The sequence below is a fragment of the Monodelphis domestica genome, chromosome 1, assembly GCF_027887165.1.
Source record: "Monodelphis domestica isolate mMonDom1 chromosome 1, mMonDom1.pri, whole genome shotgun sequence".
NCBI classification, from domain to species: Eukaryota; Metazoa; Chordata; class Mammalia; order Didelphimorphia; family Didelphidae; genus Monodelphis; species Monodelphis domestica.
In genome coordinates, this window is record NC_077227.1 from 432,346,062 (window position 1) to 432,412,424 (window position 66,363).

Consider the following 66,363-nt stretch of genomic DNA (forward strand, 5'->3'; position numbering starts at 1 on the left):
CAGTGATAGAAGACTTAAAATATCTGAGCATTGGCTAGAGATCTCTCCCTGCCCAAAGAATCTTTGTTAATACTTTATTGATTTGCCTTTGTGTGGAAGGTTTATACTGACCAGCATTTAGCTCAAAAGAAAAGTAGTTTTTGTTGCTGGCATATACTTAATAAAGACAGGAATGTGGTCTGGGAAGGTAGAGAAAAATAGCTTTTTTAAGTTTTGCTTTTGTTCTCCTTCATTTCTATTTGAGGGCAAGCATAGATTTAGTAGCCCTAACCCCCACAGAGTATCTAAAGGTTGTTTGGTATTGGGAAGAATTTTTTGGCAGGAGTCAAAATGGATTTGGGGAGTTTAAAAATTTCTAAGCCTAAATCAGAGTTGGCTGGGACTATAAGCTTCCAAACAGTACCAGGCACTAGCAAGAAAAATAATGCATATGAGTTCTTGAAAAGGTAGCTCAGGAAACAAGTCAGCATCATCCTGATCGAGATATCTTGTTGACTGTGGCTATACTTGGCACTTCCTTTTGATGGTGGGGAGTCAGTTTATCAGGATAAGTCTGACAATAACTTTTGATGATACTCAAAGCCCAGGGGTTCCTTTCTGGTAGAGATCATCCTGGAGATTCACTCTAGGAGCATGTTTGTAAATACACCTAAGGCTGTGTTTATAAATCTCAGCCATAAGTTTTCACTGCTTTGAGGAACAAAGAGCACCTTAAAGATTCTGATAGGAGAAATCAATGGGATTCTGATAGGAGAAATCAATCAAGAAATGGTAAAATCTGTTTAGGCATACAGATTTTTCAGTTTTCCATTTCCTATTCTTTTGCCCCAGAGAAACATTTCCTATTCACCATTTCAGGAAGCAGGAAATAGACACAAGGAGTCAGTCAGACTGAAGCTCCCCGTCTGTCTTGAGGGTGAACAGAAGTGGGACTTGAAATGTGAGGCAGTGGGCTGCATTTCCCCAGCATTCTTCATTACAGTATCTTCTTGATATAATACAATACATTTTTTATTACATCCAACACACTCCTCCCTTAATTCTCATTCCTCTGAGTTTTGAAAAATAATTGAACAGATGTTCAAAGTAGGGTATTTGGTCTATTTCTTTTCTTCTTCTTTGTCCAATAAACTGTATGGCCACATTAAATAGTGATTGTATTCTGACTGGACGGGAGGGAGGGACGTTCCTACTGAAACATGAAATCCTAGGAATAGGATGAATTTAAGAGTCAAAGATTCTAAGTGGAGGAATTCCATGGAGCCTGGAACAACCTCCAGGAAGTGATGCAGAGCGAAAGGAGCAGAACCAGGAAAAACATTGTACACAGAGACTAATACACCGTGGTACAATCGAAGGTGATGGACTTCTCCATTGGTGTCAATGCAGTGTCCCCGAACAATCTGCAGGGATCTAAAAAACACTATCCACAAGCAGAGGATAAACTGTGGGAGTAAAAACATGGATGAAAAGCAACTGCTTGACTGCAGGGGTTGAGGGGATATGACTGAGGAGAGACTCTAAATGAACACTCTAATGCAGATACCAACAACATGGAAATGGGTTCGAATCAAGAACACGTGATACCCAGTGGAATCGCACATCGGCTATGGGAGAGGTGGGGGGGGGTGGAGGAGGGAAAAAAAGAAAATGATCTTTGTTTCCAATGAATAATGTTTGGAAATGACCAAATAAAACAATGTTTTTTTTAAAAAAGAGTCAAAGATTCTTCTAATTTTAAAAAAATAATTCTGCACAACAGTTCATCTTTTCTAAAGTATGAATGAAGCAAGTAAGGCTTTTAAATGCCCAGTCACTCAGAGCTATGTGACTATGTGGTGAGAGCACTTGTTTGCAAATGTACAAAAAAGACTCTGATGAGATCATTTCAGTGGTGACATTAGTTTGGAGCAGTTGGTAAGCAACTCAGATATTATACACTCTTTGGGAAATTAATAGAATAAGAAACCTAGAGAAGAATAATGTAAGCAAGGCAGCAAAAGGGCCCATGTTTGCTGCTTTTCCAGTACCCAAAATGTCCCATCGGTTACCAAACAAATGAACATAAATCCACCTCACATTATGTATTAGGGACATAGAAGCATATGTGTTTTGAGTACATCTCCTAGAGGTTAGGGAGTAATTATTCTCTGGAAAAAGCTCCGAGGATTTCATTTTTCCCAAGGAACTTTGTGCCCAGATGTAAGAGGACTTTCATCAGAAGACCTGAACTCTAATGGTAAAGAGATTTATGGAGGAGGAAAGTCAACACTGGAGACAGCAAGTAAGGCAGTACCTAGTCAAGGATAAGGAAAAGAACCACCCTTAACCCTTTTCGTTATGAAAAATAATCTGAAAAAGTTAAGCAACTGAGTTTGGTTTTAACAGTACCACCAAAGATAAGCAGTCCAAGAAAGATGATTGATGCTGTGTGGTGAAGAAGGGTGACTCAAAACTCTTGAGATTAGAATGAGGAATATTTCCTCAATCATACCACTAATTATTTTAATCCCAATTAAATGTTTTACTTTCAAAAATATATACTTTTAAGGCTACTCTATTAGCTGGGTACAAATGGAATTCAGATGATTCATTTTAGAGGCTCCTAGCTGATCTGGAGACTCAAGCTGACTGAGGTACACTTACATCCAAAAAAGCACATACTGAACCCAGCAATTCAGGATGGTATGAAAAGTGAGCTCTGTAGAAAATGACCTGAGTGACTGGAAGCAGTCTACATACTGACAGTGTTTTCTTCAGGCTTTTGACAGAATGCAGACCAACCTTGACAAACCCAGGTTTCTGTGAGAGGTCTCTTATCAGTTACTTAGACTGAAGCTCAAGACAACTCTTCTATTCCTCTCCTCTCAACTCTCAGGGAAGGAAATGGAGGCAAGTCCAACATCTATACTGAAGACTGGCCAAGGTATAAAACATTAAGATAAATCATCGTGAGTCCCTGTACTAAACAGTATATTTTAGACAGAAGATTTGCAAAGAAGACAAAATCTTCAATGAACTCAAGAGGCCACTCATCAAGTTGAGGCCCCAGATTGGAGGGCCTATAAGGCTTATATCCCATCACACAGTATCTTCCATTCCCAATACCACAAGAAGTAGCTATAAAACATTTTTATTGGACAGAACAAAATCCCAGTGATAACTTAAGAAAAGGATGAGCAAATCTTTTAGATAAATAAATAAATCTTGTTTCCCCAAAAGTTCCGTTTCCTTAAAGGCCAAAGGAGCTGGACACAGAAACAAAAGCACCTCCCCCCATCCCCATTCCCTTATGCTCTGAAGCCTCAGAGGAGGCAGAAGCACATTCTGAGGTGATAGAAGAATTCATATAAAAATAGTTCAACTGGATTGTGTGCCCTGCACAAACCAGCTCCATAATATACAAACTGGGCATTTAGAGGATTTCCTACAAAGTTTCAGAAACAACCTTGGTCCAAATTCTTGGAAGAAAATCATTCTTTTAAAGAAAATGAAAATATTCTCAATGGAAAAAAACTTAATTTAAGTCAAATTATGGCCTTTGTCCTGGCATCAACTATACAATGAAGTTGCAAATACTATTCTCTGCAGCACAAGGAAACAGGGTCTTCTGTGTGTCCCCTTCCTATATTTCCCTCAGAATCCTTATTTCTCAGGGAATCTTGATAGCTAAAGTCCCCTTAGTAAGCTATGCTTAGATTCAGCCCCTAGTCATAGCCACGTGTGCAGTCACAATCACTGCCACAACCACATATATGCACCAGGACACACACAAACTCAGCCAATCACACACATAGCTTTAGCCACTCAAGTTACAGCCAGACACCTTGGAGTCCAGGAACCTCAACATGGGACCAAAAAAAGGCCACAGAATGTTGATAAAGCAGAGTGAGGAAGAAGGGACTCCTGGCCTATAGCAAAGGAGGAATGGACTACTGGACCCCCAAAAGAAGTCTACTTGGCCCCACACTCATTCTACAGGGCCCACGGAGGATCCAGCCAATTGCTAGGAGTCCTTACTCCATGCCTGGGCATCTCTTCTCCTTTAACTACCTCCTAGGCTACCTGATTTGAACAGGAGGTGGAAGTTACCAGAAACCCAGGAAAGGTCACAGGCAAGTTAACAGCTACTTTTTATTATTCTGACAGCACACAGACATGTCCCAACTACACACACAAGCATGTCCTCTGTCCCAACCACACAACATTCATCCTAACCAGACATGCTCCAAACATACTAGCCACATACAAACACGCTATACTTCAATCACTACACACAGCACCCATCCCAAGAAAACGTACTGCCCACCCTCACAAGACACACAAACACTCACACTTCCTAAGCCCACCCAGACACACCGCTCCTGGTCCTACATACGCCACTCCTCCCCCCATCCTGACTGGTGGGGGGGACAAAACCAGGAGGGGCAAGGAGGGAGCCTGAAGACAATGCCTCCTGTCTTCCTGGGTGTAGACACAGCACCACTGCTTTGGGCAATGTCCTATATCATAGGAGGATACAATCCCCAGGAGCCCATTACTCTGGCCTCTGGAGCCTGATCCTATCTGTCCAGGGCCTACTGCTCTCTGCCCTTGGAATCATCAGGCTCAGAGACGGCCTATGGGGAGTCAGGGGGACCATTATAATTTCAACCTGCTTCATAGTGGAGGAGAAAAGCTCGCAGACAATGAGTCTTAGAAGCACAACAGTCTAGAACCACCACTGGATAGCAAGCAACATGGCCCATTGGACTTCCTGGAGGAGGTGGTCCCAGGAGAGTAGTGAAAATGTATACTAAGAAAAAGATAAATCCATTTCCCAATCTGCTCTCCTTGAGAATCCAGGCATCTTTTCTACCCATCTGTCTAACTTTCACTATCAATAATCCTCTACCAAACCAGGCTAGGTTTTGGGATCCCTGAGACTAGAATGTTTGTTTAGGAAGGAAGGTGAAGAGAGCACTCAAACTTGAAGGCAAGAGCCAGGCTAACAGCTCAAAACTACATCCTGGATGACAAGACCTGCCCTGACTTAGGCTCTATAGGACCCGGGTCATTCCCATTTTCAGCAACCCCAAGTGCTTAGGGCCCAGGATTTGCTGATTCAAGGTACTATGGGGATGGGGCCACAAGGCTGCCATTCCAGAATCAAAAGGAAAAAGTGGCACAAATTAATTCATGGCAAGGAGGTATAAGGGCCCAGCCCAGCCCAGCCCAAGCATGAAGAAACTTGTAGGAACTGGTTCCATTCCACAGTGATCTCTCAGGATATAAAAGCCCAGAGAGAAGAGGGTTAAATATGTCTGAGGGGACCAGTGAGAAGGTCCAGAAAACCTCCTAGATGGCAGGTAGGGGAAAGGCCTAAAGAAGCACCTGGTTAAGGAATTTTAAAACGCCCAAGTCTGGGCACAGGCCCCGAGCCAATAGGGAGTCCATCAGAGCTCTGTCATGTGCATAGTATAGTTGGGCAGAGCCAGGGAGGGGAGGCGTCCCATGTGGCAGCTACGACACAGCAGGTGACCTTCCAAGGGATAGCAGCGACGGCCTTCTTGATCATTCAGACGGAGCCCACAATCCTGAGGAAGAAGATGCACAAGAGCAATATTGTCAGGACGCTTGATCAATCACCTCCGTCTTAGCCTCTACCCCAGAGCCAGCATTCTAAGGCCTCACAGACCCATTTACATCTCCATCCTGAGACCACGTCCCACTCTGAGCCCGTTCTCCATTTGACACCTAATCCTCCTCCCCACCATCAGGAATGGTCAGAAGAGCCTTCCCAAAAATCCCACAGAAATCCCCTAGAAATACCTCACAATGATAACATTCCACATGATAGTCTCTATCCATTGACACCACCCGGATAGTCTCTTCACAGCCCTGGTGAAAAAGATTTAAGGTAATAAACATGTGTGCATGCTCACATGCACAAATTCATGCCTGTGCTTCAGAGGCTTTGCACATAATTACAGGGCTCAGTGGTGTAAATGTGCTTGAACTATACAGGACACACTCCTAACCCCAACTTCACTACCCACCCCCCAGTCCCTGGCTGGCAGAGACTCTGGCCTAAGCGGACCCTGGAAATGAGGCTGAAAGAAGAATCAAGGTATCCAAATCACAAAGCTATCCCTACCTTTGCAGGAAGGATGGGCCGGGTGCATGAGGCACATTTGGGTGCAAAAACACTGAAGGGGGAGAAAAAAAAGAGATATAGAAATGAGAGTCAGAACCTGAAAAGCCATACGCCAGCAGCTCAAAGATATCTTCCTGGGTCCTAGTGCTTCAGATAGAGCCATGAGCCAGACTCCTTTGCAGGGCACGCACAGGCACAAAGCCACTTCCCGCACGTTTTTCCCATAACTTTCTCAAGTCTTCCAGCCATGCTTGCCACCACCACCAGATACTTGAGCACTTTCTTCACTGTTTGGTTTCTTGGTTCCCTCCTAGTCTCCTTCCAGGTTTTTCATTGCATCCTCTAATTCCCCTTGTACAATGATTCCTGTTATTTCTAAATCGTGTAACTTACAAAGAACCCAAAGAGAAATTCCATCTAACAGATGAACACATACAGAGGATGAGGTGGGCTTGGGGGAGAAGATCCCCATCATACTGATAAGCACATTGTGTAATCAGAATTTTGTACCCCTGGACTTCATCTCCCAGAATCCCTTTGCTTTCGCTCCCACGTTATGTCCTGATGTTCTCTACCTAAAAGTTTCTGTGACTCCACCCTCTTTTCTCTCTTCTCCCGTGAATGTAGTCCAGGTAAACTCCTCTTTACTCAGGCTATCACATTCCTCTATTTCAAGTGATTATTAATAAATCTTATAAAAATAATACTTGGAGTATTGGATATTAATTTTTAATCTTACAACATGTACAGAAGCACAAAGAGCTGCCTCCCATACTAATATTGTGTAACCAAAGCAAGGGACTGAGCCTAAGTATCAGTTTTCTCATTTATAAAATGGGGATAATCTCTCTCCTACTCATCTCATGGGTAAAAGGAAGCAACCAATGAGAAAATATACATAAAACCCTTTGCAACCTTAAAGCACTACTTAAATGTCAGCTATCACAGCATTATATTATTACTATTGTGATTAAAGATTGGATGAAGGAAGTAAAGAGGTTTACCATTAAAAAAAAAAACATTTAAGGGAGAAAACAATAGCTTTCTTCACACATCAGAGAGCTGTCATGGGAAAGAAAGAATTGCTCCAGAGAGAAAAACCAAGACCAATGGCCAGAAGTTATAGAGGGGCAGGCTTTAGATCAACTTAAGGAAGAACACTTTCTAAGGATCAGGGCTTTTCGACAGTGAATAGAGCTACCTTATGAGACACTGAGCTCCCTTGTCAATCAAGGTGTTTGAAGAGAAGTTGAATGGCCACTTGCCAAGGATGCTGCTCAGAGGATTTCTGAATGAGCAGGGAGATTAGGCTGCTATTCTCTAAATTTGAAGCAAACAGGCCAAGATGAATTACTTCCCAAAGTAATAAGAAAACTTGTGGGCATGACTGCTGAGACAATGTAGCTTACGTTTGTAAAGTCTTTTATAAATCCATTAGAGAGGTACAAAGTATTCAAGCTGCATCTGGTTCTAAAAGACAGGTATTTTGTAATATAATTATTTGCCTATATGCCATATCCTGTACCTACTGGAATAAAAATTCCATGAGGATAGGGATTATCTATCTCACCTAAATTTTGCTCCCTTTTTCAGCAGAACCCTAGCACAGTGTTCTACACCTAGAAAATACTTAGCAAATGTTTGCTAAGTTCCACTGAAAATGGTCTGGTTTTCAAAAAAAAGAAAGCGGGTATAGTCTTTAAGGTATAAGCAGGTGAAAACGGGATTTTCATTCTCAGCAAAATTTTAAGATAAATTCTTAAAGAAACAGTTTGGGAACTTTGGGAAGAGAAAGAAGAGAACCCAGCTTATATTCACTAAGAATAAATCATGCCTGATTAACCTCACTTCCTTTTGGACAGGGGAACATCACAGAAACAGTCTTCAATAAAAAAATTATCAAAATCCTTCATTTTATCCCCATGGACAAGAATGTGGGCTGAATGCAAGTAAATTGATTCAGAACTGGTTGAAATATTAGGTTCAAGAGTGTTGAAGGTGGGCAACTAGGTGGCTCAGTAGATAGAGAGCCAGACTTAGAAATAGGAAGTCCCAAGTTCAAATATGACCTCAGACCCTTCCTAGCTATGTGTCCCAGAGCAAGTCACTTGATTCCAATTGCCTAGCCCTTACCATTCTTCTGCCTTAGAACCCCAATACTTAGTACCAATTCTAAGACAAAAGGAAATGGTTTAAAAGCAAAGAGTATTGAAAAAATACATGGCAGCCAGGAGGGAAGGTTCTGGCAGAAAACCTCAAGGCTTAGTGCTTAAGTCTTTTTGTTAAATATTTTAGTGAATGACTTGGTTAATGCATAAATGACATACTTATCATGTATGCAGATGACATGAAGTTGGGAAGAATAAATAATTCAATGAATGGTAAAATTGGGATCCAAAATGATTTTAATAGACTAGAATTGTGGTGGTGAACCTATGACCCGCATGCCATCGTACCCCAGAGTCTATTACTAGAAAGCCAGAGGGACTAGGGCAGAGCTGTTCCCCTCCCCCTCTCCATGCCCCTGAGGATAGTCCTCACTGCACCCACCTCTCTGCCAATGGGAGTGCTTTTTCCCTCCCCTGTCTGGGATGGGGGTGGGGAGAGACACTTGGGCAGAGGCAGAGGGAGGTCAAGGCACAGCATTCTGTCTCTAAAAGGTTCACCATCACTGGAGTAGAACAATTGGCCAATTATCCAAAAAGAAATTTAATAGAGAAAATTGTAAAGTTCAATGAATGAAGTTTTAAAAAATCAAATGCATAACTACAGGATAAAGAAACCAAGGCTAGACGCCAAGGCCATACCATGCTTCAGTTGCAATATCATCCTAGCACACCCATTCTTCCCCATGGTCTTCTTACCTTGAGCATCTTCCTTCCATGCCAGACCCCTCCATTGGTGAGTCCCTCTCAAGGCCTCATTTTAGTGAGTGGCCCAGACTAGCCAACCTTCATTCCCCTCCAAACTTTCTGGCCAAGACCCGGTATGAGTACCTCATCCCACCCCCTTCAACTGCCTTCTGGGTACTGTCATCCCCATTGGAATGTAAGCTCCTTGAAAGTAGGGACTGTCATTCTTTTGCCTGCATTTGTATCTCTGGCTCTTAGCACAGTGCCTGGCATGCAGCAGGTACTTAACAAATGCTTGTTGCCTTGTCCTGCCTCTGACCTGGTCAGACTAAATCAATAATAATCAACTTTGGACATTATGCTTCTTAAAGTAACACTAATAAATATTTACATAGCATCTTATAGCTTTCAAAGTCCTTTGCTTAGATTATCTCATTTGAGTACAGATGTTACTGTCACCATAAGACTCAAAGAGGTTAACGGCTTGCCTAAAATCACACAGCTAGTTGGTATCAGGGACTGGATGAACCCAAACTTTCCCTCCTCCAAGTCTAGGAGACTCTCCATACTAGGTAATGAAAGACATTGATAAACTGTTGTGGATCCTGAGGAGGGCACCAGGACAAAAAAAGACTGAAAGCTAGCTGTACTATAAAAGCATCTGGGAAAGAACCTGGGGAAATTCAGACTACAGAAGACTAGAAGGGCAGACTTGGGAGGGATACAATAGAAGCCTTCAAGCACCTGAAATGCATGAAATGCATGAAAGAGGAATAAGATTGTCCTGCTAGGCCTCAGGATCCAGAAACAGGGGCAATGGATAGATATTAAAGGGAATCAGATTTCCAAAAGTCAAATGAACTGTCATGAGAGGGTGAGGAGTTTCCTATCACTGGAGATCTTCCAGCAGAGAGACCATTAGTCTCAAAATATCTTGTATTTATTATATGCTGTTTATAAGTCATACTTCCCCATAGAATAAAAGCTTCCTAAGGCCAGAGACTGTCTTTCATTTTGTCTTTGTATCCTCCATTCCTATCATAGGGCCTTGTATTCTGTAAGTGCTTACTAAATGCTTGTTCACTTGAATCAAATGTTTTATAGGGGCTCCAGCCCAGATATCAGTTTGATTACAAAACTGTGAGGACTCTTCCAAACTAGAGATTCTGATTCCATGGCCTGGGAGGGAGAAGGTGGGCCCCCACATATGGATATGGCATCTGAGAGTGTTCCATGGCCTGAAATAGCCAGATAGGAAATGTTCTACAAAGCCTGGTTCAGGCCTAGGCACAAGAGTCATCCAGAGTTTAATCCCCAAGGAAACAAAACAGAGAAACAAGCTAAGATCCCACAAAAAGAAGGAAAGCAATATCTAAAAAGCATCGATCACACTTATGGGGTCCATGAGCTGAACAATAACAGATTCAGAACTTGGGGTGGAATGGCAAGCACGTAATAGCTGTGTGACCTTGGGCAAGTCACTTAAAATTCCCTGAGCCTCAGTGTCAGCATCAGTAAAATGGGGTGAAAGATAAACACTATTACAAAGGTTTGTGGCAATGAAAATGCTTTGTAAACTGTAAAATGCTTTAAGGATGAGTTATCATAATTGGTAAGGTTATTATGACCCTATCTACATTGAAAAGAATAAGAAGGCAAAATCTTTAATGCTTCAATCTGAAAAATAGGATCACAGAATTAAAGACAGTGACAGAGAAGCCAGTAGTGACAAACAAGCCAGAGAAACATCACAATGAGCAATGAGGCAGGAGAATGAAAAAAAAAAAAACAGACCAGTGCAAGGTCAGGTCACAGTCTCAGAGTGGGGAAAGGCCTCAGGGCAGTGATTAGATTACTAGATTTTGAGACAAAGAATATGGACACAAACCCCAGCTCTGTCACTTACTTCTGGTGTGACCCTAGGCAAATCACTTGACCTCTTGGCCTCATTTTCTTCATCTGTAAAATGAGGGGTTTAGATCAGATGACCTCTAATGTTTTTCCTGTGATCTATGACATATGATAGGGCATCATGCCTTTGGACTAGGGACTATACACATATCATATACACGTGTTGCAGAGTCACACCTGTCACAGAATCACACTAGGCTCTTGGCTCCACAGCCCCTAAATCACTCACATGTGATAATCTTTGACACAGTAAATATTGTTCTCGACATCCACGGTGAAAGGGACGCCATCCAAGCACTCATTACACACAACACATCGGAAACAGCCGGGGTGGTAGGACTTCCCAAGGGCCTGGAGAATCTGGAGGCAGAAGAGGCAGAGAAGAGACAGAGAGAGAGAAAAAGACAACACAGAGGGAGAAGGAAGGCAAGAAACAGAGACACACATTCAGAAACACAGACATGAAAAATTACAACAGAAAGACCTGGTTCTTTCAGGAGGCACCCACACCCCTACCCAGGGAACAAGCTTCAGTGTAGCCTCTGGGAGTCATAGAACAAACAAAGGAAACTTCTGAGAGAAGTTCTGGAGGTCCCTAAAGTAGGTGATCCAAGGGCTTGGGCAAGAAGGAGCTGGTTTTCTTACCATCTCCATGATGAGGTGTCCACACACGAAGCATTTGTCGGCAGTCTGCTGAAACCCTGAGTACTGAGAGTGAGGACAGAAAACCTATAACCAGTCATGTTAAATATACCAGCCAATGCTAAAGAACCCCTCCCATCCTCTCAAAACGCCCCACTCTGAGGAATTCTCCTGTCCCTATTATCCAGTCCTTAGTCATGACATAGCAGAAGCAGCTGACTATTCCATATGCCCCTTTCTTGTCTGAAGGGAGATCACCAGGATATCTAATCTCAAAAAAGTAGGGGGGGAAAAGCCAGCCCAGCCAAGACTCATCATTGTGCATTTCTACTTCCATAGGCATTTCCACCAACATCAGTCTCACAGGCCCGACTACCAAAGTCCTGACTCACCAGAAAGTCCTCCTCACAATAGACTTTCCCAGCTACATTGTAGAAGGCCTTTCCCCGGAGTCTTCTCCCTATGAAAGAAGTAGAGGAAACAGGAAAACAGTTATTAAGGTTACAGGAAAAAAAAATTGGTAGTACCATAAAATTCTGTACCCCAAAGAAAGGAAGAGCTAACCCCCATCATCTTCTTCCAAAACTGATCTGATCAGCGTTACCAACAATCTCTGTACTGCTAAATCCAATTAGCCTCTTCTCAGTCTTCATCATCCTTGACTTCTATATTCTATTTTACTCTCCTGACCACTCCCCTCCACAGATATCCCTTACCTTTCATGGCAAAGCTCCACTCTGATTCTTCTATTCATATGCCCCTTCATTTTTGGTGCCTTTTGCTATATCATTAAAAAGGTACATATGATTTCAAAGACATCAGTGATATTTAAACTTAAGATTAAAATATGCCTTTGGAAGACTAGATTAAAATAGTAATGGAATATATTAATATTAAGAAATTTAAGAACCAAAAGAGAAGATCAATGGATATTGAAGTCTACCCAGATAGAAATAGCAAGTAGATGAAGAGCTCAAGAATCACCACAAATCTGGCATGGAGGCATAATGTAGCAGTAATGAGAAACTTCAATTACCTGGATCTGCCTAAGCTCTGCTTTGACCAAAAGCAAATAAATTTAACAGATTTCTGACCTGCTATATAAAAATCTAATCCTTTAAAAGTGAATGGATGGGAACTGATATTCTGCATCTAATTATAACCAACACGAAAGAATAGTTGCTGATTAAAAAGGTTGGGAACTTTGAGATATAGTGGGAACTTTGAGATGTAGTGACTTCATCACAGAATTCATCTTATAGAAAAGTTGCACATAATTTGAAATATAGCCTAGATCTTGGGAGAGGGAAGAGCAAAGATTTCAGAGAAAAGAGAATCATAATCCATAAAATTCTAAAGGAGATGTCACACCAAGAGGGATGAAATGCTTTCATAAAAGAAATTCTGAAGGCACAAACCAAAATAATTCTGATGAAAATTTGGTTTTTGGACGAGATGAATTTGAGGTGCTGGAGAGAACAACCAAGTAGAACTGATGAGAGATGTGAATTAAATGAGAGTAGTGTTAAAAGGATTCACAACTCCATGAATTCACAAAGAAAAATCATAAATGGACCAATGTCTACTTGAAAGGACCCAAATCTCTACTGGAATGACCCCGGCTATTAAGTATCTAGGATTGGTTTGACTCTTCCCTTTCCCTCACTTCTTACATTTTAGTTCTACCTCCACAACCTCTGACACCTGTCCCCTCTTCGATATTATATCTATATCCATCACCTCCTTAGAACAGGCCTTCATTACCATCCACCTGTACAACTGCAATAGTTTCTTTCTACCCCTTCTTTCTCTACCTCCAACTCAAACTTCCTATCACTTCCAAAATAATCATCCTGCAGAAATATATTCATTTCACTCAACTCAAAAACTTTCAGTAGCTGCTTACTGCCAACTATGTAAAGGTCTAATTCCCTTTGCTGGCATGTAAGGGCCTTCCCAATCTAGTACCACACTACCTTCCAGTCTTATCTCATATTATTAGCCTATATAAAATCCATGTTCTAGGTAAACGGTTTGCTCTTTCTTCCAAAAACCCATAGCACTCTCCTTTCATGCATTTGCTAAGTGTTCCCTAAGCCTAGAATGTCTTCTCTCTCTCTCTCTCTCTCTCTCTCTCTCTCTCTCTCTCTCTCTCTCTCTCTCTCTCTCTCTCTCTCTCTCTCTTCACTTGCTGAATTTCTACCCATCTTTTAAAGCTCAACTTAAATGCCACATCTTTCATGAGGTCTTCTCTAATCCTCTAAACAATAACAATCTTCCCTCCTTAAATTTTAAGAATCATTTTGCTTTACAAGTCCATAGTGCAGTTATAATATACAACATTACATTGTATGAATCTTGTCCTCCTATTAGACAAGGATCATCAGAAGGACTATCTTAACTTAATGTTGTGTGTCACCCAGCACCTTACACCATGAGCTGTACCCAGTGGGGGCTTAAAAAATATTTATTTGAAAATAGTAGTTTATAACTTTAATGGAATGTTACTGTGACATAAGTAATGATAAATATGAAAAATTCTGAGAAACAGAGATTTGTGTGAATGGATGCAGAATGAAGTAAAGAACCAAGACATTTAAACCAAGGTTTAAATTACAAATAAAGTGTTTATTTGGAGAGAAAAAAAGAACAAATAGATGAATGAGCAAATGTACTCTCACCACAACCATAGGAAAGAAGAAGCAGCGTAGCAGGGTTTATCTCCATTTTACAGATGATGAGATTTTACACACCTATTCAACCAACAGAAGTATTATCACTCTCTCTTAGTTATCCTCACAGTGAAGGTCTCAGTGGCCAAGATATCAACCTTTGGTTTATTCTTCTTCACTTATTGTTAATGAGACCTATAACCTCCTGGCTAGGTTCTAAGTCTAAAAAAGAAAAGAAAGATGATTTACCTAGTATAGGTTAAGCCCACCTACACCCTCTACATGGGTACCAGCCCCAGCTAAGCGTAGTTTGCTGATATGGACAGTATCCCCAGGGCAGTGACAGAATGGAGAGTGATGAAGTGGGCAGCCTTCAGTCTGTCTGGGTGCTGGACCTGCCTGAAGTAAGACAGACATACCCTTAGGGATAACATCCCTAAACCAACAAAATTGAAAACACAAAGGACTGGCTTTTCTCCTACTATTTTATCCCATCAAAATAACTCTTTTTTTTTTAAACCCTTATCTTCTGTCTTAGAATCAATACTATGTATTGGTTCCAAGGCAGAAGAGTGGTAAGGGCCAGGCAATGGGAGTTAAATGCCCAGGGACATATAACTAGGAAATGTCTGAGGCCAGATTTGAACCTAGGATCTCCCGACTCTAGGCCTGGCTCTCAATCCATTGAGCCACCCAGCTGCACTCCCTTCTCCACCACCAATATCAAAATAATTCTTAGGAAAATATTCAAATTTACATTAAAAGCAAATGACTTGCAGATTGGAGAAATGACCAAAAAAAATTGAGGTACATGAATATAATGGAATATTAATGTGTTGTAACAAAGAATGTGAATATAGAAAAGCACGGGAAAACACAAGAACCAAGTGAAGTAAGAACCAAGAAAACAATATAAGAGCAACTACAACAGTATTAACGGAAAGAACAACTAAACAACTAAAAACTGAAATATAATGACCAGTTTAGACCCAAAGAGAGATATGAGAAGGGACCTCTTTTACTTTCTTTTGGGGGGAGAGGGGCAGATAATGAAATATTGCTGAGAACCTCAGACTACTTCAATATGGAGGTAGTTTGACTTATTTTTTTTACTCTTTGTTAAGGACAGTTCTTCTCAGAAGTAGCAGTAAGGGGCATATAAAGGAAATGTAGGTGATATAAAATTAAAAGATATCATTACAATTATTTTTTTTAAGTCCTTACCTTCCATCTTAAGAGTCAATACTGTGTATTGGTTCCAAGGCAAAAGAGTGGTAAGGGCTAGGCAATGGGGGTCAAGTGACTTGCCCAGGGTCACACAGCTGGGAAGTGTCTGAGATCAGATTTGAACCTAGGCCCTCCCATCTCTAGGCCTGGTTCTCAATCCACTGAGCCACCCAGCTACCCCCATTACAATTATTTTTAAGCAAATACTCTAACAACTGATATATGACCCTATTACCAATCCTCACATTTGGCCTCAGGCTCCTTGGCTTCCCAGAAAAAAACCCAAAACTGACATGATTCTAAGAACGGATAAGGCCAGCAAAGCCCACTACCCTAGCCAATCATTGCCTTCCAATGCCAGGCTTTTCCTGTATCTCCACTTCCATCATATTTGTTCTCTTAGTGTACATATTGGTTCTTGTTAGAACTCCATCTTTTAGGAGAGGCAACCAGGAGATCCTTGCTTCAAAGATGACTGGTCACTGCACATCAGGGAAGATGGACTCTTGTAAAGGACACATTCTTCCTCATCAGTCCTTCCATGTTTCTCAGGAACTATAGGAAAGATCCTATCCATCTTTTTTGGACTCCTCTCCCTCTCCTTTCACTCCCTTGGACTTCCAAAAAAGCCACCACTGCCTAAAGAGTAGGAACAAGACAGATGGCAGAAAATCCCCTTTCCTCCTCTTCATATTGCTGGAAGTCCAAAAGAAGGAAAGCAAATGCAAAGAAGGAAGAGTCCAAAAGATATGAGTGGAGTCATTTCCACAGCTCTTGTATATTGTTATAGGAAAAGTTAAGTTAAGGTGTGTAAAATTACAAAGCCCTTTGCAAATTTACACACCTTAACTTAACTTTTCCTATAACAATACTACAAGGAGAGAAGTCCCTCCACTAGAGTCTATCCCAGTAGCTGTTGTCACCAATCATCTCTGATGGAACTCCAGTCACTAGAAACCAATCCAGAGTTCCCTCCAACAAGGATCTCCTGATCACTCCTGATTCAATCTTCTTCATATATGTCCACCTCTCTGCCACTAATAAGTAAATATACATCTTTTACATATGTGCCCCTATGTTTCCTGATTGTATGTCTGCATGTCCTTTACCTGGTACCTCCTACTTCAACAAGTGAAGCATGTGCCCCTTTTTAGGTGCCTGTCTGCCCATTCTGGTGCACCTACCGCAGGAGTAGCAGGTAAAGCAGTTGGTATGGTAAAGGCTCCCCATAGCCTGGCAGGCCTGACTTGCACCATAGATACCCGTCCTGCACTTTATACAAATCCCTAAAAGAGGGAAAGAAAAAGAATATTTAGTAAATCACAGCAGAACACTTAACCTCCCAAACTGATGGACCTGTTGCATGGGCCCTCCTCCCTGCCTACGTTTCCTCCTTCCCAAGGTGTAGCAGATTTAGTGACATATCTGACCATTACCACATAAAGACCCCAGTCAGAGCTCTGAGAACTAAGCCTCAAGGCAGAGTCAACTTCTCCCTCACAAATTCTATGTACCTCAATACCAGAGAACACCAACCCTACCTGACAATTTCTTCATTTGAACCAAGAAATCCTATCACCCCTACTCCTAGCCCAGGACAAGGTCATTCTTTGGTGAAGAGAAGGAGCATTCAACTCAGTTAGAAGATCTGAGTTTGAATCTTGGTTTGATATTGGGTTAGAAGCATGACCACTTCAATTATGCTCTATGGCCCTCAATTTCCTTGTCCATAAAAATGAGACTCAGAATACTTGCACTACACACCTCACGAGATTGCTTTGATAAAAATCACTTTGTAAACTATAAAGTACTATATAAACATAAAAATATTGTTATTATGTATCCATTTACCTCCAGTAAGGTTGGTTGAAGAATAAAAGGAATGAGTGTAGTTCCAATTACAACAGGAAATATTTGGGCTAGAACTAAGACACCTGGGTTCTAGTCCTCACTCTTCCCCTGAAGATCTTTAATGTTAATTTCCTTCCCTGGGTCTCTGTTTAAAATGAGAAGATTAGGGACATCTAGGTGGTTCAGCAGACAGTGTCAGGTCTGAAGTCAGGAGGACCTGGGTTCAAATATGACCCCAGACACTTCCTACCAATGTGACTCTGGGCAAACTACTAACCCCCATTGCCCAGATCTCGCTGCTTTTCTGTCTTAGAATAAATACTAAGACAGAAGGTAAGGGTTTGTTTTTTTTTAATTAAAAATAAAATAAAATGAGAGCATTGGCCTACTAATACTTAAAGTCCCATGCCATTCCTCTAAACAGCTTTCCCTGATCTCTCCCTCCCTCAGGGAAGGAGACAATTTATTTATTAAGGGACTCCTAAGTGCCAGACACTGTACTAGGCACTGGAGATATTAAGACAAAAGCAAAACAAGTAGCTTACAGGTCCAGAACAATAATAATAATCCAGTACAACAATGGAGTTGGAATCATAAAATCTGGATTCAAATCCTGCTCCAGATACTTACTAGCTATGTCATCATGAACAAACTTAAGAATCTTAACCTCTAAAGTCTTAGTTTCTTCATCTGTAAAATAGGGATAATCATTGCACTATCTCAGAGAGAAGACAACACACATACATAGGATATGTGAGTCACATCAAAAGCACATCTAGGAATGGGTCATAACAGGAGCTATGTGTGTACACACACACACACACACACACACACACACACACACACACACACACCGATATCCACTGTATTAGACTGCAGGTTCTCTGAGGTCAGAGACTGCTGTTCATCTTTGCATCCTCAGAGCCAAACAAGAGCCCAGCTGTGACAGACACATATAAATGTTTGTTGAACTGAACTGAATCTCCAACTCCAAGAGCTAGAACCCTCCACTGGGTACCACCTGAGAAGAGTGTTTGAGGGATAGAACAGTTGAATATTTGGGGCAGAGACCACTAAGGCCTAAGACCAGGAAATGTTAAAATTTCCTAAGACCAGGAAATGTTAAACATATATAATATATAGTATCCCAAAAGTCATTGTGCAATTTTGAGCTTTAGAAAACTGCACTAAGACTTTTTGGCCACTATGTATAGAGTTATATTCTCTTCAAATAAACCCAAAATATGAAAATCCAAATTTGCTGACAATCTGGAAGCTGATTCTATAGGGGTCTCCTAAATGGAACTGCAACTAAAACATTTGACAATTCTAGAAGCATTAGTTGTTCAATTTCCTAATTAGTTGTTTGTGGTTTGGGAAAGGAAAAAGGTAAAACTTGAGAACAGCAGAAAGTCTCTAGGCAGGTACACCAGGCTCAAGTTCTCAGTGGTCTCTGACTCTGTTCTCTCCTTAACACATCCAATTAACCAGAAACTCCAGTCAATTCTCCTACACATCTCTTTCATCTATGTTCTTTCTATTCACAGGACCAACCACCCTTTTGGACTACTGTATCTTAAGAATCTGTTCCTAGAGTCCTTCCTGATTCTAGCCTCTTTGCTCTTCAATTCATTCTCCACACCTATGCTAAAATAATCTTCCTAAAGCATACAAATGACCATGTCATTTCCCTGTTCAAAAGGTTCCAGTGATCCTCTATTGCCTATTGGAAAAAATATGTTAAGTTCCTTTACCTAGCACTTAAAATCTTCAACCTGTCCCTCTAGTCTTTCACTCATAAAAAGTAGGGGCTGGGAGAAAGGAGTGCAAGAAGGAATGCTTTTTAGTGTGACTTGTTATAAACTTTATATTAAAGCACACTTTTAATATCTGAAAATCCTATTTTCCAGTTTACTCAAAAATTGTTTTTTGTGGGGTCTTATGTGCTAAAGGCTGGAAGAGGGGTCAGAAACAGATGAGATACAATTTTCAAACCCTGACCAGTTTCTGCTCTGAACCTCCTTTCATCCATCATGAGGTCCAGCAGGGTTAATCTCTTCGTCGCCCCCAATAACTTTCCTGCTAGAGCCTCCTGACCTTTGCCTAGGTAATTTTCCATCCCTAAAATCTTCCTCCTCCCCTATAACTAACCAAATCCTGCCCACCCTTCAAGGTCCATCTCAAGGCTCACTTCGAAGAAGGCCTCCCTGGATCCCCCAATACTGACTCTCTCTTCTTCAGGCCTCCTATATCACTTAAAGGAACAGGTAAGGGCCAACAGGTGAACAGGGAGAGAAGAGCAGTCTTTTATTTCTAAATAGACCTTGTTCCGTGGAACAGTAATGAGGCTCTCGATCCTCGAGTCTACTTCCCCTGCCCCGCCCCCAGACATGGGCTAGGCAAACACTTCCAGCAAAAACGATTCGGGTCAAAGGTCACTCACCAAAATACTCCTTCTTCGTTCTCAGGTCCAGCTCTCTTTCCAGCTCCAGGGTAAGCGCCTCGAGCCTCCGCTCCGCGGTGCTGGGGCTTCCCTCCCGGCCCATGGTCACCTGGTAAGGCAGCTGAAGCTGGGTTCCTGCCGCGGGCTGGGCATGGCCTGCCAAGACCGAGGGCGGAGGGGCGGATGAGAGCAGAAGCAGGTCAGCGTGGGCACCAGAGCCCCGGGAGCTCAGGCTGGAGACGCTGGAGCGGGCGCTGCCGCCGCCGGCCCCAGGGCCTCCGCACCAGGCGGGGCGGGCGGCGGCGGCGCCAAGCCGGGCCAGCCCAGGGTTCACGGAGTCTGGGGGCGGCTCGGGAGGCCCCGGCCCCCGAGGGTCGGAGCAGCTGGAGCGCGGGCTGTCGTGTCGCTGATCGTAGCCCAGGCTGATGCCGCTGGTGCGGGCGCTGCAGGGTCGGCTCCCGCAGCCCTCTGGATCCGCTAGGCTGGCCCCGCGGGAGCCGCCCGCGGCCTTGGTGAAGGGCTCTGGGGAGGGAGCGGCTAGGCCCTCATAAGCGGTCCGCCGCTGGCTGCGATCTACGAAGCCGCCGGGCTCCGGACTGCCGCCGCCGTCCAGCCTCCAGACGCGGGTTGGGGCCGCCTCATCCGGGGGCGCGGGCCTCTGCCCTGACCGACCTCGGCACCAGCTGTCTGCACCCGGCTCGTCCAGGGACAGATCAGCTAGCAACCTGCTGGTGCGGAGCAGAGCGGCAGCGTCCGCCGAAGAGCGCTGCATGGCCCGGCCCCGGCCCGGTCCCCAGAGCCCCCCGGCCCCCGGCAAGGAAGGCGCGCGGGTCGCGCGGGGCTCCGGCTCCAGCTCCTCCCAGGAGGCCCCGGCCGGACCGCGGCGCCAAGTCGTCACCTCCGCAGCCTCCTCCTCCCGCTGCAGCTGAGACTAAGGCTGACGTTGAGGCCAGGCGGCGGAGGTGGCTGCATCGTCCAGGCCTCGGAGCCCATCCGGCTCGGCCCCTCTAGAAGCCGGACCGGGGTCACCGGGCGCCGGAGGTTCCCGGAGCCAGGCCCCTGCAGACGAGGCGCGGTCTCCGCACAGGAACCAGCGCGCGACGCGGAGGAATTTGGACTCCCGGGTTTGGTCCTAGCCGTCTCCCCCCGCCCCTTCCTCCCCCCGCCCCTCTCCTTCCGCGGGGTCTCTGGGCTCTGCCGCGTCCGGAAAAAAAGGAGGGACTCCTTTGTGAGGGGCAGGAATGCGTGGAAGGAAAAGGAGCGCTGCGGCCCGGAATGTGATGAAAACTGCAGTAAGGGGGTGACCCTCCCGGAGTCCTGGGTCCAAGCGAGTGCAGGATGGAAGGTGGCGCACTGGCCTTTCTCGATTTTTCTCGTGGACGGTCCACGCCGGCAACTTTGCTTCTCAGCGTGAACTTATGCTGGTGGAACCGCTAGAAAAGGAAGAGAAGACAGCAGGCGGGAATCCGCCTGCCACAGATCCTTAGATTTAGGAAGGCAAGCTTCGGCTGGAACTGAACAGCAAGCTTGCATCTATGTTGATCTGCCCAAGCTGGAAAACTGCGACTTCTGGATCTGCCTGCCTGCATCTTAACGACCAGGAACTAGGGTGCCCCCAATCCTGCCAGACGTGATGCAAGTCTCCCTTGAGCTATTTCGGAGAAGGAAACAACTGCCCAATATTTAGATTTAGCTTTAGCCAAAGAATGAGGAAAACTCTAGAGAAACCTTACTTGAGTGTTTTCTTCCTCTCCCCACATTCCGCTGCATCAGGCAATTCCCAGCCTGCTCCAGGTCAGTGTTTATTATGGACCACCACCCACCCACCCATTTACATTGGCAGTAGCTTTGAATCACAGAAAACTTAAAAGGAATCTCTGGGATTAGAACATTCTTGGTTTTCCTGTCACCGTTTGAAACTTTGTAGGGTTGGTTCCTGGAGCCTCTGGCCTGGACCTCACAAGTGTCCTCACTGCACAAATCTGGAATAGTACACTAGGGTCCTGCCTAACATTTAATTACAACCGTCAGGAAAAGAACCCTTAATGGCACCCAATAGGCTTAGGAAATGTTTCCAGCAAGGGTGTGTCCCAGGACTGTGGACAGCGCCCCAGGTAGGAGAGTTTCTCAGCTCAAAGCCAGAAGGGAGTGTCCAAAAGGAAGGGTAAATGCCAAAAACCAATAGGAGGTCCAACTATTTATGAACGGTAAGGAACCAAAGTTCCTGTACCACCACTTTGTCCACTGTTTAGACAGGGTCAGAGCTAAATTAGCTGCCTTGGGCACTGCTGTTGCTCCTATACCTAGGTGTTCCAAAGCCAATCTTTCTTCTGGAGGAAAGGTCCTTGGTGATGTTACTAGCCTTTCTCAAATGAAAGTTGTAACCAGAAATTTGTCATATATTGGAAATTAAGAGCCCATTTTTTGCTGCATGACCTATCTGCTCAGCAATATAATGAAAAAGCCACAAAAGAAAGGTAAATGTGAAGAGTAGATAGGGCAGAATTCAGCCTTTGTAATCAGAATATGAATTGAAAAAAAGGCCCCTAGGGTCTACTCTAAGCTCTCACAGAAGCAGAATTTCCCTCTACAATATCCAGTTTCTGCTTGAAGGTGGATAGTGATGAATTCACTATTCAATTGTCTATTCCTTTTTTAGAAAACTAATTTTAAGTAGCATTTATTTTTTGAGCCAAATCAGCCTCTTCATAACTTCTAGCTATTGGTCCAACAGTTCTGCCCACCAAGAAAAAGTATGGGCAAACATTTGAAGCCATAGAAACTTTCTTTTTTTAAAAAAGAAAACGTTTGTACTTAAGAAAACTAATTCATAACAAAATCCCAAATGTAGCCCAAAGAGGTAAATTACACTTTACCATACTTATCATTATTACTATAACTTCCCTGTATAGTAAAAACTATAACCATTATGGAGAGGACAAGATATTATTGAATTTTTCAAAAGAAATGCAATCTAATTCCTTTCTAGTCCGAACTAAACTAATGCATTTTACACCTTCTGACAGATTTGCCTATGAGAAAACACAAATGAAAATTAATTTCATTTCAATAAATATTCAATGTCCATTTTGTGCAAAGTACTTCATCTAACTCAACAGCTTGTATATAAGTAAGGACCTAATGTTTTTCAAGATGTTGAAAGCATATACAAAAAATAATCCTTGCCCTCAGCAAACTTACATTCTACTGAAGGAATAAAATGTACACAAATAAGTGCAAGGTATTTTGAGGAAAACCAAAAAATTGGAGGAACTTCTCACAAAAGGTGCCATCTAAAATTAACTTTGATGGAATATGAGGATGCTGAGAATCCGAAACAAGAGTGCATTTCATGCATAGAGAATGGCCTCTAGAAAAAGGTAAAAGTAGAACATCAAGTTTGGGGAACAAAGAGTAATCAATTGTGCCTAGAAACACTGAAGAGAAATAAAAGGTGAATAAAATTGGGGAAGTAGCTTGGAACTAAACTGTGGACAATAATAAATACCTAGTTAAGGCATTTGTATTTTATTCTAAAAAACAACAGAAGTCCAATGAAAATTTCTGAACAAAAAATGACATGGTCAAATTTTAGGAAGATTTTGGCATCTGTCTACACAATGAATTGGCTAGGGGAGTGAAATCTGGGAGAATAATTAGTAGGCGTTAACAATGGTAGAAGCAAGAGGTTGATATGGGTGTAAACTAGGTTGGTAGTTAGGGGAAAAAAAGTCTTCAAGAGATGTCTGAAGTAGAATGTGCTTGAAAAAAGAAGTTTGGGACATGCATAGTAAATCCAGGAACAAGGCCTAAAAAAATACACATACATATGTACTCAAATCCAGACAGATATAGACTGGAGATGATGGATAGATTGGATCAGGGGTCCCCAAACTATGGCCTGTGGGCCACATGGGGCCCCCTGACAGCATTTATCCAGCCCCCACTGCACTTCCAGAAGGGAAACCTCTTTCATTGGTGGTCAGTGAGAGGAGCACTGTATGTAGTGGCTCCACAAAGCGCAGCATTGCTCATGTACAGTACTACTTCCGGTGACAATCCTTTGCTTGGCACCTTGTTCTGAGAGTAACTGAACAAGAAAGAGGTGCTACACAAAGGATTATGTGGCTGCACAAAGAAAGATGTTGGCATGGTGAGCAGCGATCTGGGAGAGGGGATTCCACACTGTGTATACTGCTGCCTGTAATAGTGGTGGCAGTGATGGGCCTGTGCAAGGTGTGATAGGCCCCTCAACTATCCCAGACATCGGTATACAGATTTGTTCAGTTTTTTTTGTTTTGTTTTTATAGTCCAGTCCTCCAACGGTCTGAGGGACAGTGAACTGGCTCCCTGTGTAAAAAGTTTGGGGACCCCTGGATTAGATAGACTGATAGATAAGATGGATGGATAGTCAGAACAAGAAAAAAATCAAAAAAATACTTAAAGTCTGTAGTTACTTGGTCTCAATTATCTTTGGGTTATTTGGGGGTACATATAAGAATAACAGATTATGCTCACATCATCTTTCATTTGTGACTCCAGACCAAGAAGCAGCACAATGGGCCGCTAGGTGGTACAGTGGGTAGAGAGCTAAGCCAGAGTCCAGAGGTCCAGGATTCAAATATGGTCTAACACTTCCAGGCTTGTGACATTGGGAAGGTCATGACTTAGTATCAATTCTAAGACAGAAAGGTTAAAAAAAGGAACAAGCACAATGATAAATATCTTTCAGATTGATGGGAATGCTAGTAGTTATCTTGTTCAAGTGCTGGTTATAGTCTCATTTGGATCATTAGCCATTTTCACACTGTGAAAGAAAAGCCTTTGGAGTGCCGGCAGAGATATCTATCTTCACAGAGCTGCCAAATGATCTTCTTTAATAAGTCTGATCATGTCACTCCCCTGTTCAAAAACTGGACAAAATACAGTCCTATTGACAAAAAAAAAAAAGGTAGATTTGGAGGAAATTGGAATGCTTTCTCTACTTGCTGAGTAATGACCATGCAATTTTTCTACATCACATTTCCTTAAAGAAAAAATGTAGGGGTTGGTGAGGTGACTTCCAAGATTCCATCCAGCTTTCAATATCTAACATTTACTAAGCGTCTTAAAGCCCATTAAATATCTTCTCTTTCACCTACCTCATAAGATGGCTCTTCTCCTTGCCAAGGCAAATCCTTCTACATGCATGTAATCTCACTTCATCTCAACATCTCCAGCAGATTGTCCCCTTTCTTCTCCCCACTCTCACTTATCTTTGATTTCCCCCATTTACTGGCTACTGCCCTATTATATACAAATATGTACATCTCCCTCATTCTCACAAACACTTTACTTGACCCATCAATCTGACAGCTATCTTCTCATAATTCTTCCTCTTTTATGGCTAAATTATTCTTGAGAAGGCTGTCTACAATAGGTGATTCCACTTCCTTTCCTCCCTCTGGCTTTCAACTCATAACTATAAATGATCTCTCCAAAAGTTACCAATGGTTTGGATTTTTTTGCCAATGGTCTCTTAAGTGCCCAATCTAATGTTTTCTCAATCCAGAAATTCTGATCCCTTTGTAACCTTTGATACTGTCAATCACTTCTTAGTTTTTCAAGACATTACTCTTCTGGGTCTCCTTTCTGATCACTCCTCAGTTTCCTTTGCTGGATCTTCATCCAAGTCATACCCACTAGCTTTGGGGTCCTCCTCTCCCTTGGCTCTTCTCTTGTACCCTATTTCTCTAAGCAGTCTTATTAGCTACTGTGAATTCAATTATCATCTTAATAAGACACAAATCCATTTATCCAGCTCTAATATCTTCTGAACTACACCCTTGCATCTCCAACTATTAGACATATCAAAATGAACATCCCATGAAAAACAATCTCAACATGTCCAAAACAATTTATTATTATTTCTCCCAAGCTCTTCTCCCTCCCCCCCCAAGTTCTCTATTATGGTTGAAGGCATCACCATCCTCTCAAGTCAATCTGGCTCAAAACCTAGATATCATCATGATCTCTTCATTCTTATCCCTCTTTACCCAATTAATTGCCAAGGCCTTTAAATTTTTATCAACTTTTGAAATCAAAACATCATCTTTAGATGTATAGCCCTTAGGTATATAAGTCTTAGGTATGAGTAAAACAAACTTCCTCATAAGGATATATACATATATCTTCAGAAAAGGCACAAAATCTCATACCCTTAAGTAAGGCTTTCTAAAATGTAAATCAATCATTTTAGCTAACAGTTCAAGAAAAATATTAATGAGCAGCTTATTTTTTAAATGACTCTTCCACAAAGCTGGGGTTTTCAAATTCTAAATATAGTCTAAACTTTTCAAAACAAAAATATGTATGCAAAAGATACTGATACTATGTAAAACCCACAACGTCAGCATTAACTTGGACTGTACAGGCATGTATAGCAAGTATTCAGATATCATTTATTTGGTCCTTTAAAGGTACAGCATAGGAGTATTTGAGTTTTACAAAACATCAAATATAAATAACCTGAAACTGTAACAATACACAAAAATTTTCTGATGCTGACATACCAGGCAGTACAAGTTGAAAAATTGAGTAAATTAACATTGTTTTACAGTAATGTACATAGTGCCAGTTGATATTTTAAAACAAGTTTCAACACACAGCACTTGAAGCGTCTTTGAGTCCATCTCAGTTTAGTTGAAGATGTGAAAACAATTAAATCTGAGCTAAAATATTTTTTCCTAGCCAAAAATAAAGGTGTAGTATTTATAATCAGGATATTAATTTTACTAAACCACAGTATTTTTAACTACTATACCTAAAGGTATTTACATAAAAAGCTGTAACATGCACTGTGTATTGTCTTTTATCTAATGACTTTTTAAGCAAATACTTTTCTTCAAGTATTTAAAAACTAAATTCCTACTACGTTCAATACAGCATACTGGAACATTTCTAATGGTTCTATTCGAATGAATGTTTTATCAAGGAGGAAAAAAAGACTCATTTTCAAGTCAGTGATGTGATTTTCCTTTGGAACAAAGGACATAAATAGTCTAGTTCTGGTCATTTAACACAAATGCCCAGATAACATAAGACAGTAAGAAAATTATCAAGTTTATTTTCATTCAATCTAATGCTATAATGTCATCTAGCTCTTCAGACTGTTCTGTACGGGGCCTCTTTGCGTTGACATGTTCTTTGTCATCTAACTTTCTCTTCCGGGCTGAGTCTTCCTCAGTGACATCAGCAGTATTACTTGAAGGGGCTTCTTCATCTGAATCAACGATCAGCACATCATCTTGATCTTGAGCTTGTTAAAAAAAATCACTTTTAAATACTGGTTTATAATGAAATATGCTCCCATTTGATTTTCCCATTTCAAATTATTATTCTCAAAAGAACCACTGCACTCTTCTCAAAGAGCAATCTGTCCTATTTTATATACACTTCAAATGTAAGTTATACAATCCATCTTTAAAGTTCCTAGAGTATATAAGACCAAGAGTGACCATTCCATAGAAAAGTAAAAGGTCCAGAATAAAGGAGATAAGACAAAGGAAAAGTAGCTCACTTTAATGCTTGATTAAAAGCATCCTGGAAATGCCTAAGTATAAATGAAATGCAAGTCTCATTTAATCTGAGAAGCATATTCATACTCAAAAGAACTCTAGAAAAGTCAAGACACCTCTAAGAAATTTTTTTTTCCATATACTTGATGATCCCTATCTGGGTCCTAGATTAGAGGCTCCAATTGGTGTACTTACTTTTACCTTTCCTTTGTTCTTATAACTCCAAGGAATTCCCCCCTCCCCCATAAAACCTAGTTAATAGATAAAAGAGACAGTGATTCTCTTCCTGCTGATTCTGCGACCATCTCCCAGCCACTCCCAATCACCTATAGGGTTGGGAAGGGATTGAGAGTTTGATTGAACACCTCCCAATTAGCTATTTATGAATTAGAAATGACTTAGGAGGCAGGGGATGAAGAGTCAGGACTGGAGGTCCTAGGTTCAAATCTGTCCTCAGACACTTCCTAGCTGTCTTGACCCTGGGAGAAGTCATTTAACCCCCACTTACTAACCCTTACTTCTCTTCTGTCTTGGAACCAATACACAGTGATTCTAAGACAGAAGATAAAGGAAGGAAAGACAGTGAGAGAAAAACAGATAAAGAGAGGGAGAGCAGGAGGGGGTGGGATGGGGGAGGGGGAAGAGGAGGAGAAAGAGGAAGAAAGGAGGGAGAAGGGAAGGGTCCTACCTATCCATTAAAGCCCAGCTCAAAATCAGTTTTACCTAATCCATATCCCACTTCTGCTAGAAGTGACCTCTTTATCTTCAGGTCTAACACTTTGTATCTTTCTTTCAATACCCTTCATATCCTACCTGTTACGTTATTTGTGTCTTATCTGACTTAATAAACCCCACTAATGCAAAGGCTCTCTTATTGACCAATATATCCTCAACAGTTCATTATATGCAACCTTTCACAAAAGGGTCAATAAACATTTGTTGAACTGAATATAAAATCTAAGTAGGTGGGGAAGATTTATCCAAGATTTTCACTTAAAATGTTCCAATTCTACATCACTGAATTAGATGATTTTTTGCCATATGAATTTACCTTTGTAACCAAAATATGGGTACTGAGAACTCTTTTATATATCAGCAAATTCACCAATAAGTCTAGTTATAACTTGACTATATATGACTATTCACTCAGAATCAAGTTCCTGATATAAAAAAGCCCCATCTTAAAAACCAAAAAAATTCCACATCTTCTAGCAAATTAAACAGCATTTATTTTCAAGTAGTCATAGATTTCAAAATTGATAACCATTTCTCTCTTGAGAATTAAGTTTCATAACCAAGGGAAGAAGAGCAGCACCTTTGATGAGATCATATCACCAGGCCTATAAGATACAATATCCTATAATATATAATGAACCAGCAGATGTGACTATGACTGCTAAGATACTTGTTAGTGATCTTTGAAAGTTTGTGAAGATCAGGAGACACACTATAAAACCAGATTATGGCAAAAATCCCAAATTTCAAAAAAGGAAAGAGAATGGCACCTACAAACTGGACGTTGATTCCTGACAAAATACTGAAATGTAATATGTTAAAGGAATGGTTACTGAACATCTAAAACAGGAAGCAACTATCACTAAAAGCTAGCATTCAAAAAGAAATACTTTGTGATAAATCAGAAATAACATGAGATAAAATTTGCCTAGATCTTGGAGAGTATTTGACAAAGTTTATGATGGTATTCTTATATAAAAGATGAAGAGATATGGCCTAGAAAATAGTTCTATTACGTGAAATTAGATATGATTATCAGGCATGAAGAATGAGCACTAATATTTCAACAACACCTAAGGTGTCCAAAAGAAGGTTCAAGGAATATATGTTTGGACCTGTGCTATTTGACCTTTTTAATCAATGTCTTAGATAAAGATGGCAATGACAAACTATAAAATCTGTAGATTAACAAAAAAAGAAAATGGAAGGATCTCTTGCACATTCAAAGACAGTGAGATTATAAAAAGCTAATGACAGGCTAGAACACTGGGCCAAATTAAGTAAGATGAAATTTAACAGGGGTAAAGGGATGAGTAAAGGGAGGGAAAGGAACCTAAAGGGGAATGCATATCAAGGGATAAGGGAGGGACTCTTAGGACAAGATAAGAGAAGGTTGTTTAGAATTGACCTCATATCAAGAAGTAGAAGGATACAGTTGTAGTTGGATAAGTTAGGGATTTTTGGAAAGTTAGATAGAATAAAAATTGAAACGGTAAGAGGAAAGGAACAAGGGAGGGGTCTTGGGGAAAGTGGGCCAATTTTGAACTAGGAAGGCAAGGGAAGAGGATAAGGGAGAATTCTGGGGCATGCATATGAATTAGAGAGGCATTGGTCAAAAGAAACTGGACATTTGAGGATGGATACAGAGGAAAGAAAGGAAGAGGGGGATAGACAATGAAGAGGAAGGAAAAGAAGGATAGAAATGCATAGTTAGTAACTATGACTATAACTAGTATAAATGGGATAAATTCACCAATGGGAAGAAAACAGATAGTAGAAAGGATCAAAAACCAGGACTTGACAATGTGTTGTTTACAAGAAACCCAATGAGAGTGAGACACAGATACAATAAAGGTGAGAGGCTGGAGTGAAATATGATAGCTATCTAGAAAAAAGCCCTACACATTGAATGAAGGATACATACACATAATAATTGTAAACCTCAAAATTTCTTAGACTTATAAATGTTGGAAATTTCACCATTGGGAAATTTCATACTTGAAAAATTTCCTATTGATAGTGGGTCTTGGCTATTGGAATGTGAACCCCATTGGCATGAGAGTTTCCTCCTCCTCCCTTCTTAAGATTACTTTAGGACAGAAACCTTTTGCTGAACAATGGAAAGGTCTTTGACCTATGCTTAAGCATAGGACAGGAATTTCTTTGAGTCATGATTGATTTTAGAATTGATACAATGGAGATACTTGGAATCAATCTCCACCCTACTCAGTCCTAACAGGATTGAGGAAGGGCTGCAGCATAGATCAAAATTTAATTATTCCAATCTCTACCCTACTCAGGTTAACAGGATTTAGGAAGGGCTGTAGCAAAGGATCAAAGATTTAATTATTTGAAAATATGACCTTCAACAGACATGTGCAAAGCCAGAGACCTCTGGGTGGTCCTGGGTTAAGCTAGAGCCTCCATTGGCACAGGGAAATTGATGGACAGTGATTGGTAGATGTGAGAACAGAGGGGAGGGAACTTAGATGGTTTCCTTAAAGAGAGAGGGGTCTGAAGACTCAAGGGGGTGGTTGAGGAGTTGGTCTGAGTGGTTGGAGTGTGCTCTGAGAAGCTTGCTCTGAAGGAAGCTGAAGGTGGGGGCCTCTGAGACTGTTTCTCCATTTTGGTCACGTGAGTAATAGGGACTGATCTCTTTTCTTTGCCCCAGCTATCTAAGGGCTTGGGCCTTTTGGCCCAGCCTAAACAGAAGGGGTATTTAAGCCCTATTCCCTTCTCTCCCTTTTCTCTCTCTCTATCTCTAATTCCTTTCTTCCTCCTGTTGTAATTAAACTCCATAAAAGATTGACTGCTGACTTGAGTTTTCATTTAGGAATTACATAGCTGAATTCCTTGGCGACCTTAAATTAATATATATCAGTCTTTTAAAGTGATTTCCTTGTCACATAATACAAGCAGAGTTTCCCTTGGCACAATGACTTAGAAACCATAAATATTCTGTAGAAGTTTGACTAACACTAATGCTATTGTGGAGGTAATCATGCATCCCTGAGGGGTTATAGCATTGGAACCAAAGTTCTACCAGGTGCAACAAAGCTGGAAAGACTTGGTTTTAGAAGAAGTATGGTCTGGCAAGTGTCTGCTGCCTAAGGACCAATCAAGTTAAATATGGCCCTGGTTATGTATGTTAATTGAGAACTAGATGGGTTAAGTTGATCAAATTAAATGCTGATAAGAACATAGAGAAATAGGCCTAATATCATATTGCTAGAGCAACTGTGAATTGTTTTTTAGAAAACAAGATGGAAATATACATTAAGAGCTATAATGGCTATTCATGCTTATTGACCCAGGGATCCCCTTACTAGGATTAGGCCCTAAGGGCATTATACTATGAAGGTAAAAAGTTGTGTATGTATGAAAATATCTATAGAACCTTTGTTTGTAATGACAAAACATCTTGAATTAACACAAATTCAACAAATGAAAGAAATGGCTGAATAGATTGTGATTTTTGAATGAGATAGATGGTATTGTTATTAGAAATGACAAATACTGGAAATACAAAGAAAATAAGGGAAATATATGAAGAGATGAAAAAAGAATAATACATTTTTTAAAAATAACCACAAAATCAAGAGAAAAAAGAATCCAAGTAAAACAAATCTAAAAGGAACTCAAAAGCAGAGGATGTTTATATTAGTACATATATATAATTTACATATTTTTAACAAATTGTAAACAATTTGTTTTGCACAATTTTTATGCATTTGTTATTTAAATGGTTTTGATGGTAGTAGAGATTACTAAAGTATATAATTTTAAAAACTGAAAAAATACAAGAAATTTTAAAAAAGAAAAGAAATTTAACAGGGATAAATATAAAGTCTTTTCATTGGGTAAAAAAATAAACCAATAACTGGCAGAAGTACAAAACAGGGAAGGCATGGTTGAATAGCAGTTTGTCTGAAAAAATAAAAGTTTTAGTAAGAAAAGGAACATATGCTTCAACAATATAATAGCCAAGAAAGATGCCATCTTAGGTTGCATCATTAGAGAAACAGTATCCAAAAGTAAAGAAGTAGACTCACTACTACAGAATACCCTGATCAGGATACTTGTACAAGAGAATTTGTTCCATTCTGGACACCACATTTTAAGGACATTGACAGGCTAGAGAAAGGTAACAGGATGGTGAAAAACCCCAGTCTATGGCATAAGACGATTAGGTAGAAGGATTGGGGATGCTTAAATCAGAGAAGACAAGACTTAGGGAAAACAAGATAATACTGTACAAAAATATGAAAGGTTATATGGAAGAAGAATTAGACTTGTACCCTATAACCTATTTAGGAAATTTTAGCCTGAACTAAGAACTAGGAAATGTAAAGAAACTGTAAAGAGACAAACTGATATAAGAAAAAACCTCCTAAAACCAAAAGATATCCAAAAATAGAAAGGGCTGCCTGAGAAAATAATAGATCTCCCACCCTTCATTGACATTTTTCAAGCAGAAGCTGAATGACCATTTGTTTAGTTATGTTTTAGAGAGGGGCTCCTTTTTCAAGTACATACTATTGTTCTAAAAGACTGGAGGCCCACCTTCCAACTCTGAGATTGTGTGAAACTATTTACCTGTTGATGTAGATGGCTGTGCCCCATCATCACTGCCATTACTGATGTTTTTAGCTGACTGTTCTGCCTGCTTTGGCCCCACTTTTTCAGGAGCATCTCCAACAACTTCAAATTCCACATCTTTTTCTAGGTCGTCACTATAAAAAAGTTACAGTTTAAAATAAAGGTAAAGAAATGCCTTTTACAATAAACTCTATAGTATGGCTGAGACATGGTATGGATCTCAGTAACTGAAACTAATAAAATATTTTATTATTATACCCAAATTATTAATTTTGGAGATTAAAAATATAATAATATATAATTAATCAAATTATACTGAGAATAAGTTAAAGACTGGTTATTTTGAAGGTACATGAGATTCTTGGATCTTTACAGAAGATTGCATATATTGGTTATAAATAATAGCTCACATTTCTATAGCACTGAGGCATTTAATAAGCAGCTCATATAATTTATAGACACCATAAAATCATCCAATCAACTCCTTTATTTTTAACTTCTTGGTAACTATGGTGAAAACTTCCAGTCCTTTGCTCTACTCAACCTAATCAATTCCAGGCAGCTAACTTACCTGAAACAACTTCATGAGATATTCCCATCCTTCCTTACAAAAGCTTCTGCCTCATAGCAAAATATGATTAAAATAAACTTCTTACAAAAATCATTGGGCCAACTTCTCCCCCTCCCACACTAGTGTTCTTTTCAATATACAAAGCTATTCTTTATTATATTAATGATATAATTATAATCAAGGGTACCTCAAGGTGAACCAACAAAGAGTAATTTTTTTTGCCTCTTGCCTATCACACTGACATGCAAACGTTTCTTACTGTTAGTAAATTTATTATCAAAAAGCAGTGAAACCCTAAGTTGATCTCAATAGCCAAATCATATTTTTGCAATACTAAAAATAAATTTTTGAGTAAAAATGTTATTTACCAAAGCACCATACAAACATGAGCTATTATTAGTTTTTTCTCTAAGGCAAAGACATGCATAAGTTGAATATTTCAACTTTCACTCTCTAGTCAGACTATATTCCCCCCAAAAAGCTCCTTTTTTGAATATAATAATCTACCTTTGGTATGACTACTTTCCTAATTAAACTAATAAAAATTCATAAAAGACATAAATTTATACTTCCAGATCCTGAAATTTCTATGAGTTGTTTCAGCTACCTTAGGCAAACATATACTAGGATTTTATGCGAACAATGAGACTTAGAAAAAAAAAAACAAGTTTTTCACTTCATTTCAATTCTATACATTTAAATATTTTTCATTTTAGAGTAATAAAAACTCCTACCTATGGAGAACATTGATCAGTAATGTATAATCCTGAAGGAAATCATCTGCTTGAAGCCTGCTGCCATTTCTAATTCCAAACTCTGACAACTTCTTATAATTATTAGCTAGAAAATATATAGAATTCAAATGATAAAATGAATGATACTCATAGAACAGTGAATTATATCTTAAATAAATTGTATTATATTAAAGGTGATAAAATTCCATCTACACTTAATCCCTTAACACAAAAGGGCAATGCCATCTGAATAGTAACCGCCCCTTTTAAAAGTCTTCTGCAAGGCCGGCTATGGGAGAAGTGGTGGGAGGGGGGCAGGAAAAGATAATGATCATTGTTTCCAATGAATAATGTTTGTAAATAACCAAATAAAATAATGTTTAAAAAAGAAAAAAAGTCTTCTGCAAGGAATCAAGAGAACCTTTTATTTCAAATAGACAGTTCTCATTTAAATCATGACACTTATGACTAGTTAATAAAATAGAATTTTTGTTAATTCCAAAGAAACAAAGATTCTGGATCCCAATGCCTAAGGACCGCATTATAGTCCAAGCAAGTTCTCAAACACTTATTGAAGGAAAGAATACTGCCAAAGGACGCCTCTGAATAAATAAGGAAAGCTAATTGCACAGTAAATACCTTCTGTTTCTCCCTCTTCTGAAGATATCAGGATGGTTCCTTTGCCATCTTCAATCTGTACATCTGGTGCTACCATGGCAAATTTTTCTTTCACTATCTAAAAAAAAAAAATTAACATCATTAACATATTTTTAAATCAACAAAACCCCTTAGAATTATTTTCTAGTAGAGCTATTTTCCTCTTCTCTTCCACCACAGTTCAATTCTGCATCACACCAAATGTTTTAAACTCTGGTTATATACAACAATTTAATTCACTAAATGTACTACAATACATTTCCTATCATGAGAACAATCATTTATCTAAATCATTCCCATTCTAAAATGTTCAGTATCATTATTTTTTAGACAACTACTGAATGCAATATTAAAATGTGTTACTCTATAAAATGAAGAATCTGAGGCCCAGAAAAGCTAAATGACTTGCCCATAGTCTTACACTGGTAGTAAGTAGCAAAGGCAGAATTTGAATGCAGAACCTCAGACTCCAAATCCAGTACTCTTTCATCTACACCATTTCTACATAGAGAAGTAAAATGGCCTGACTCCTAACATCAATAAAACAAATAAGGCACTGCGTATTTTCCAGTAGTCGACAGATGTTTTGTGCTGTGCCTTAAGAAACATAGGACAAATATTTGTTTTATCTGTTCAGTCCCTTTCTGGTTTTTATATCTGGGCTCTTTAGGTTCTGAATATAGTAAGAATAAGGAAAAAAAAGAATAAAGCAAAAGAAGAGTTTGGAGTATTTTGAGGAGAGAAGGAAAAGTGGTTAGCACTGGGATATTTTCCAAAAAGTTGGATACACCAGTTAAAAAAGAGGTTGCATTTAACTCAGAAATAAGGAAGAGAAACTTTCATCATACTCACCTTATCCTGTAATGTAAGGACTGTGACTTTGTGGACATTCAATTTCACTGTTACCTCAGGCTTGCTGGCACAAACATAACAATTAGGATTGGGAGGATCCAATGCACAAGGCACAAGTAGTTTCTTTCTTGGATTTGGCTGTTTGTTCAAAAAGATCTTTGGGGCAACATATCCACACAGAAATTAGAAACAAAAGATACAACTTCTGGGGGAAAAAAAAGTTGAAAACTTATCTACTAACTCACCGTTCTACACTGATCTATTTTTCCTGATAAAATTTTCAAACCTTCCAGGACTATCAGCCCAGCAATCACTGCATTAGTGGTAGCTATTGCAGGAATGATATTTCCAGCCATTGCTGAAAAAATAAAGTAAATGTTTTTAAGTATAGAAAATTTTTAAAGATGGAAGTGACTTGACCCAGAGACAGAAGGGAAAGTAAAGCTTACATTTGATATCAAATCTACTCTTCATATTCATACTGAAAATATGCATCCGGAGGTTCGCTGCAGATGTAACAAAATCCATTGCTGATGGGTCATCCTGCCAAAGATTAAAAAAAAAAATCTTTAAAAGGAACACTGTAAACATACTTAAGACAATAATAGCAGCATTTTCTGGGGGGTTTTAATTATTTTAGCCAGGTCAAGTTTTCCTTTCAAGATGGCTTTTTCACTTGTATACATCATAAATTTTACTCCTAAACATTTGTCCACAATAATAAATGTTTTTCATTTTTAAAAAAATCTATAATAACTGGTATTTACTTACAAGCAATTTCCAAAAAACTTTCATTACAATTCTGTGAGTCAGACATTATATGTATTTTGTAACTATTGTGACACTTGAGAGGAATAGTCCTTTGTCAATGTATTTTTAATCACCATTAATTTATACTTAAGAATAAACCTGATCATAACAATGAAATATCCAAACAAAATCTGCTAAAATTTCCCAAACATTCTAAGTATGACTTATTGGCATTGAAAATGCCTCCCTTAATAAATTCCAAACTAGGTTAATTTTACTTCCCAAAAGAACAAAACACATATTTAATATGTAACTGGGAACTGAATTTTCTCAACAAACCTTGTCCCAAATGAGTTCAGCTCCATCACCTTTTTCAGCTAGATGAACTCTCAAGGTTTCAATACTCTTTGAAAAAAGACGTGCATAGCTTTTGACATCCAGAACCTGTTGGTCTTTTAAACCTAAGGTGGAATCATTTTGTTGATCTCCTGAATTTATTTCTTCAAGTAAAAGAAAAAAACATAACATTAGCTTGGCTATAATAAGCTTTTCATGATCAAATATCACCATTAGTACCCTTACCATCTTTTGTACTAAGTAAATTAAACAGAAGTAATTCCTGACCAACAGGAATAAACACCAAAATAATATATAATTAAATTTTAGAAAGTAATCCTAACACAGAAGATGGGACTTAATTATATTAAAAACTATTTTATGTAGAACAATTTTAACCAAGATAAAAATATTAAATTGGAGGGAATATTTACAGGACCCATAACATATAAAAACTAAACACTTAACATTTACAAATATTCAAGAGCAATACCCCTGAATCAATCACCACTGGAAAAAAGTTTAAATACACAAATTGAGAGAATTTTTAAAGGTAAAACAATCACTTGAAAGATGGTCAGTCTCATTAACCATCAGAGAAATACAAAATTAAGCAGTTGTTTTATATATATGTGTGTGTGTATATATATATATATAAAATATATATATATCACTTCATACCCATCAAATTGGCAAAAAAATAAGAATTAATCAAAAGCAATTCTCAAATTTGACAATAGAACAATCAGAATAGAACATTTCAAAGTGTAGAAAAATCTTTTTTGAAAGAAATAAAGAAACACAAAAATAATCATACCCTTTGACCATTTATTTGATCCTTTTATTTTGAAGAGGTCCTCACAATGCCATTTTAAAGTTATAAAAAAAGACTGAATAAAACTATACATAAGCAATATTATTTATAATTGCAAAAAACCTGGAAATGACATCTATCAACATCAGTTAATGAATAGTATATAAACTAGGGTGCATCACTGTAATAGAATGACACTTAAAATTATAAATATGAAGAGTATCTTTAAAATTCTGAAAGACATAGCTATTCAGAATAAAGAAAACAGAAAGAAGAGAATAGTTCACACTGACTATGACTATACTTCAACAAAATGATTCTACAACTTTATCAGGATGGCACTCACTCCACTGGTGCAGACCCAAATCCTGATGTGAATTAAACACCCAGTCTTCAAGAGTTACTCTGCTGATAACACTCTCCAAACACAGGTAAGCTGGTCCTTGACAGAAACACATTCTATTACTAGGCTATACTCAAAAGTATTTTCAGATTGGTAGGATCTTCTAGTTGTGCACTTTACTAGCAAAGTCTCTGAAAATCCTGAATACCAAAGCTATATAAAAGGAAAAATGCATAAAAATGCCATCAACTTTCCAATCACTGTGGTTTGCAAACCTATAATCATCTTCAACTCTTTATACTACCCTCACTTCGCACATACAATAAGTTGCCAAGTCTTGTCTTCAAAACCTCTTAAAACCATCTACTTTTCTCTCTACTCACAATAGAAAACATCATCTAAGGCCTTGAAACTTGGACCACTGCCAACAACATTCTAAATGGTATCCTTACCTCAAGTTCCTCCCTACTCTACTCAACTGGCAAAGTTATATTTTTAGGTGATGTGCTCAATTCTGAAAGCAATAACAAAGAACTCAGAGTATAAAACAAGCTTTTAAATAAAAAGTGCTAGAAAGGTACTCTCCAAAAAAATAAAATAGCTATTTAAAAATCAGGGGAAAAGTAAGGATTATATTCAAGTAGCACATGAAAACCTCAAAAACCAAACTCTCCTCAGCTAAAGCAGAATAATGAAAAGTTAGCTAAGAGACACAAGTTTGAGAATTAACATTATGTCAGAAAAGTTATTACTGAGGACAAGTAAAGAATTACTTCCTTGCAAGCAGTTGTGGTCACTATAAAAAATGTCAGTGACATCAAAAATATATGTAAGATGTAAAAATGCTACAGGATAAATCACTATATACAATTTTTCTAAGCTATCCATTGTTAGACCATAAAACACCAGATAAACATTTTAAAGTAATTAAACAAAAATACAAACTATAACCAATTAATAAAAGATTTTTAAGTAACAAATTGAAATGTCTGTGCCATACTTCAAAAGGTCAATGCTCTGAGATTTGTAAAAACCAAAAAGGAAAACTATAAAGTATATAAAAAGTGCATTTTCTATTCTACCACTTTATTTTCACCTTTTTATAATATAGTAGTATAATAGCTAGTAACATCTAACATTTATACAGTGCTTATTATTATGTGTCAAACACAATGCTAAGCACTTTAGAATCTCATTAAATTCTCACAACAATCTTCAGGGTTGATGCTGTTATTATCCTCATTTTACAGATATGGAAACAGGCAAACAGGTTAAATAATCTGCAGTCACAAAGCTAGGAAATATCTAAGATTAAATTTGAACTCTGTCTTTCTTGCCTTTAGGACTGCTGTTTTATTAACTGAGCCAGCTAGCTACCTAATAAAGAATCAACAAGATAAAAGCAAACATTATTGCCATTACATCAGTTGGGGACATAACCTGAATAAGAAGTTACTCTTTTCTTTCTGGGGAAGGGAGAGAAAGGAAGATAGGTCAGGATAGGACAGAATAGAAAATTTATGTCCAGTCATTTAAAGAAGTACACAAAGTTAAATTCAACCTTAAAGTTAAAAATAAACAAATTTTTAAAATCCACGTTCAGCTAGTCTCCCTGAAATTCTGAATATTTGCAACAGTTTTTCCTCAACTTGCTTATAAAATGTTCTCCACAAGTGAAATTAGAAACATTTCCTTTGGGTTTCTTTATGCCATGGTATTCATAATCAGATTTCCACTAAAGATTTTGAATTGTCTAATTGGTTGGAACTATCTTATTTCTGGTTAATAATAATAAAGCTTTTTTTATTAATATTAAATCTAAAAAGGCAACCAAGTATATTTCAAAAAAAGCATGTCTTAAAATAAAATTAAAAACCCAGTAGATCTGTTCATTTACTTAACAAAATTATAATACAATACAATAGAATGACTGGCACCAGTCATTCCAGATAAATTCCTTTTTGATGAGAAATGATGTCCAACACATCAATCTTTCAGTTTGTACAACAGAACCAATGGATTAACATTAAATTCTGATATTCCATCCAAAACTTTCAGAAATCCCTTTCCCAATGAGTATAAGGTTTCCAAAAAACAGACCCCGATTCTTCTTGGGACCCTACACAGGGTAGTATATTTGCCTATTTGAAAAAGTAAACAAAGGACAAGTAGCTCTCCTTGCTTGAAAAAGTTTGAATCATCTACCCTCAACATTCTAAAAAGCTTTTCATCGACAATAGAGGATATGACTTAGATTAGTGTGTAAATTCCACTTACTATAGAAACTGAATAGTTTCTGATGATATTCTATAAATTTTTTAATTGAATAGACAATACTACTCCAGAAATCTGACTTCTTTGGTCACTGGCAAACATGGACCATGGAAGAAGGCAAAAGTCCCAATATATAAAAAATGTTCAACAAAAGAACTTAAAAGTTAGAAGATAGGGACTGCGTATTTTTTTTAAAGTGGGCATGCAGGGTTTAAAGTAGGTACCCACAAGATCTGTACAAATTACCTTGACTCTGAACTTCAGTCCAGTCTAATGGCACAGGAGGCTTCCTTTTCCTCCACAGTTTATCCATTGTCAATAAATATCTGATATCATCCTTGAAAAGCTTTAAAAAAGAGAGACAAAAGTGAATACAATAATTCCTTAAGTGTGCGTTATGGCAAGTGTTATATGAAATTCACTTAAATAGTCAACAAATATTAAGCACCTTTGTACAAAGAACTGCATTAAATGATAATGACTTTGAGAGACATGTTATATGCTAAAAAAGTGATGCTAGAGTGATATTTGCTATAAATATTGCTTATTTTTTAAAGATGAGCCTATCATTGATTTGAAAATGGCTCAATAAATTGTGGTACATAAACATAATTGAATGTTACTGCAACATAAAACAATTAAATAGGGAATGCAGAGAATGGAAATAATTATAAACTGAATGAAGAAACAAAACCAAGACAACAATGTAGAAAATGACTACCACAAAGTAAAAAACAACCAAAAATAAATAAATAAAATGAACACTATTATAATAATGACACAGGATGGTCCTGGAAAAAAGGTTGAGAAAATGAAAAATCTCTTTTAAAAGGTGGAAAATCTCATATAAAGGGAGAATACTGCATGTACTGTAGGAAGGATGCATTGATGGTTTTTGTTGAATTCTCTTTTTTCTTCCCCAAGGGATGGTATGCTGGGTAGAAAAGAAGGGAGATATGCAGGTAATAAAAAACAACCCAAAGTAAGATTTTTTAAAAAATAAGTCTAACCGAATAAAGTACACAAATTAACCAGTAATGCAGGCAATAGATATTTTTTAAGCATCTACTATGTGCCAAGTCCTGCCAAGTGCTGGGAATGCAAAAAAAAAACAAAGGTAAGACACAAACTCCATTTCTCAAGGGCCTTCACAATCTTATGAGGGAGACAACAAACAATTATATACTAACAGCTACAAATAGGGGAAAATTGAAACTAATCAACAGAGAGAAGGCACTAGGATCATGAAATGCTTCCTGAAGGTGAGATTTTTAACTACAATCTGAAAGAAGTTCAAGGAAGCCAGAAAGGAGAGACGAGGAAAGAGAGTAATCTAGGCCTGCCTGTGGGATAGCCAATCAAATCAAAACGCCTACAGTAGGAGACATAAAGTTGTGTAACAAAAGGCAAAGAAGCCAGGGTCATTGTATTGCAAAGTACACAGAAGGAAGGAGGGGAGTAGGGAAGATGTGAAAAGGCAGGTTATATGAAGGGTCAAATGAAAGATCTTTATATTTGATGCAAGTGATAATGAGGCACTGGAATTTATTGAGAAGGGGGAGTGACGCAGTCAGACTAACAACTGAATGGAGGACAGATTGGAGTGGAAAGACCTAGAAGACCAACCAGCAAGCTATTTCAATAGTCCAGGCATGAGATGAGAGCCTGCACCAGGGTGGTTAGCAACCAGGACAAAAGTATTCAAGAGATGTTACAAAAGTAAAACTGGCAGGCTTTGGCAATAGATATGATATTTGGGAGGGGTGGATGAAAATTTGAACATCAAACCTATATTACATTACTAGTTGACAAGGAGGATAATCATACCCTCAACAATAATTCAAAGTTAGGAAGAAGGGAAGATATAGGGAATAAATAGTTCAGTTTTGTAAATAATGAATTTAAAATGTTCATAAGACATTCAGATCAAGACATCTAAAAAGCAGATGAAGAAATGAGACAGGCAGTCAACAGAGATTAAGGATTAATAAATAGATTTGAGAATCATCAGCCCAAAGGCAATAATTTGAAAACTCATGAGATAACCAAATGAAATATAGAGAGATATGAAGAGAGCCCAGCAGGATACCCAGTTAGTAGATATGACCTGGATGACGATGCAGCAAAAGAGATTGACAAGTGGCCAGACTAAGGTAGGAGAACCAGGAAATTGAAAAGCTAAAGAAAATGTTGAGGAAAAAAAGGGTGACTCACTACATCAAAAGATAAAGGCTGAAGAGAGATTAAGTAAGATGGAAACTTAGAAAAGGTCATAAGATTTGGCAACAAGGAAAAGACTGGTAACTTTGGAGAGACAAGTTTTGGTTGAATGATGAGGAAGGAAGCCAGAATGCGGAGTTAACAGAGTAAGAGAAAAGGAAGTGGTTTTTGTTGTTCAGTTGAGATTTTCTTTGTTGCCATTTCCTTTTCCAGCTCACTTTACAGATGAGGAAACTAAAGCAAACAGGGTTAAGTGACTTGCCCAGGATCACACAGTGGGCTAAAGCCAGATATAAACTCAAAAATATTGCAATCCCAGTGTGCCATCTATTATAGACAACCTTTTCAAAGAGTTTAGACACAAAGAAGAGGAAGAGAACTAAGCCAAATTTATAAGAAACTGATAAATGGTCAAAGGATAAAAATAGGCAATTTTCAGATGAAGAGATCAGTTATCAATAATCATATGAAAAAATGTTCTAAATCCTTCTTGACTGATTAGAGAAATGTAAATCAAAAGAACTCTAAGGTACCACCTTACACCTAAGCAGATTGGCCAATAAGACAGTAAAGGAAAATAATAAATATTGGAGGGGATGTGGCAAAATTGGGACAATAATGCATTAATGGTGGAGTTGTGAATTAGTCCAACCATTCTGGAAGGCAATTTGGAATTATGCCCAAAAGGCTTTAAAAGAATGCATACCTTTTGATCCAGCAATACCACTACTAGATCTGTATCCCAAAGAGATTTTTTAAAATGGGAAAAGGCCAGCTTGCACAAAAATATTTATAGCTACAATTTTTGTGGTGGCAAAGAATTGGAAACTAAAGGGATGTCCCTCATTTGGGAAATAGCTGACCAAATTGTGATATATGATGGTGATGGAATACTATTATGCTGTAAGGAATTATGAATAGGATGATTTCAGAAAGAGCTAGAAAGACCTATGTGAACTGATGCAGATAATAATAAACAGAACCAGGAGAATATTATACACAGTAACTGAAATATTGTGGGACAATCAACTGTGATACTTTGCTGCTAACAGCAATACAATCATACAGGACAATTTTGAGGAACTTATGAAAAAGAATGCCATTCACATCGAGAGAGAACTATTGGGAGTAGAAATGCAGTTGAAAACATGATTTATCACTTGTTTATCTGAGGATATAATTTGGGGTTTTAGTTTTATAAGATTACTCTTACAAAAATGAATAATATGGAAATGTTTTAAGAGATAATACATGTATAACCCAGTGGAACTGCTTGTCAACTACAGGGGGAAAGGAAGAGGGAGGAAGACAACATGGATCATGTAACCTTAGAAAATTTATGTGTTAATTTGTTACTGGAATAAAGATAAAATTTAAAAAAAACAAAGGAGAGAAGAAATGTGAGGCAATGATTAACAGATGGATGAATCAAACTAGGGTGGAGAAGACATGGGAACATATATTGTCAATAGGGAAGCAGTCAGTAAACAAGGAAAGATTGGAAATACGAGGATAAACTGCTCTTGGAGAATGGTCTTAATTTCTTTAGTAAAATATGAGACAAATATCTCAGCTGAGATGGGGGAGAAGCTGAAAAGGTTTGGAAGAGCTGTTGTACTAAGGAAAATAGTTAATTAGGAAGTACAAAAGGACTGCCTTGCAGTCTTGCAGCATTAAGGGTCCATTTAAGGTTATACAACATAAATTTTTAAAAGAACTAGTTATCATGGTTTCATGAGTTTTCTATACCTTTACTGAGCATCAAATGCATAGAAATAAAGGTAGCAGATGGTGGGAATGGCAGGACGAGTTTGTGATATAAGGCAAGGGACTCAAGAAAAGAGTGTAGAGTTAAACTGCTTCGTCAACAGTGAGGATGGATAAGGAAAGAATGAAGCCAGTGAAGGGGGTGATGACCTGACAAGAGAGCTGAGGAATTGAAGGATAGGAAGTCACAATGAGGACAAAGTGAAGGGTTTAGGGTTGCAAGGAATTGGGAGAGGATGCATAACAATAAATTGTGATCAAGTAAGGGTTTTCAGAGTTCATGAACATTGAAGTGTTGCATGCAGTGGGGATAATTGCAAGTTCGGGGGTATGATTATCTTTGTGTGTGGCAGAGGTAGGATGGAAGAATAGGTCTTGGGAAATAAGTTGAAAAACAGTGAGGTTAGACTATTTGAGTATTAAAATGTATGTTGAAGTCCCCTAATATGAGGGTAGGAGTTTGGGAGGAAAGATTGTGAGGCAGGTACTGAATTCAGTGAAGCAAGAAAGGGGGAATTCCCCAGGATTCCTGGGGAATCCTGGCAGATAGCCAACTACCAGAATTTAACTGGGTCGTAGATATGGAGTGAATGAAGCTCAATAGAGGAGAATTAACTGAGTAATGGTGGTAGAAGAAAACTAGAAATAGCAGTGAGGAAGAATTCCCTTATCTTTGTAATACCCAGAGTTTAATAGAATCACTAGGACATAAAAGGTGCTTAATAAATGCTTACCAACTAATTGACCAAGATACTAACTACCTGTGTGACCCTGGGTAAGTTATTCAGCTTTTCCCAATCTGTTTCCTCACATATAAATTGAAGATAATAACAGCACCTACTTTATAGAGTTGTTACGATAGTCAAATCAAATAAATCCAATGCTTTGAAAAACTTCATTTGGCTATTATTTTCTGAATAACATTCAAATGGCAACATATGACTTTTTCCTAGTGAAAAAATCCAGGAAAAAGCATTATCCCTTATCTATTTCCAAAGAAGTTAGACTTTTAAAAGCATTTAACTTGAAATCCTAATATTGGAATTTAATTCTCAGATTTTCCCAAAAATAGCTCTGGGACCTTGAAGAAGTTTAACTTTATTGGGCCTAAATATCTACAAATGAAAGGATTACATTAAATTATAATCACTAAGTCCCCTTAACAACTTTAAAATTCTTGATATTATGTATCTGAAAACTGACTCTAGACACTTGAATAAAGGTTTTTATAACAGTACTATAGACTGCAAACATTTACCAGATGAGAATGTGAAAATGTGTTGAGAAGCAAAAATTTACTGAGTTTATATGCTTTTCTGCAGAGTAAGTTACTGAAAAATGTCATACTTTTGACATGAATTTTCCAGTTCCATGAAGTACAATGGGATTGTCTACCTTAACCCAGCCCCCATTTCTTCTAAAAAACAAAGAAGCTAGTGTGAATCTTACTCTTTTCCAATATGTTCCATCAACCTGGATTCTTAATGGAATTCAGTATTTCACAAGTTTTCTTTGCCAGGTGACAAAAAGACAATATCTACTATTTTTCCTACCTAAGCACTTCCTCTGAAGCCTTCATTATTTTTTTGTTAATTCATCAGCTATTAGGGTAGGGACATAGAACAAGGCAATGAACACTGACTCAAGCCAGAAATCCTGGGTTCAGAATCTGCCTATTGCTTACTTACTGCCTATATAACTTATTGCCTATATAACCTGAGGCAATGAGCAAGTCACAATCCTTTAGAGGTCATTTCCTCATCTTTAAAATTAGGAAAGTAGATTTGATGGTCTTTGATATTCCTTCTATCTATATCTAAGATTCTTTATTTTTAAATTTTCTAAATTTCCATACAAATCTGGATGAATTAATTCTACCAAATTCAATAGACAATATAGATAATCACAACTAGTAAGTGAAACTATTTTTTTTCAACTATCACTCAATTAAAAAGAAACAAAATCTGATAGCAGAGAAGAAAAAAAGAGAGCAAATCTCACCTTGGTAAAGAGTTTAACTGGATCATATCCAGTTGATTTAGCCCATTCTTTAGTGGAAATACGCTTAATATCACCATCATCATTAGATGCTCTTGCTCTGGCTTCAGCTTCTGCTGGTTCCCCTGCAACAGACATTTGGTTATAGTTTAGACATCAAAAGACATGAAACTGGAATCCAACTTATCTGAAGAAACATTAAAATTACCTAGGATTCACCTGTAATGAACACATTCTGGTTTTGTATTTGCCCTCCTGATTCAGGGCCTATTAGAGGGACACCTAAAGGGGATGTATTACATCTTAGCAGTACACTTTTATATGCCGCTATTTTGACAACTAGTATAAGAAAACTAGCTATCAAAAGTAAGTTAAAGCTTTCAATGAAATGACAAGTTCAAGTCAAGTATTTTACTCACAAGCAGCTTCAGGATCAGCTCTGTCAGGGGATACTTCCTGATCAGCATCTTCTTCCCCAAACAACTGGCTGTAATTTTTAAAAAGTTATAAACAAAGAAATATTTTTCACAAAAATTTTTCCCTGAATTACATATATAAAAATAATTGAATTGAGGTGATTATATAAGAGCTTATAAGGAACTAATAAGAAAAATTACTAAATTGTATTTCTCTTTCCCAAACTATCTCTTTTACATAAGGGACTGACCTAAATCTAGCCAATAACACAAGTATGTCTGAATTTCAGCAATCTTACATATAATTACCAGAGTCAAGCTCAACAAAATACATCACTCAACACAAATTTTATAAAATTACTAGTCTGGATGACTTAGGTATAAACAAAACATAATTAACTCTGTTAATCACTGATATGAACCTTAAACATAAAACATCAATTTTATCTTTTTTTTACTCATCTATATATGCATAAGACTTTGATTTGACAAAAAACAACCCTGACTTTTAATTTTAAGTCCACACTTTTCTTTGGGTAGTATATTTTTATTACCAGAAAATAATCTTGAAAATTAATGAGCCACTTCTGGCTGAACTTTTCCTAAGTTACTGCTGATCTTTATACTCTCCAGGTAACTTTCACAAGATACTGCCAAGAACATCACATGAACAAGATTGTACTCCCTTACAAAAAGAAGTAAATTCAAAGTGCCATAAAAAAGTAGCCAGAATCAAATATAAACTTTTTAGATGAGTTTACATGGCATGCATATTCAGACCTTCTTTTCTTAAGTTAACTATATAAAGGGGACATGCTCTATTTCACTTTAGGAATCTTGACTCCCACTCCCAAACAATAATGGTAGGATTTGAAACTAGTGAAGAAGCAAAGGAAGGAGCTGGAAAGAATTATCACAGGTAGTATCAACCAATTCTAATGCATGGAAAGCATAACAGAAATGGAGAAGACAAAATTAGCTCTGCATGTTTAATAACCACCTTGTTTATCTATATTCCCCAACTATAGAATTACTCAAATAATTGGTGCTCTTCAAAAAGCACTACAAATATACAAATGCAGGGTTTTCTCAAAAGTTTTAGTCCAATTTTAGGCTATGAAATCTGCATTAAGACTTTAAGGACACCTTGCATACATAATAAGCATAAAGCAGTCACCTTTGTCTTTATTAACAAAAAAAGTGCACATGCCAGGACAATCTCCTAACTTTCCTAATACTTGATGTCCAATATATCAGCACAATTTTTGATAACCAAGAAAACCTAACAATTCTCAAAAATGCTAAATGCCAAGCAAGGACTAGCAGTAATACTTTGAACCTGATACAGTTAAAATGGAACAGAGTGATCACTTTATGCAAGTAGATGAACTTTTGCCATTAATGACCCTAGCTGACAACTCTAAAGGGAAGAAAAAATCCTTTTAATGAAGCCTGATGAGCCCTCTATGCATAATCATATGGAGGAAATGTCAAAATATTTCACTTTCCTACTCATAATGAAAAAGAATAACAATTTCTGAATTTTTAAAAAACATTTTCATTTTTCTACCATTAGCATTAAAACATAATTTTTATATAATCTCTTACTTGAACAAATATTTTGCCCATACAATACAGTGGATAGGTTCTGAAGGTGTGTTACGAATTGTACATCCCGGGAAAGTTTTCTGTGTTGGTTTAGGATGGCATTCATAACATTCTGTCACACCCTGCAGATTCAAGAAATCAGAAAAACATTCACTCGATTATGGTTAATTCATTATTTCAAAATAAATCAACTACATATAGAGTCTTCTTCCTAGTTCTAACTATATTTCATCGAGGTGTAAGATTTTTATGAAAGGTCCTTAGAAACCAATTTAGTCCAAACTCCTCATTATATAGATATATGAAAAAAAGGCACAAGGGAATTAAGTGATTTTGCCTAATCAGGTATTGTACTATCAGTATTTGTTTCTATATACCATAGTACTCAATCCCTACTTAAATGTTAAAAGCTATTGATACATTGATCTTTTATCTATATCTCTCAGGTCATAAAAGAATTCCGTTTCAAGATAAAAGATAAATTTCTAAGTTAAATATTTTCAAGAATTTTTATTCATTTGTTGATTTCATGACTCTCCATCCAATTTTAACCTCCTAAACAAGTGGAAAATCATGTTTTTAAATTGAAAAGTACTAAATCTAAACTTTGTTTTGAAAATTTCAGATTAGAGCTACTAAAAGAAACTCCCAAAGCAAGGCCAAGAATATCAATATATCAAGTCATTTCCCCAGAAAAATGGTCAAATGATAATCATAAGCAAACAGTACACAAAACAAGAATTGCAAACAGCCATGTGAAAACAATGCTACAAATCACTACTAAAACAAATGAAATTCAAAACAACCCAGAGGTTTTGTCCCACACCCAGAAAACTGGTAAAGATGACAGAAAACAGGAATAGTCACTAATGGAGAAGTGTTAAAAAGAGGGGAACACTAATGCATTGTTGGTGGAGCTATACACCAAAATTAGAATTTGGAAATATTCAAATAAAGTGACTAAAATGTCCATATCATCAATATAACATTTAATCCAGAGATTCTACTGCTAGGAATATACCTCAATGAGGTCACTGACATAAAAAGAAATGCTCCATATACACTGAAATATTTTTAGATGTCCATCAACTAGGAAACAGCTAAACAAATCATGATCTATGAATATAATGGAACATTGTTATGTTATAAGAAATGATGAATATAAATAAGCATAGAAAAACTTACAAGAAATGATGGAAAGTAAGCAGAGTGAGGAAAGTAACATATACAATGACTAAAACAATGTTAAATTTCAGGAAATTGCCAAAAAATAAGCAAAACCAAATGTTGTGAACAAGAGTGTCTCCAAAGAGAGATGAAAAAAAAATAGCTACCCATTTCTTTTCCAGAGAGGAGGTCAAAAGATGTAGAAAACTGTATGTATTTGTTTGGACTTTTAGTCAGACTATATATATATAATATATAAATATGCATATATATATAATAAGTATATATATTTTGTCAATACGTTGCTCAATTTTGCTCTTCCTGTTTTTCTTTTTTCAAAAAATTATTTGTAATAAGGAATAGCTCTCTAGGAAGGAGATAGTGATTAAGATGAAATCTAGATGATATGAATAAAAATCTATTTTTTTAAAAAACTAGTGATTCATCACTATACTCAAATATTCTTCATTGACAGAGAATAAGAAATGAGTTTAAGTTGCAATAGTAAGTATTAAACTAGAAAAGAAGTACCTAAGAATTAAAAATCACCTAAAATTTCCTTCCAAGGAGATAAATATAAGGCAAATTTACATATCTGATACCTAAGAGATTCCTAATAGCATTCTATCATACATTACTATATGAATCCCCTTCTTTTTCACTCCAGTACATTCCTTAGCTTGCAAAAAACATTCACAAGTAGTGCTGATACAGATCATAAACATACAGGTTAAAAAAAGTTTCTAAACCCCAGTAGAGAAAGTGATTTTTGCAGAATGATATTAAGTACCTTCCTAACTGAAAGTGAGGGGATAAACTGAATGATATACTTAGATTCTTTCCATATTTATAATTCTAGAATCACCAAAACTACCAACTTCTGAAAGCCTTATTACAAGTTTCTTACATAATAAAGTTTCAAACACATAAAAGATTAAAGCACATTGTGTTTCCAACACATAGTCTTTAAAATATAAACTAATCAAACTAAGCAAAGTTAAGGAGTTTTCCTTGCACCTCCAATTTTGTCTGTGTCCCTTTGCAGTTCTCTTTTACAATTTAAAAAGCAATGGCCTATACCACCTCAAGGAAATATTCTGAGTGTTTTTATAAGCATTATAATTGAGTTTGTCTTAGATATACAAATCCAAGAAAAATTCAAACTTTTCTTATACCTCCCCCAAGAGTCTATGGTACCATAATAAATATTAAGTATAATAAATCTTTTCCTCTTACCTTTTTGATAACTGTTACTTGTCCAAGATAGCCAGCAGTTCCACTTTCTATAAGAGGAACATCAGCTGCTAGACACATTCTATTCACATGGTTTCGTGCGGCTGAAAGATGACATCAAGAAACAAAAATCAATTATTTGACTTTTACATTTAGTATAGCAGCTTAATAATTTTTCTCAGTTTTAATTTTAGAATCAACCCTTATGCCCAATGCTCCCACAGAAATTATTATAGCTAAAATGTTATTTTTATACATGAAGAACCATGTAAGCGTGGCCTAAATCTGGTTTAAAAGTTAAATTGTAAAACAATGGTCAACCTGTATGATCAATATGTCTGCTGATTTTTAAAATTCAGTATACCTATGGGTATAAGGCAAACATCTATTGCTAAGAGAAAATCTAACTTTTTGGTCTCAATTTAAGTACTAATATTTCCCATTATCAAACTGAAAATAAAAATAGCAAGAAAAGTCCAAAAAGAAGTCAACACATTTTAGAAATGACAAAAATGCAAGAGGAAGTAAAATTGCCTTGAACGTCAATTTAAAAATATTGAAACCATCAAATTACCAAAGGTATCCCTATAGAGAGAATAATTTGTGAGGTAGCTAATCATGACCAACATCCACAATGCCATAGTTTCTGATATGGAATACTTTAAAATTATGAAAATAGCAACACTAATATGGTGTTAGTATCTAAATATTTTGCTAAGTTTTTCCATTCAATGGAACCTGCAGTATTAAATGAGTTTTTAAGTTTTTTCTATCTTAGACACAAATCCAAAGTTATCATTAAAGTTAATAAGAAAGTATGAGTTGCTAATTTGCTTTATATTCAAAACATTATCTAATGCATTAAGCTAGATATAAGTATAAGAGTGAATATATTTCTAAGAAGACACTAATAGTTTAAGTACTTGCACCCTAAATTCCATAGAAACCGAGATGATGAAGTCATAGGATCACATATATATCCTTCTAGGGGGCCTCAGAATCCATTATTTCAATCCTCTCATTATAGATCGTTAAAGAACCAAAAATAAAATCTGAAAGGGCATGGAACTGTTTCATTTTGGGCTTTTTATCTCCAATGTCAAGTAAGTGCCTAGTAAAGAAGGCACTTGTATCATCATTGAATGAATTTAGCCAAAGAAGTTAAGCAATTTATGCAAGAACACAGATATTAAGTAGAGGAGTTGGGATTCAAACCCAATTCCAGGACTCCAAATCAAGTATCTACTGAATCTAACTATAGTTAGTTTTAAGTTTCTAAGTTTTAAGAAAAGTTCTGAAGACTTCCCCAAATGCAAATGTCCCTAGGTATCTTTCCAATTCTATCAAATAAATTATCTTTAAGATATATATATATATATATATATATTCAGGAGGCTGCTGGGTAGCTCAGTGGATTGAGAGCCAAGCCTAGAGATGGGAGGTCCTAGGTTCAAATCTGGCCTCAGACACTTCCCAGCTCTGTGAGCCTGGGCAAGTCACTTGACCCCCATTGCCTAGCCCTTACCACTCTTCTGCCTTGGAGCCAATACACAGTATTGACTCCAAGAGGGAAGGGAAGGGTTTAAAAAAAAAAAAAGAAGATATATATATATATATATATATATTCTATAAGTTTTATAATCTGAAAAATATTTGGCAGGCACTATCCTTATCTACAGAAACATTTTCCCAGTGTCACAACTGTTGGCAAATGACAATAAACTCTATTGATTTCTATTCCTACACTGCACTATCTCATAGGTAACTAAGATTCAGGAGTTAAGAGCTGGACAAGAGCTTAAAGAGAGATCACCATTTTTCTTAAAACACACATATTTTGTCTTATAATCATACTAAGTATCAGTTCTAAGGTGAAAAAAGCAATAAGGGCTAGGCAATTGATGTTAAGTAACTTATCCAAGGTCAGAGAGCTAAAAGTATCTGAGGCCAGATTTGAATCCCAGACTTCCCAACTCCAGGACTGGCTCTCTAACCTAGCAGCCGCAGTATCATAATTTTTAAAATAAGGTAAATTAAATCAACAGAAATAAATGGACTTGCTTAGGGTCAACTAGGTAGTACTTGAAACCAAGTTCTCCTCTAACTCTAGATTCAACACTTTCCACTAGGGCAGTGCAGTACAGTGAAAAAAATACTAGATCTTTTACCAAAGAACTAGTTCTTCTATCTACAAGCTGTCTGACCTGGAGCAATCAAATTACTTTACCTCTCTGGGCCTGAGTTTCCTCACCTGTAGAGAAACTTAGAATAAATGTCCTCTCAGGTTTTCTGTCTCTTAAATCTATGCCCCTCTCATGTTTGCCTCTCTTAAACTCCCCTTGGACACTGTCCTAGAGGCACACAACTAATTCTAATGGGGAGCCATTTTGGCCAACTACATATTTAAAATATTATATGAAGAACATAACTTATTCTTAAAGCTGGCAAGTTCAATGACACAAATCCAGATGTTTCCATGAGAATTTATCAGGGATGTCCTGAAACCAACTCCAATCAGCTCAACAGAAATAAATGTTAAATTTTAATGTGAGCTTTTCCACCTAATAAATCAGCAAGCACTACATATCAGAGATGGACTTCTTGTTTGATGACTAGAGTCTAGACTCTAGACCTAAGAAAATGCCAGTGATACAGACAAATTAAAAGTGTATCATGCATATATTTTTTCAGTCAGTTTAACATTTTTTATCACATCACTGAAAGTATTCTGAAAATAGAAGTCTGTTTTGTCCACTGCTCTATATTTCAATGACAACTCAATTAAGTACTGTAAGGAAGCTGATAAATTATTATTTTTACCCATTCTATATTTTTATAATCTGAGTGTAAGAAATAAAAAAGCAGTAGTTACAAAACACAAAACCAGAATTTATTCAAGTCTCACCTCTGTTATCTAAAGCATTCATGACCAATGTAAACTGCCGAAAGAATTCCACATTATAATCAGGGCTACAAAATAGAAGAAAGAAAAAGTCAGAAAAACAATCACCTTGTTTGCTCGTTACAACATAATACAAAATTACCGATCATTATAAAAGAATCTAAGTACTGATCAATCCGAGTGAGATGCTAATTCTCATGTATACTAAATGAAAAGGAAATATTTTTAGTTTACTTTTTCTAAATAGTCCTTAGCAATTAGGAAATGCTGATATCCCCTATCTCTTTCTCTTCAGATACTTGCAGTCAATACATAGTCCAGTGGTCTTAAGGCTAAAAAAGACAGCAATTTTCTAACCAACCAGGACCTTAGCTACAATGTTAGAGTCAAATCAAGTTGGCCAAACCAGAATCTTCAGGCCACTGTTCCACAATGGACCCCCACTGTAAAAGTTTAAAAAAAAATGCAAACAAGAAAGTAGAAATTGCACTAAAGAAAACTAAAATATTAAAAGGAACTGGATTAAGCAAAGTATATACACAAAAGGACCATGTTGAAGGAAATACAATTTTAAGGAAATCCAAGAGATCATTTCTCAGGGTATTATAATAGTAGCTGACATTTTAAAAGTTCTAAACTGCTTTTTATAATATATATCTTGTTTGGTATGGGAGAGGACAAAAACACATGGAAAAAATTGTTACCAAAAGTAACCCAGAAAAGTTCAATACTTATAGACCCACCACTACAAAATATTTGCAAGATGTTAACTACACATATCAAAGGTACCTTTGGATTAAGGTATGTGAAGAGAATCACCAGACTTACACAAAAAATATTTCTACAGTCAACCTTATCTTTATAGTTCCACAACTGATTAAAAGGTATACCGATTACTCTTCCAAAAAGCCAACTCTATTTATTCTCTATATAAAAGCTTCTGATTCAATATAGCAAGATGCTAACTGAAAAGCTAATAAGAGTTTTCCAAAGAATGTATCAAGATTCCTTGAAAGATGCAATCATGGAGCAGTTAAGTGGCACAATGGATAGGGCACCAAGCCTGGAGGACCTGGGTTCAAATCTGAACTCAGATACTTCTTAGGTATAATGACACTAGGCAAGTGACTTAATCCCAATCCCAACTGCCTAGCCCTTACCACTCTTCTGCCTTGGAACCAACACTTAGTATCAATTCTAAGGCAGAAGGATTTTATTTAAAAAATAAAAATTTTAACCTACAACATACTAGACCCTATGCTAGGCACTTTACAAATATTATCTCATTTGATCCTCACAACAACCCTGAGAGGTAAGTACTATTACATTTTACAGTTATGTAAACCTACAGAGGTTAAGAGACTTGCTCAAGTCACAAAAGTAATCAATGTCTGATGTCAAAATTTCAACTCAGTTTTTCCTCCAGGCCTATGGCTCCATCAACCTTGCAACCCAGCTGCCTCCGAGTTGAACAAAATAGAAGTAGAGAGCCTAGGTGGACAGAATGGTGGTGTCCTGCACAGTGAAAAAGATAAGAGAATAGTTTGAGGTGAAAGTTTTGAGTTCTTTTTGGACATGGTATACATCCTGGTGTACAAAAGGTAGTAGGTGATGTATAATTATACCTCAGGAAAGAGACCTGGGTGGAGAGAAAGATTTTATAACCATCTCCACAAAGTGGTAACTTAATGACTATTTTGGTAAACTGAATTTGGAGGGAAAAAAAGTATGGCAAATTATCTCAAAGCAACTTCCCAGAACAAGATTTATCCGTGCACAAGAGAATTCTCAATTGCTCTGTTTAAAGATGCAATATAATTTATAACTTCTTCCCATAAAGATCCTTTAAAGGATCTTCTTCACATAAAGATCCAAAGAAACAACTACTTAATTTACTTAGGGAAAAATCAGTTTAGCTAGTCTTACCAAAAGGAAGAAACAGAATGCACAAGAAAAACAAGAAATATAATGCTCCAAATCACATTTAAACAGTTAACAACAAAATACATACTTCATGATGCTGTCATGGTAGGCTATAATATTAGCTTCTGGATAAAACTGCAAAACACTTTCCTTAGCAACCTAAAAATTATAAAAAAAAAATTTGTAAAATTATTTCTAAGATTATTCAAAACTGACTTAGTACACACTTTCTGATATATACAATGCTATTATTTTTTTGATGGAAAAAATAAAATTTTGGAACTCGTGTTTTCTTCTACCTAATTCATCACCTCTTATTAAGTTGAGAACAAAATATGTAAGGGAAAAAATGTACTCAGATTTATGCCAGGTATATGAGAGTTCAATAAAATCTAACTAAAAAAAAGGAATTGAAAGAAGTCCTGGTTCAATATTAAAACACAAAAACATGTCTACATGGTTGATTTCATTTCAAACCCAAAATAAATGAAGCCACCTAGTTTAAATGATTATCTACTAGTTAACCCTGAAGGATAGCTAGTACATTCGCTAGTAAAATTGCCATCTCTTTAATCCCCAAAGTCAAAAGATATATTCAAAGAAAAAAAAATCATTTTTAATTATTTTCTAAGTCATAATTAGGAATTAAAATTTATTTGTTGATGTATTCCAATATCAATACTTTATTCTAGTGAAATACTACTATTTTTGTAGCACTTTGTACTTGTTTTGTGTACTGTCATTTTGTATTAATTCTAAATATATACCATGTCCCACTACTAGACTGTGAGCTCTACAAGGATAGAAAAGTTTTTTGGGGGGGTGGGGGGAGAGGTGTTGAATCACTCAATTTATGTACTATTTCATCAAGCAAAATGTCATGGTGTCTTTTGATTTGACCTATTTAAAACAACAATAACAAAAACAATAACATGCTAGGCAAAGAGCATCTAGACTCAAAGTAGGTTTTTCATGAAAGATTTCTGGTGCAAAGGGCGGTTTGCCAGTGACCAGGACAGCATAAATTAAGCTTATAATTAGGTGAGTCCCTAACTAGTTTCACTTGCTCTATAACCAGGCCATACTCACCCACCTCACCACACTAAAACTGTACCTAACCAGGATGCTGGGAAGTAATAGGTGCTACCCTCCCAAGACAAAGGCTCTTTTTCCAGTCTCAGTTTAGGTCTGGCAGGAGGCAGCCACAGTGATCTGCTTGTGACCAGTTACTGTGACAAGGTCTATCTTAAGCAGTCTAGGAGACAGTCAGCCAGCATTAGCCACCTTGAGTGCTAGATATATGAAATGCATTTAATTTTTAAAAATGAAGGATGAGCACAGACACCTGACAAATTTTAAGCCTCAATAATCTAAATTAATTTGGTTCCATGATTTCTCCTAAGCCAAAGTTAAGTTACTTTTAAAATAAAGAATAAATTGGGCTGTGGGAGGAAAAGAGGGGGAGAGGGAGAAAGGGAGATAGAGAGAGATCTTATAAAGTTCACTACCCTGGAGTAGAAAAAACCTGAGTTCAAATCTGGCCTCAGACACTTCCTAGCTATGTAACTGTGGGCAATTCATTTAACCCCAATTGCCTAGCCCTTACCACTCTTCTTCCTTAGAATCAATACTTGAACCAAAGGTAAGTATTTGGGGTTTTTTTAAAAGGTCAATATACTATCCTTAAAGTTCAGATGACCTGAGGAACCAAGGGTACCATCTTGTTTCTTCGCTACAGCGCAAGAAATGTAGGGGTGAAAAAAAAATTCCTTTCTCTACCCAAGACAGTATCTTATTTCATCTGCTTGTCATTTTCTATTATCTAACACCAATCTGTTTATGGTAGAAACATAAATGATTATTATAGGGATAATCCTAATTACAGTACATAATAACAAATAATGATTGGGAAGTAGCTCCTAACAGTTCTATTTCTCTCTTTGTGATTTAAACAACCTTTAACCTTTCCTGGCCTCACTTTCCCAAGCTGAAAATAAATACATTTCTCAAATTCCTCCCTCTACTGAAGGTTATGAGAATCAATCTTAAAACAAAGTGGGTACTCCATCCAAAGTACAATGAAGCAAAGAGGTCAAACACTTGGGAAAACAGATTAACATGTAAATGGGAAATATTTAACAAAATAAGTTAAAACACAATAGAACATATGTAATGTTAATATGTTGTTTTTAAGTCAATTATGTGACTCCCAGGAATCCTTTATTTGAATTTGACAACCCCAGCAACAGAAAAATGGAAGGAATCTTAATTAATTACCTGTGCCTTCGACCTTCCTACATGCTTCTTTTGAAACAAAAATTGCCTGTTGAGATTGCTGACATCAATAGTATCCAGATCAATCTACAATTGAACAAACCTAGTTATTTTAAAATAAAGAATATAAAAATATTTTAAAGTATTCCACAAAGTTTCTTAAAAGCAAAGCATCAAAAAGCACCCAACATTTCAGCAACATTGACACCAACCCTAAGAATCCATTGTTTCTAAATTTGCTACAAGCATTTGAAAACTTATTTGAGAACCAATCACACTATAATTATTGTTCTGGAAAAAAAGCAAATGCTGAATACATAAGCAACTCCTTAAATCTTCATTTCTATGGATAACTTTCTCAAGAATATTTGTAAAACTTAGACAGTATGACATGCTTTTCTTATATTGCCATACTGGCAAGTGTGACAGTTACAAGTGAAAATCTGAAAATGCACACACGTGTACATACACACACAAATGTACATTAATGCACATCTTCAAATGCAATTTATATCACATACTTTATTTCTGCACCAACTCAATCACAAAGGTTTCTAGGCTGTGGAAGTGCATATCTGAATTTCTGTATGGTAAAATACTCAGAAAACACTTTAAATTTTCTAAAGGGAGATCCTCTTTTGTCTCCTTCAATTCCACTCTTTTTATTCATACACATATAACTAAGGAATCTACCAATACATTTTGAGGATTATAAACAACCTAAAAGAAAGGCCTGTTAGGGCAGATATGGTAAAGATGGTTATGTGATTTTAAAATTTTAATTCTGTATTTAATTATACCTATAGGTTAAAAGCTTATTAAATGCTAACAAAAATACAAATGGCTAAAATAGAAAAATGTAATAAAACAAGACAGTCACCCATTTGAAACTGTATGATTTATGTGTGTGTGTATATGTCATTTTTATATAGGAATCCAAAGATCATGGTAAAAACTATTGGTTCTATGTCTAAAAACTTACATAAAGGTATCTAAAACATTAACTTAAAATATAATTTCATTTATGAAGCTCCACAAAGCATGCAATTTAATTAACAAATAATTATCTAGAATTTTTGGATTTTCAACAGCAAATTTGATTTATGATTGTTTTCCAAATTAAGTCTAGAATTCATACTTCTTTCATATGACATGCTTTCTTTTCCTTAAAATTTTAGTAAAAAATTAAGGCACCATCATGTTTGAATGTCATAGAATACTAAGTGTCAAAACTGTATACAAAGTTAAAGAGAAATATATTAACCACAGCAGTTAAGATTTGTTATGTAATTCAACAAATCTTTCACTTTTCATATGAAGAACTATGGCTGAAAATGTAATTGACTTGCCTGCCATAGGTCACAAAAATTGGTTAAGTGGTACCACTGACTTCAAATCCAGCACTTTTCACTGTATTACTCAGGCTCGGTTTTCTTTTTCCAGAGTTAATAGACTTTTCACATACCTCCATGTACACAAAAGAACTAAAAATACCAACAAACCCTTTGATTTCAAATCCAGATCATGCAATGAACTTTCTTTTAAAAAAAAATTTTTAAGTAGAAAACTACATTCTAAATATATAAAAATTACATATAAGAAAACGGATGTCAATGACACCTGATATAGCTAAAATACATCCTTCCTATCCATTTCAGTGACGTGACTGGGCAGAACCACATATACAATGATAGTTTTATTTCAGGAGATGCTTATCTTCAGTCATTTGTATCTGCTACATGTTAGTGAATTGTTAAGCCACACATGTGACATCAACATAACAGAAAAAAAAAACCTGTAACTGTACAGTATTTCCAAAGAACATGGTTTATTTATATTTTAGTTATCTAAAAAAACCTTAAATGAAATTTGCTATAATTAAAAAGTAGAAACCTTTGAACAAAGAAAAAGTGAGAAAAAAAACCAGGCAGGCAGCAGCTATTTTTAGTTGACTGAAAGTGAAGGTTAAAATACTAACCTACTTTTGTGTGTAGTTTTATGATAGATGTTAAGTAATATTTTTAGTAGCAAGAATGGAACAGCCTGTCCTGAGTTTCATCCAAATAAGTGAAACTTATAACATGGAGACCTAAGAATGGTATTGAAAGACGAATGCTGGGAAGCAGTTTTAAGCCATGCCTTTCTCATATTCAAAATTAATCTTCCTTGGCACCAAGTCAGGAGGGGGAGGGGGGGTTAAGGAAGAGAGGAGGAAGAGTTCTTACTACTGCAAACCGTGGGAAAAAATTGGCTTTAAAACAAAGCTCAGGAAGCTCTTTAATTCTTTACCCCCAAAAACATGGTCCCAAATAAGAGGGGAAATTATAACTACGGCTTAAAACGGTCCAAAATCCTCCCCTACGGAATGCAAGCTCTTTAGGAGCAAACTAGCAAACGCCAACCCCACCCCTCACTCTATCTCACCCCAAAGCTGATGACAAAAAAAAAAATTTCTAAGACCCAAAAGTAGGAAACCCCCTCGGGAAGCCGCCTCAACCCTCTTCTCAGAAAAGGTAATGGGGAGGATAAACTCGAAGGAGAGAACCCTCTAGGAGGGAAGACTCCACCTCTCGAAGCCTCAGGCGGGCAAAGGGGAGGGAAGGGGGCCCAGGCCCCTCCTCCTCGGCTCCCACCGCCCCCCACCCCGCCCCGACCCCAGTCATTCCCGACCCACCGCGATTTACCCGCGCAAACCCAGCGTCTTCTTACAGGAGCCGCCGCCATGTCCGCCCAGCTCCCGCGGAGCTCAGGCGAGAAGGTGGGGGCCCTTCGTGACTCGGCCTCCTGGATCCTGGCGCCCTCCCTGAATCTTCACGCCACCCTCCCCACGGGGCCAGATTCATGCCTCGCCTGCCCAGTGCCCGGCCCCCAGCCTCCGGCCCCGCTCCTCACCAGGTCGATGTGCGCGAAGCCGCTGAGCACCAGGTTCTTGAGGAGCTCGCAGCCGATGCCGCCCGCGCCGACTACCAATACCCGGCCCCCAGCCACAGCCTCTGCCAGCTCTTTGGGCAGCCCCCGCGACAGCGCCATGGCGGCCACCCTCCCCCCCCCCACGGCCAGGACCCACCCACGGACACACTGCCCGATCCACGGACACACAGGCTGGCAGAGGGAGGGTGGGAGAAGAAGAGGCAGACGGAAGGGGGGCGGTGAGGCGACCGCCGCGGACCGGAACTGAAGGGGGAGGAAGAGGAAATTTCCGCTCCTGCGCATTCGCCTCCTCTGCCTACCTAGTGGGTGCGTTTGCCCTTAGTAAAGATGGGAGAGGGAGTCGCCACGTGGGGCCTGCAGCTTACTATTAAATCATCATTACTTTGAATCCTGGAGAAGCAGCATAAGGTAGTAGAGGAAAGGTGTGGATACAGTCTGATTTTTCAGGGTCTTTTCCTGCCTTTGAAGCCCACTAGCTGTGTCACTTTGAACAAATGACAATCCTTCAGGTCCCCAGGCAACTCATTATTATGAACTTGATTGATTGGTCAGCAAAAAAGTTTACTTATATGAAGAATATAGAAAGGATTAACATTTCTGTATTTAGTAAAACATTCTTTTATAAAATTAAAGTTAAGTTTACGGTGACAATATTGTTCAATATAGGAGGCTTCTGAAACAATTGTTAATATTGTATTTCCCCAAAAGAGTTTGTCACTCAAGCCCTGTTCATCTCAGGCAAAGATTTTTTTTTAGGTTAGCTGAAAGAAGTGGCCCTGGCTGACTGTAGTGGAGCCACTGCTGCTTTTCAGCAGTGGCAAGTGGTTGGGGATAGGTTTTTCAGAGAAAAAGTCAAGGTTCTTCTTCCCCCTCTATCTAGGCAAAGTTAATTGTCCTTAGGTAGCTCTACACAGAATTAATGGAATTTTCCCCGATGACTGTTCATTTAAGGGAGCCAGGTGTCTTGATAAGCGCCTTTGGCCTTCCACTGAGGCTTAGGCTGTTGTCATTTGTTGCTAAGATGTTTCAGCCCCCTATAAGCACCTTTGGCCTTGTACATGTGCAGGTGCCTATACTAATCTAATGTCATTAGGTTCCTGACTCAAAGGTCCAGGGGTTCCAGCCCCTCATCCCTCATCATTAATATATTGCTATCTATCTCTCCTCTTCCCCCCCCCAAAAAAAAAATACCACTTCTGTAAACAAATATTTGTAGTTAAGCAAAGCAAAATGTATGCACTGGTTATGTCTGAAAATGTATACCTCTTTTGGTATCTTTATTTCTAAGAGGTAGGCCTTTCAGGACCACAACCTCAGTCATCCTTGACCACCATCTCCCCTGTATTTAATCAGTTGCCACACCTTATTAATTGTGGTCAGATTTCTGACTGGTTATTTCCGTTCCTTTGCCTTGTTATCCAATAAATGAATTTTCTGGCTCTGCTCATTTCATTCTGCATTAGTTCAGAAAATTTTCCAAGACTCATTATGAAAAATGCTATGAGAACTAATGAACTGAAGCATGTTTTCACTTTTTTTTTGCAACTTGATTAATATGGAAATGTTTTATATGACTTTATTGCTTATAGTATTGCCTGCCTTTTCATTGAGAAAAGTTGGAAAGAGAATTTAAAACTTGAAATTTACAAAAATGAATGTTAAAAAATATTCATCCTAAGGTGGTCTTGTTATGGGTGTGGAAAAATACCCTTTGGGGTTCGGGAAGGATGCCTTTTGCAAGCATGCAATGACTCCAAAACTTAGCTTAAAAACAAAAAGATTTATTAATTTAGAAAGTAATGTTGAGAGTGGCCAGGAAGATAGCAAGGTAAGACAGCAATATGGGGAGCAGTTCCTGGGAGGACAGCATGAAAGGAAAGGCTGTTCCCCCATGGGGACAGCATGGATGGAGAGGCTGTCCCCCAGACGACATCAGTTCTGGGGATTTTATACATTCTTCACAACAGTTAGTCACTCAGGCATGAGGTGGGGTGATCATACTGGGGTCTGCCTGGGGACACAAAGACTCCTTAGTTTTAGGGGACAAACAGATGTAGGATAGGATTGAGGTGTGGTCTGAAGGTGCATCTTTCTGACCATCTAGAGGACAATCAAAGGAAGATAATCATCTCAGGATTCTAGCTGGGGTCATTGGGTGTTTTTAGGCTCAGAGTTAGAAAAACAACAAGGGAGTTCCCTTGAAAATAGTTCGCCTGGGTTTCTGGGGTACCGTGCCCATGTCGGTCTGAATCTGCCTGCCCATTTTTTTTTTAAACCCTTACTTTCCCTCTTGGAGTCAATACTGTGTATTGGCTCCAAGGCAGAAGAGTGGTAAGGGCTAGGCAATGGGGGTCAAGTGACTTCCCCAGGGTCACACAGCTGGGAAGTGTCTGAGGCCAGATTTGAACCTAGGACCTCCCATCTCTAGGTCTGGCTCTCAATCCGCTCAGCTACCCAGCTGCCCCCTGCCTGCCCATTTCTTAAGGCTCATTAATGTTCCGTTATAATTAATATATAATTTGTTGATTCAGTTGATCACACTTTGTGTCCAGCTCTTTCCTGCAGTAAATAGGCTATTGCTTTCTTTGATCTCATCAACATGGAATCTAGGAACCCCAAACTTGTGGCCTAGTGGGATCTGGTGAACCCCCAGGTTTCAGGACTAGCTTATAGTTTTGAGACCCCAAAGTTTGTACTTGTTCCCTGTTCCCATGGGAATCCACCCTGAAGAGAAACCCAGGCTAGCATTTTCAGACTGAGTGGGGGACCCTCAGATGAATGATAGCCCTAGTTGGGTGGAACTAAGCATATGCTAAGGACCCTCTTGGTCTTAGGTAGTCTCCCTTATTGTATCAGAGACCCTTTCCCAAGAAGATCCACACCTGTTTAGTATCCATTGTAAGCAGCCCCTTCTTTTACACCTAGCCTCTAGCTATGATTCCTTTCCCAAGCTTGATTGTATCCAGTCAGTGTAATTTGAACACTCCCCTTTTCCTTGTAGCTATAGTAATGTCAGTTATCTTTCCTTGCCCCTGGTTTTCCCCCAAATTCTTTTGTTCCTTGGAGTCATCATCTAGCTTGGTGGCATTCCCAGGGATAACATCCTCAGAGTCCAGGGATCAAAGTTGTGGCACCAGACTGAGTAAAGAATCAAATACTGGACTATCCCTATCCTGATTAAAGACTTGGTTTTTCTGACTATTTCATAGTTTTGCATTATTTACAAGTTAACAATCTCTGGAGTATATGTCTAGAAGTGGTATTGCTGGAACAATTGATATCCACAATTAGGTGACTTTTAGGTTATAGCTACAAATTGCTTTCTAAAATGATTAGATCAATTCATAGCTACATTAATTGTCCACTATTGTGATCCAAAGCAACTCTTAAAATATTGTCAGTTACAGAAGGCCTTTCTGCCTTGATGGAGATGGTACCCACCAGGTTTCCCCTTATACCAGTGACCTCCAAGTCTCTCTCCCACCTAAAAAATGGGGGTGTAAGACAAACTGTGAGGGGTGCAATATAAAAATCCCAGGGAATTTTGCTGGAGGCTATACAGTAAATTAGTGAAAATAAAATTAAACCAGATATTAAGATTAGAGTGAAGACTAAGGGGATGTGACAGCTTTGTTCCAGTATGTGAAGAGTGTCAACCTTGAAAAACTCAGAATCACTAAATTAGAAAGAATGTCTTTAATCAGAACAAGGAAGGCAATGCTTTGATCAGCCACTACACAGCTCTGGGATGCTGGAAACAATGTCTCCAGGAAAAAACACCTTGATAGATTTTCCAAGAAGTAGAACTTGTGAGTCTTATATACCTTTTGGGGAATATAGGAGAGGAAGGTTCAGTCGATAAGATTTTACAATGGAAACAAGGAAATGATTCCTGCCAGAGAAAAAGGCCTCTGATTCTATGAGAGAAACTTATAACAAAAGGGTACTTAAGATTTGAATTTATCTACTAATTCTACCTAAACTGAGATCTGTCACCTTGGAAAAACAAAGAACCACTAAAGTAGTCATAAAACCAAATCTTTAAACAGGAAAAGAGGCAGGTCCTTAATATCCGGGGCCACCACACAGAACTAAGCAATAAACATATCACATAATCAACTCTGGAGCGCTGCGGACAATGCTTCTAAGAGAATCACTGCCAAAAATGATTCTCCAAAGAATAATAAAACATAGGAATCTTATATACTTTTTAGGAATATAGTATAGCATTGACTGGTTTACCAGCAGACCTGGGAAAGAGGCTGTAGCCAAAGGCTAGGGTATCTGAGAGTAATTTACAGTGAATACAAAAAGGATGATTCCTGCCTGGTGCTGGTCTTCTTGGGAATGGATCTGATACAATGGGAGATACTTCTAAGACAAAAAGGGTGATTGAGGACTTGAGCATTTCTGTCTCTTCTTTGTAAGACACTTAATGGATGCTTGGTGATTCATTGTTCAGTCTAAGACTAGGTCAGTTTGGAACTTGCATGAAGGCAATTTCCCAAGGGACAAAGGCCAACTTTGGGTTTCCAGAAATTAGTTGACAGACCATTGGGTACTTTAAGGTTTTTTTGTTCAGCCTAAAACCAGGTGGGTCTGGGACATCCCTTAAGGCAAGTTCCCAAGAGACAAAGGCAAACTTGGGAGTTCCATAAACAAAATTGAGCTATCAGTTTTCAATGACATGGTAAGAGCCTGTTCCTTAGGAATATTATTTTGAAACAATTACAAGATTATTACAATTATTGAAGCAAGAGATGATAAAGGTCTAACCTAGGGGACTGACTGTATGGAGAGGTGGCAGATTCAAGAGATTTAAAAAATAAAATTAACAGTATTTGCAAAGTGCTTTAAGGATTGCAAAGTGCTTTCTTTACAAATACATCATTTTGTAAATTCTTTCATTTCGCCACCTACTGGCCAGAGAGAGAAATTACTCCTTTGGCAACTGATTAAGTAAATGGGGAGATGGAAGTCTAAGATGACTCTTCAGATTGTGCTCCTAAAAAGATAATGGTGCCCTCAATAGAAATAAGACATTTTTTTTAATTTTATAGTATTCTATTTGATCATTTCCATGCATTAATCATTAAAGACAAAGATCATTTTCTTTTCCTCCCCGCCACCCCCCCCGTAGCCTACGCATGATTTCACTGGGTATCACATGTGTTCTTGATTCGAACCCATTGCCATGTTGTTAATATTTGCATTAGAGTGTTCGTTTAGTCTCTCCTCTGTCATGTCCCCTTAACCGCTGTAGTCAGGCAGTTGCTTTTCCTCGGTGTTTCTACTCCCACAGTTTGTCCTCTGCTTATGAATGGTGTTTTTTCTCCTAGATCCCTGCAGATTGTTCAGGGACATTACACCGCCACTAATGGAGAAGTCCATTACGTTCGATTATTCCCCAGAGTATTAGTCTCTGTGTACAATGTTCTCCTGGTTCTGCTCCTCTCGCTCTGCATCACTTCCTGGAGGTTGTTCCAGTCTCCATGGAACTCCTCCACTTTATTATTCCTTTTAGCACAATAGTATTCCATCACCAACAGATGACCACAATTTATTTAGTTATTCCCCAATTGATGGGCATCCCCTCATTTTCCAATTTTTGGCCACCACAAAGAGCGCAGCTATGAATATTCTTGTACAAGTCTTTTTGTCCATTATCTCTTTGGGGTACAGACCCAGCAGTTCTATGGCTGGATCAAAGGGTAGATATTCTTTTATCGCTCTTTGTGCATAGTTCCAAATTGCCCTCCAGAATGGTTGGATCAATTCACAACTCCACCAGCAATGAATTAATGTCCCTACTTAGCCACATCCCCTCCAGCATTCATTACTTTCCTTTGCTATCATGTTAGCCAATCTGCTAGGTGTGAGGTGATACCTCAGAGTTGTTTTGATTTGCATCTCTCTGATTATAAGAGATGTAGAGCACTTTTTCATGTGCTTATTAATAGTTTTGATTT

General features: G+C 38.0%; 2 protein-coding genes across 2 annotated transcripts; both read right to left on the reverse strand.

Annotated features, from left to right (window-relative positions):
- Positions 1-3,117: 3,117 nt before the first annotated feature.
- WTIP (WT1 interacting protein) lies at positions 3,118-21,505 on the reverse strand. Its single transcript, XM_007474753.3, has 8 exons — positions 19,735-21,505; positions 16,625-16,726; positions 11,934-12,001; positions 11,545-11,607; positions 11,129-11,259; positions 6,137-6,188; positions 5,812-5,880; positions 3,118-5,576 (listed from the first exon to the last, which is right to left on the reverse strand). Exons 1-8 carry the CDS (start codon positions 20,504-20,506, stop codon positions 5,436-5,438), a joined length of 1,398 nt encoding a protein of 465 aa, XP_007474815.1. The 5' UTR covers positions 20,507-21,505; the 3' UTR covers positions 3,118-5,435.
- Positions 21,506-26,151: 4,646 nt separating this feature from the next.
- Positions 26,152-60,686, reverse strand: UBA2 (ubiquitin like modifier activating enzyme 2). Its single transcript, XM_001362216.5, has 17 exons — positions 60,356-60,686; positions 57,467-57,550; positions 55,278-55,348; positions 53,270-53,334; positions 50,368-50,468; positions 47,965-48,086; positions 46,360-46,427; positions 45,944-46,065; positions 40,202-40,301; positions 36,528-36,688; positions 35,888-35,981; positions 35,684-35,796; positions 35,439-35,594; positions 34,569-34,665; positions 33,930-34,035; positions 32,622-32,758; positions 26,152-27,031 (listed from the first exon to the last, which is right to left on the reverse strand). The coding sequence occupies exons 1-17, from the start codon at positions 60,674-60,676 to the stop codon at positions 26,847-26,849; spliced, it is 2,103 nt and encodes a 700-aa protein (XP_001362253.4). The 5' UTR covers positions 60,677-60,686; the 3' UTR covers positions 26,152-26,846.
- Between the last annotated feature and the right edge of the window lie 5,677 nt (positions 60,687-66,363).

Excerpts from the sequence above, each read along its gene's own strand:
- UBA2 (XM_001362216.5), bottom strand. The coding sequence starts at position 60,676 with ATGCGCAGGAGCGGAAATTTCCTCTTCCTCCCCCTTCAGTTCCGGTCC. Across the intron at positions 53,335-55,277 it reads TACCATGACAGCATCATGAA|CCCTGATTATAATGTGGAAT; the intron begins GTATGTATTTTG and ends TCTATTTTGTAG. Across the intron at positions 27,032-32,621 it reads ACAGCCATCTACATCAACAG|CTCAAGATCAAGATGATGTG; the intron begins GTAAATAGTTTC and ends TTTTTTAACAAG.
- WTIP (XM_007474753.3), bottom strand. The coding sequence starts at position 20,506 with ATGCAGCGCTCTTCGGCGGACGCTGCCGCTCTGCTCCGCACCAGCAGG. Across the intron at positions 5,881-6,136 it reads GGCCCATCCTTCCTGCAAAG|GGCTGTGAAGAGACTATCCG; the intron begins GTAGGGATAGCT and ends CTTTTTCACCAG. Across the intron at positions 5,577-5,811 it reads TGGAATGTTATCATTGTGAG|GATTGTGGGCTCCGTCTGAA; the intron begins GTATTTCTAGGG and ends CTTCTTCCTCAG.